Consider the following 72,089-nt stretch of genomic DNA (forward strand, 5'->3'; position numbering starts at 1 on the left):
AAATTCTCTTACACAGAAGCAAAACAGATCATTGTGAACAGTCTACTACAATGCCCTTTACCTACTTTTTTCTGTTGTGTTGTCATTTTCTTATTGGGGCAATATGCAGATTGCAATATTAACCCTGTGTCTCAGGTTTTCTCTAACCTTGCCAACCATCTTTTAACTCTGCTTATGATACATAAAGATGAATTTTGCCATACATAATTTTAGTTTTGCTGGAAGTATGCCAGATTACTTCTTTCTTCCTACCTTTCTTCACCCCCTTCCTCCTTTCTTTCTTTTTTGGGCTTTATGGCTTCTGGATTTCACATATTCCTCGGAAAGTCTTAACAACCTCAAATGTTATATAGATGATCTGCTATAGATTCTTCTCTAATAAACTTTTAAAATATTTTAATCTTCAATACAACTGGATATTTTTTGTGCCTATGTGGTATAACTGGAGCTTTTCCTTTTTTTCCCCAAGTAAGATAACTGATAGACAATTTTATCAGTACTATTTATTGGGGAAAAAAAAAAACTTCTCACGCCAACCTGATAGACAACCACATACATGGCAAAATGAGAGGTGTCTCTCACTGGCCTAGCTGCTTCTGAAAAAAAAAAAAACGGTACTATTTGTATCACCACTAGCATCCACACCTCATCTTCATATCTATTATTCAAGCCTGGAATTGAAAAGAAATATCTCCATGTTTGTGGCAACCCTTAGCTATGGCTGCTTTGAGATTTCCCCTGCTTTAGTTCATTAGTCAATATGATGTCTTCTATTTTTTTCTACCTTGTATAAATTACTCAAAATATCTGATGTCCTAAAAGCAGACTTTCTGATTTTTCAATGCTATTATGAATTTATTCTCTACAAGACATTTTATGTCTGGTATTTCAGCAGGATTTTGAACAGAGGAAAAGTAAAAAATGTATATGTAGTATGCTAGTTCAAACCCTTAATCGGGGGTACCTAGGTGGCTCAGTGGTTGAATGACTGCCTCTGGCTCAGGTCATGATCCTGGAGTCCTGGGATGGAGTCCTGCATCAGGATCCCCGCAGGGAGCCTGCTTCTCCCTCTGCCTATGTCTCTGTCTCTCTCTCTCTTATGAATAAATACATAAAATCTTTAAAAATAAACCCTGATCAATTTCTCCCAAAATACTTTGCTAGTAGATTTAAACCCTATATATGAATATTTCCTGGATTCTTTTCTCCCAATGATTCTCTTAGGCCTATCCCTTTAGTTCACCAAATATGCCCAGACATGCTTACATGCCAGAAATGGACAATCCGAGGCTATGACTCGTATTTCCCTGATACTCTACCAAAATAAACATTTCAATCTAGCTCCACAATTATACTAGGCATTGTACCTGGAGGCTGAATATAATAATGGAAAAAGAGATGCTTAGCTTCTGTTTCCTCCATATATCTAGCACAGAGAAGGTCAGTCAATGTTTGGTGAATTAACATATGAATGAATGAATGGAAAAAAAAGTATCTCAAAAGAAACGAAAAACAAGTAGGAATGAATGCTGAAAGCCTTAAAGTTCGATTCTTAATTTAAAGAGATCTGATACACCAATGAAAGAATTTTGAGTGAGGAAATAAGTTACCATTTATCTAAAGATTTAACATACAGCATCAAATAAGGCTTTTTAAGTGGAATCTTTACATTATATGTATCTGTAACACAGCTCATATCAAGAGGTCCTGCAGGATAATCACTGATAACCATAATCAGAAAAGATGAACTCTTATCTCCAGAAATTTCCTGCATAATTATATGCAATTAATATATATTTTTAGATAATGTTAATTCCTCTTTCAAATTTATTCTGGATTAATAAACTCAATATTTACAAATGCTAACAAATCAAGCATAGCAGGACTACTCTGAAGATTATTCTAATGGAGATTCATTCATACAAGAAAGAAAGTGTAAAGGTGTGATTAGCAAGATGTGCCCCTCCCCTCAAAAGATGTCCACATTAAAAAAAAATAAAGGTTGAACACATCATAATCCCTAAACTTTGAAAATATGTTACCCAGTGTTATGGGTTGAACCCTGTCCCCACAAAAAGATATGTTGAAGACCTAACCCAAAGCATCTCAAAATGTGATATTACTTGGAAATAGGGTCTTTTCTGAGATAACCAAGTTAAAATGAAGTGGGTCCTAATCCGATCTGACTAGTATCCTCATTAAAAAGGGGAAATTTGGACACACAGTCTGTGAAGACTCACAGGAAAAGGACGTCCATGTGACTACAGTCACATGGCTTAGAGCACAGACCAGCATCAGCCAGCCAAGAAACAGGACTTCAGGCCTATAAACACAAGGAACTGATTTCGACCAACACATTCAATGAAACTGGAAGCAGTTTCACCCCTGGAGTCCCCAGGAAGGAACCCAGCCTCGCTGACAGCTTAATTTTGGCCTTATGAGATTCTAACCAGGGGATCCAGCTGAGCCATGTTGTACCCTGACTTCCGACTGACAGAACTGTGAGACCATCAATAAGGGGGTTTCTTTCTTCTTGCATAAAATATACAGAACATTTATCATTTTAAGCATCTATTTCAGCAGTATTCAGTATATTCACACTGTTGTACAAATATCACACTGTCTTCACAACACTTTCCTTAGACGACAGCTCCACATTCTCCTCTTCTCACCAGCCCCCAGTAAACTCAGTTCTACTTTACATCACTGCATAGTTCACTACTCTAGGTACTTTATATAAGTGGAATTGTACACTATTTGTCCTCGTGTCTGCCTTATTTCACTAAGCATAATGTCTTCAAGGTTAAGTGGGTCTTTTTAACCCACTAAAATAACCCCAATTATTCCAGGAGTTTTGTTTGCAAAATGAAAATGTGCATTCTTACACTAGAACCTCTTGTGCCTCATATCCTATAGGCCTACCTTTTATTCCAGTCCTTGCTGTGGTGAGCAGTCTTTTCAGCCACCTTTTGATACCCCTGGCTCCCGGCCCCAGGGCCATTAAATGCTGTTATAGTAGGGGCATCTGTGGAAACCTGCTTGGCACTTGCGATATGTTCAAACATAGAATTTCTATGAAGTGAGCACCGCGTAAGGCAACCAATGACCAATGAAACAGCGGGAGCTGGTGGATAAATGCTCCTTTCATCCATCTTCTAGAAGAGAATTGTGCGATGTATTCTATATGTTTCCTCAGGGGGTCCACAAGCACTGAGACTCTGCTGACCCAGTGGTAATTCCTCCCTTATTTCGCTCTTCTCTCGTCTTCCACTCCTATTCTCCGAGACCATCTCCCCAAAGAACATTTCATGTGACTTCTTGTCTCAGGCTCTGGATTCTGGGGGTAAACCCTGATTAAGAAAATCACAAGGGGATTCCTTGGGTGGCTCAGTGGTTTGGCACCTGCCTTCACGCTCAGGGCATGATCCTGGAGTCCCGGGATCGAATCCGGCATCAGGCTCCCGGCATGGAGCCTGCTTCTCCCTCTGCCTGGGTCTCTGCCTCTCTCTCTCTCTCATGAATAAACAAATAAAATCTTAAAAAAAAAAAGATCACAAAAGGGGGGCACCTACGTGGCTCAGAGGGCACCTACGTGGCTCAGAGGTTGAGCATCTGCCTTTGGCTCGGGTCATGATCCTGGGGTCCTGGGATTGAGTCCCACATCTTCTCCCTCTGCCTGTGTCTCTGCCTCTCTCTGTGTCCCTCATGAATAAATAAATCTTTAAAAAAATTACTTGAGTCCATGTGCTTCCGGACTCTTTTAGGAGTACTTCACAGATCTGCGTAGTGACCTACATCTTTGGATTCCCAGACTAAGGTGATGGCCTTGGTGACTAACATGAATTGAGATTCCTGATTTTACTATGGCCAAAGGCTAATGTGTAATTAGTACCCTGAGTGGGATCTGGAAGAGATAGCTTTATATTTAGAATTCAGGTGATGTCAACATCTTTTATCTGAAAGGTCTGGATTTCTGGATTTTATATGGTCTTTAGGAGAGAAGTTTCCACTTGTTACTATATTCCTTCATACTTTAGTTTTAAGAAATTAGTAAGGGGACAAAAGACCTTTTCTGAAGCACTGAATATGGTGTCCTGACAGCAATTTTCAGTTCTTTTTCCTGCCTTTTTTATACAACTGAAGCCCTAAAGGGACATTTGCCAAACATTGTAATTCAAAAATGCAGTTGTAACTCCCATGACTGCACTGACATGAGGATAATTTGGAAGGAGTACATCCCTCAGGATAATGTGAAATTAAACTCTCAAGCATGATGATGGCATAATCCTTTCATTAAGGAGCAAACAAGATCGAGTCACTAAGAAAAAAGATGGAAAACATGGGGAAAGCAAAGCACTTCCGAAGAACTAAAACACCAAAAGTTTCCTCATTTTGCCTTTCTGGAAAAATTCCATGTTATACAAAAAGATATTTTCAGGAGGAGATTTTCCCTGGAGGTGCTACCCACAGCAAGGCCAGTGAATACAAAAGCAGGAAGGCTCTGGCTCTGAAGCCAAAGCCTAGCCCTAGCCCTGGCTGGTGGATGAGGACCTGCTGGAAAGCCAGGGTTTCAAATCCCAAGATGCCCAGCCCCTTTTCGCTGAGTGCAGTTTTCTCAGCTTCTGTCAGAAATGAAGTGGGAGAAATTCACATCCCCTTTGTGAGAAATCATGGAAGGAGAATGAAGCACCCTCCTGGGGCAATAGGGGCGAAATGGAGCTGCTGCCAGGAGACCAGAGCTGCTTTTCTTTCACACCAAAGCCACTCTCCCTTGGGTAAAAAATGTGTCCATGATGTTGATATATGGCTAATAAAGTGTATCATTAATAATTCAAGAAAATAAAATAAAACACATTCTGGGGTGAAAAACCATCCACTTCATAGGATCTGTGTAAAATAAAAGTAATGCTGTGGAAGACATGAACAAATGGATAATAACTTATTTAGAAGGCACCTCTGTGTGCTTTTTTTTCCCTTATAGTAAAAGTATTTTTTGTTATGTGTGTAGTTTACAATAAAGCAAGTATCAGAATGAAGGATACTTATATTTATTGGTTGTTATGCTTTCTGAAATTTTTTTAAAGTTTTCCTTATATGCTTTGTGTCCCCCAAAGTCATTCTGTTGCCTGTCCTACTAACACTCACACCATTTACTAGTAAGAACAATTTCTGCTTTTAGTTTTTATTTGTTATGTGGTCCATAACAACTGATTTGCACAGAAAATTAAGAACCTAGAGCTCCTCTCCACATATTTGTCTCCAGGGGGACCTCAGTAGGACCACCACCCTTTCAGGATTTGGTCCATTATACTATCTTCAAAGATAGCTCCATAACAACCAGTGAATGGAGACCCTTCTGCCTCCTTTGTATCACCTTCTCAGATCCTCCGTGGTAGCAAAATATTACACTTGGGAAGCACCTGTTACAAGACCTGGAGTCCATGTACTATATAGCCTTCTTTCACTCAGCAAATTGACCCAACCCAACAGGGTCTATGGCTCTTCACAGAAAAAAAGTGACAATGATGCAAATATGGTAGTTATGCAAACTACCAGAGCTTAAGGATTGATAGCAACATCTAAAACTGTTTTTACTTCAAGCCTTCAAATCAAAATGAAAGATTACAGAGGAAGTGAGCCTTGAGGGAAGAGAAGGATTTGAAGAGATTCTACACATTCAGAGGAGGGTGGGAGAGGGAAGGAGGCAGAAAGAGGAGAAAGAGGGACAGAGAGGAGGGTAGGGGGAGAAATGAGGTAGGATGGAGGAGGAGAGAAGTGGGGAGGGAGAGAGAGAAGCATAACGACTAGATGTAGCAGGACATATTAAAAGCTACTGGGGGCGCCTGGCTGGCTCAGTTGGTGGAGCATGTGACTCTTGACTCCGGGGTTGTGACTTCAAGCTCCATGTGGGGGGTCAAGACTACTTAAAGAATAAAAAAAATTTATTCAAGGAAGTGAAAAGGCAACCCAAGGAATGGCAGAAAATATTTGTAAATTGTGTCCCTGCTAAGGGGTTAATATTCAGAATAAAGACCTTGTACAACTTAACATCCAAAAGACAAGCAACCCAATTCAAAACTGGCCAAAGGACTTGAACAGACATTCCTCCAAAGAAGATACATATGAATGCCCGTAAGCACTTGAGAAGCAAGCTTCAGGAGATGCATTTTTTAACTTTTATCCAAAAGGAACCAAGCAATGTCATGTTTAAAAAATTCATCTTTGATCCTTTTTCCGTAACCAGTCCCAACACTTGTCTGATAAAGTTGTAGCTACATATAAATTACACTTCAATGAAAAACTTCTAAAAGGCTATTGCAGTAGCACACAGCATGAAAGGGAGAAAAGACGACCCAGGATCTCTTGGATTTCTTGAAGGAAGAAGCCACAGATTCCAGATAAATTCTGTAGTAATCCTGTGGGCTCACACTGGAAGAATACATAAATCTGTAACTGTTTTGTGGGTACTTATGTGTGGTGTTTTAATGTCAGATCATTTTTAAGAAACTACATGCAAACAGCAACCATCACTCCATCAGAAATTCCGATTTCTGGTTCTGCCTCAGAAGGATCAGATTAAAAATTCAAGGAGTCTCTTGCTCTGCTTAGTAGGTGTGATACCTGTGAGTTACCTATTCCACTACCCCAGATGGTGATTTTACCCTCAGCACATATCTTCCAAGTACTGCAAACACAGAATTTTATTAACAAACTTAATCAACCAAACGCTAAGGTCAACATTCTCTTAGTAGCTGACAAGAGAAGCTGATGAATCCTAATTTCCCTGTGCTTGTAGTGCCGAGTACTGCCCTTCTGAATATGCTAATCATGCGAAAAATGCGGGGGAGGCTCCCAGGCCAGTCCCTCAGTTCTGCACCCTGCCCATCAGAGACTCCCTAGCCATAGATTTATGCTAGTTGACTTTAGCAGTATTTCTTCTCTGCAATCAAAGCAACAGATTACATGCAAAACCCAGTCCTATTCTGTGATGTGGAAGGATCCTCCATCTAATATCTATCTATCTACCTATCTATCCCGTCACTGGCCATAAAGTAACTTCAAATGACTACTAGGGTGACATTTAACTAAAAGGTCCCCCAAAGAACATCTCTGCCCAGTCTTCCAAATCCCTCCCTACTCCATAGAACTTCCTCTAGCAAATCCATTTCAAAGGAGGCTGAAGTCCTGACTTGCTGTCCACAGAGATAAGCCCCCTGACCAACAGGAGGGGTGAGAACAGGGAATTCCTGGTGGAACCATGCTCTAAACACCTGAGCTTCCTGTACACACCCATGGCAATAAAGGAGTCATTACGGGAATAGATGAGCACTTCAGAATTTAGAGGGATGCCGACACTGTTATCACGTTGGTGGGAAATTTATAGTTTACCTGGAGCCTCACAAGTGAGGGAAGGTGCCCACTGCATGCATACTCACTGTTTCCCACTCTAAGGAGGCATATTTTCAGGACAACACAATAGGATGTGGGGCCTGGATCCACTGAACTACAGTACGAATAGGTAAGAACTGGGATAATAATGAAAGCAATCATCTCCTGCTATAGAAAAAAGCTCCCATGTTTCAGAAATTCTGCTTTTATTTATCTTATCAGTTTTATGTCTGCTGCTAGACTGCTCTTCCTACTGCTGTTTATAGGTCAATTTATAAATCCTAAAACGTACTACTTCCTCTATACAATGCTTCCTATCAGTAGTAACTCCCCTAATTCCTTCATAATTTTCACTAAAGATGGAGACATTTTTTTTCTACTGCCTTCCAAAGCAGGATGCCCTGGGGCTTTCAATTACTGGTGTAAAGTCCCAAGAGATCAGATTCCTGTTTCAGACCACCACTGTTTCATGCCAAATGATAAGCTGAGAGAAACACTCCCTCGGACTCATTCTTATCACCATTTACACAGAAGGTAAAGGGGAAAATGTAAACATGGAAATTATTTACTTTTGGCAGCCAAGGTGACTGATTTCTATAGCTGTGGCTCAAAACACGATATGTACAAGTGTAATTCTTAAAGAAATCTGGGATCCATTCATCCCTTTGGAAACGTATCACTTTCTGAATAAAGGCAACATAGCTGAATTCCAAGTCTCCCTGTTCCTAACAGCATCCTTCTCAAGATTAAAAATGCCAACACTGGGGCACCTAGGTGGCTCAGTCGGTTAAGCGTCCACCTTCAGCTCAGGTTACTGATCCCAGGGGTCCTGGGATCGAGCTCCATGTGAGGTTCCCTGCTCAGTGGGGAGTCTGCTTCTCCCTTTTCCCCTCCCTCTGCATGTGCACGCGATCTCTCTCTCTCTCACTTGCTCTCTCTCTCAAATAAATTAATAAATAAAATCTTTTAAAAGTAAATAAATAAAAATAAAAAGAGCAAACCCTTTCTGGTACCACATCTAAGGTCAAATCTTACAAGTGGACCACTCTCAATGAATTCTGATGAGACTGAAGACATATCTGCAGTTGTGTTCTGCATGTGTGCCATCTGACGCTCAGCTACCAGGGCCCGGGGCTACAGACTCTGGCTACTTACAGACCTGCCTGGCCAGGAACAGCCACGGGAGAAACCTGCACTTGCAACTAATCCAACCGGCCTGCAGCCTTGCGTCCAGCTCTGCTCCTCTTTGAGATGGGGACACTTTATCAAGTACGCTTTATATAAGGTAAAAGGCAAAGCATCAGGAAGAGAGGCTAATTATTGAAATAGAGCAGTGCTTCTCCACCTGGCCACATATTACAATTGCCGCGGAGGGGGGGCGGGAGTTGTAATAAAATGCCAGTGCCTGGGTTCTCAACCCAGACGGATTAAATCAGAATCTCCAGGGATGGGTCCTAGGTAACAGTATTTTATAAACACTCCCCCTTGTGATTTTTAACTTGCAACCAAGGTTGAGAAGCACCACTTTAGATGTTACCCAAAAGCCTTATTAGAGGAATAGGGCATACACCTATGACCTATTTCTTAAAAGGTTGTCTGGAGAAAGCAACATTTAATGGTGCTTAGTTAACAGACAAAAAGGCAGTAAATTTTTCCAGGGGTTGTTTTTTAAAGTAGGCCACGTTTCCAACTAAAAACAGCTGCTTTTAAAATCTTAAGGGTGACTTTCCTTTGACCTCTGTAAATTGGTCTTCTTCCTTATATAACTTTCTACAGAAAATAGTAATCATACATACTAAAAAAATGACAGATTTCTATACTATTCATACTGGCAGTTAATTTATTAACACAAGGTTGGGTATCAACCTCAATTTTACTGGCAGTTAATTTGTTAACACAAGGTTGGGTATCAACCTCAATTTTTCATGATTTTTCAGTTTCCTTCAAATGATCTAGGCTCCCAGTTTCAGGTAAAAAAAAAAAAGCCATAATTAACTTCATTCACGAAAGAAAAATGGCATGACCAAAAGCAAAGTAAATATGAGTGAGAAAGATTTTCCATCTCCCCTCTCATCCCTCCTGCTGAATTAGCCTGGCCCTTGGATCCTAAATCTGATTTCCTGGCTCCTGAACTAAGCCTTGGCAAAAAGGCATTCTGCTTTCAGTAGTGATGGCTTTGTTACATGGACAAAACAGCATGGGCCCTATAAAGCCATCTACCACTGTGGCTTCTCCTGACAAATTAACACTAACCCTCTTCCCTGTGTTCTTAGAAAGGTTTACTATATGCAAGAAGATGTGTGTTGAAGCCTCATTCCATTAGATGAGAAAGCACACAGTAATAAACACCTAGTGGTAGAGACCTTCGAGTTGATTCTTAAAAGGTAAGTGCTCAGCAGGTGGAGCAGAGTGGGAGTGTAGTTGTAGGTGGGCATGGGGGGGCATTTAATCTAGGTCACTGAATCAAGGCAGAGACGAGAAAGAAGATGGCATGTTCAAACAAGAAGCATGCTGGAAAAATACACGCAAAGGAGGAGGGGGAGGTATGGTGAGAGAAAAGGTTGTAGAGGTGGGCAGGGAGTGGATGGAGATGAACGTAAGGAACCAGGAAGAGTGGAAACTGCTACTACACAGATGGCAAGCAGAAGCTGACAGAGCTAAACCCAGGCCAGTAGCATCAAGCACAGAGAGGGACTCACGGTTTAGTGATGTCACATACACAGTATGGATGTGATTTAGCAAAGGGAGATGATGCCCAGGGGGAAGGATCTAGCCCCTAGCAGGTCTTTCCGGGTGCCTGGCTGGAGGGGAGGGGCTGTGTACCTCGCTATCCACTCCCAGCCACAGGAACATGACTGAGTGAGCCATTTAGGGTAGAGGTCCCAGATAAAATGCAGGATCGTCACTCAGTTATATTTGCATTTCAGATAAATCACAAATAAATGTTTAGTATGCAATATGTAGGGCACACTCAAACCAGAGAAAGGTCAGTGTAGAGGCTTGTAGAGAGGTGGGAGCAGCCTTGAGCTGAGAGAGGACTTTTCCACAGGAACCAGAAACAACAGTCAACAAAAGATCTTGCTCTTGAGCACTCATGGTGAGGTCTTTGTTTACTGTAGCATATATATATACGTTAGAATTTTCCCACTTAGAATTTTCCCACATCAATCCGAGGCTGAGTAATTTACTTCATGTTGCCATAGTGAAATATTCAACTTGGGCTTAAGAAGCAGTGCTGTGGAAGTGAGGAGAAAATAGAATCTTCCTGACAGCACATTTATGTACCAATTTGTTTTTCTAGATATTCTGGTCATATTTAGACCTAGGAAATCATGATTTCCTAAAAATGTACTCAATTGGACTGATGTTCTTTACTATCCATCTAATTCTGAAAATGTTAATGTTCGAGGCTCATTCGATTTCCTTTTCATTAAAGTGGCATTTTTCTTCTTAGCAATTCTGACTTACGTATGGACTGGGGAAATGAATTTTTCTAGAAGGAGGAAGAAGTTACTAGGCTGACAAGAAAAACTTTTTTTTCTCACAATGTGTTCTGCTTTTTTAGAAAAATACTACCTAGTTATTGTCCCTGAAATATCCCCAAGTGAAAATAGACACTTTTCTTCCATTTGTTTAGAGCAGTGATAGCAGAGAAGATAGAATGTTAAATTTTGTATCAAGTTGCAACACAGAGTGGGCTGCTGCAGGACCCTGTGGTGACTTGCAGCTATGTGGGGCTGCACTCCCTGAGTGATCCATCTGGGGAGTCTGACACCCTGTGGATGGATGCCCATCTCCCCCCAAAAGCATCCCCGGGGTGCAAGAAGCTCAAGAAGTGTCCATGCAGCAGATGAATGATGCACAGCTGGTGCTCCAACTACCTGGAGCTGGTAGTGGGCTGCACCCACTACCTCATATGGCTGCTCAAGTGCAAGCGTGTCAGCTTCCCCAACCTCTTGGCCGGCAAGCACAAGTAACAGTAGCACAGCTGGGACTCCCCTGAGTACCTGGACTGCAGGATGTGCATGAAGACATCTGAGTAGGAGCAGTGGCTACCCCAGTGGAAGAAGAGGCCAAGAGGTGGGAGCAGAGGGAAGTGAGGTGCCCCCCCCCCAGGTGGCCCTGTGCTGGACCAGCCCCGATCCTGTGGACCAGTTGAGAAATAAAAGCCTAAAGTAATCTCTACTCCCAACCTGAGGCTCCAACTCATGACCCCCAGATCAAGAGTCACATGCTCCACCAACTCAGCCAGCCAGTCACCCACCACCGACAACAAAAACTGTTTGGCATCTATAAGGCTACCACAAGCCATATGTTGCAAGAATGGAAGAATGGTCCTCAGATTTGATCGAATTCTTAGCTGGGCTGCTAAAACTGGTCCTAGACAAGTGGAATTCTGGAGGTAGACTTAGAGAATGGGTAAGATTTCGTTATGTCATCTAGAGAGTTACGAAGGACATTCTAAGAGGGCAGCCCGGTGGCTCAGCGGTTTGGTGCCAACTTCAGCCCAGGGCGTGATCCTGAAAACCCAGGATTGAGTCCCAAGTCGGGATCCCTGCATGGAGCCTGGTCTCCCTCTGCCTGTGTCTCTGCCCCTCTCTCTCTCTGTGTCTCTCATGAATAAACAAATTAAACCTTTAAAAAAAAAAAAAGAAGGACATTCTAAAAAAGCAGCATGGGCAGACTTACAAGAGCCAGCACATCGCTGCCTGTGAGGAGGGCACATTCAGATTTAACCTGCCTGAAGAATGAGATTTAACCCACCTGAGGAATCAGAGGCAGGCAGTTTGAATAAAGGTGTGATTACAGAGGGTCCTGGAAATGATACAGAGTTCTAGCCAAAAGGAACCAACACCACCCAGTATTTTCCAGAAATGATTCTGGCAGTGTAATACGGATAAAGGATTAAAGGCAGGCAGATGGGTGAGGGGAAGGAGGGCTGTAGCTAGATGGAACAGCTGCGTGGCTCAACGATGACAGAAGGAAGTGTGCTGGCTCCCATGCCTTGTTGGAGCAGTTACTGAATCATCACTCTTTTGCTCTTTCCTATAGGGCAGGGGTCAGCAAACTGCATGTGTAAAGGGCCAGAAAGTAAATAGTTTAGGCTTTGTGAGCCATAAGGCCATGTCTGTTCCAACAACTCAACCCTGCCATTGTATCAAGAAAGCAGCCATAGAAAATTCTATAAACAAATGGGTGTTTGGCTTTGTAATAAAATTTTATTTACAAAACCAGACAGTGGGATAGATTTGGCCTGTGGGCCATAGTCTGCCTACTTCTGCTGTAGGGCCTCAGGTGAGTGCAGGTTTACGAAGCTGCTAGAGAACATGGATAGAAAGCACGACTATGTAATTCTAGTTGTCTCTTGTGCTTGCTATTCAGACAGCTGAACTCCTTAGACTATAAACAACCTATGTGGGAAGGAAAAATTCTTTCTTGGATTGTTCTTCTCTGGAGTGGAATTAGTGCTATTATTATTGTGAATATACTGCTCCCTACTCATCTGTCTCATTATTTTTATGACTCATGTCCCTATGATGGAGGCAATAAATGGAATGATCTTCATAGAATGTGAGCACAATGGGGGGGCACCTTGGCATGTGTGATGGAAATTATCCAAATCTATCTTGAAATATTCGGGCAATACAAAAATAGGACCACGTGTACCACTGTGATATCAGGCAGGTTTCTAAAGGTGGATCTGTCAAAACGCATGGATATTTTGATTAAGGTTCACTTGTTCGGTTTCAGCAACTCCCAACCCAGGAAAAAAGCAAGTGGAGAAGGCAGAGGTGGGTAGAAAGAGCTAAGGATCTAGGTAGAGGAGGAAGCAAAAAGGAAGAAAAGAGGATAAAGGAAATAAAAGGTAGAAAGACTAGTGGGAGAACATGAAAAGGGGCTTCCGGTCTCTGGCCTGGCTCAAGGTTGTCAGTAAATTCATGTGCATGTAGGGAAGGTTTATAAAAGAAGCCTGCCTCTCTCTCTGTGCGTCTCTAATAAATAAATAAAATCTTAAAAAAAAAAAAAAAAAGGGCAGCCCCGGTGGCTCAGTGGTTTAGCGCCTGCCTTCAGCCCAGGGTGTGATCCTGGAGACCCGGGATCAAGTCCCATGTCAGGCTCCCTGCCTGGAGCCTGCTTCTCCCTCTGCCTGTATCTCTGCCTGTGTCTCTAATAAATAAACAAAATCTTAAAAAAAAAAAAAAAAAGAAGCCTTCAGAGGGAACAGCATGAAGACATACAATTAATGACTTTCCTTTCATTCGTCTCAGCCTATGAAGTACCTGTCCCAGGCTCTGTGCTAGGCCCTGGGTATACAAAGGTGGCTATAACCAAGCAGTTTATAGTCCAGTATACAGAGATAAGCCAATTCCAAACCATAACAATATATAGTAACAATAAGGGACTTCTCAGTTTCTAACCTAGAGAAATTCTAGCATGCCTACACAACAAATATATAACATCAGTATATTAGCTAAAAAGTGTCAGTAACTGAAACATTCACCAGTACAGGAATGGATACATATGCATATACCCCACACCCAGACATGCTAAATGAAAAAAACAAGTTCCAGAATATTCAGAGAATACCATTTTTGAGAAAATCATGCACACAAAATAACACATTTTCTGAGTATTTCAGCACATAAGAGATATTCTAGAATGATTAACGTTAAACTTGTAACAATGATTACTTCTTTGGAAGGATACTGATAGTGGTGATCATATAGGTATTTTTTTTTTAATTTTTTATTTATTTATGATAGTCACACAGAGAGAGAGAGAGAGAGAGAGGCAGAGACACAGGCAGAGGGAGAAGCAGGCTCCACAGAGGGAGCCAGACATGGGACTCAATCCCCGGTCTCCAGGATCATGCCCCGGGCTGAAGGCGGCGCCAAACCGCTGAGCCACCCAGGCAGCACCAAAAAATTTTAAAAAAGTGAAAAGAATGGGGCACCTGGGTGGCTCAGCGGTTTGGCTCAAGGCATGATTCCAGGGTTGGGATCCCTTGCTGGGCTGGGAGCCTGCTTCTCTCCTTCCTTTCCCTTGTTTGTGTTCTCTCCCAATCTTTTTTTTAAAAAAAGTAGAAAGAGCTACAGGAAAGATACAGATCAATGTGAAAGGAGTGATTCAAAAAGAGGACTACAGGGGTGTGTGATGACTACAGGGGCATCTGGGTGGCTTATTTGGTTAAGCATCAAACTCTTCCAAACTCTTCATTTCAGCTCAGGTCATGATCTCAGGGGTGTGAGACTGAACCCTGCAGGGTGTAGCCTACTGAAGATACCCTCTCCCTCTCCTTCTGCCCCTCCTCTCTTTCATTCTCTACCCCTCTCTCCCTCTCAAAAAAAAATATATATATGACTACAGATTTTTCTCAACTTACAATGGGGTTCCATCTTAAGTTGAAATATCGTAAGACAAAAATGCACTTAAGACATGCAACCTATGGACATCATGGCTTAGCCTAGCCTACCTTAAATGTGCTCAGAACACTTACATGAGCCTACAGTTGGGCAAAATCATCTATCACAAAGCCTACTTTATAATAAGTGCTGACTATCTCATGCAATTGATTGAATATTGTACTGAAAGTGAAAAGCAGAAAGGCTGTCTAGGGACAGGACAGTTGTCAGTAAAAAAAAAAAAAAAGGACAGTTGTCAGTGTATGCGTTGTTGATCCTTGTAACTGTGTGGCCGACTCGGAGCTGTGGCTCAGTACCCCGGCCCAGCATCATGAGAGGAGATCAGACCGCATACCGCTAGACCAGGAAAAGATCCAAATTCAAAATTCCAAGTACAATTTTTCCTGAATGCATATCACTTTCTCACCACTGTAAAGTCAAAAAAATCCTAGGTCAAATCACCTGAAGTTGGGGATCTTTTGTATGAGATCAGAGAGGTCAGTGCTGCCATGTTAAGTGCACAGAGCATTAGGTAGGTCAGAAAGACCCAGCTCCAAAGAGTGACACCTCTTAAGCATGATCCATGAAAATTTGACTTTTCTGAGTTGTGCTTCCTTCATTTGTGGAAGGTGAATACTGATACCCACCCTTTGCGTCCTACTTCACATCATCCCATTTTTTATGGCATTTATTGTTACCTGAAATAAACGTGTTTGTTTGTGCTCCTGTTATTTGCCTACTGCCCAACCCTCACATCACATCTTTTGAGAGTACATCTTTATCATAATGTCACAAGCCAAAGAAGGGTAGTTAGCACGCGGAAGGTCCAAAGCAAGCTGATTTTAGCCTCAGAGCCATTGCACACATTCATCCTTTTGTCTGTAAAACACTTCCCCCCATCTCCTCAGGGCTGGTTCTGTCCTGCCACTCAGGTCTCAGCTACGATGTCATCCCAGCAAAGATACCTTCCCTGACAACCTTAGCTGGCTAGCATTGCCTTCCACGCCATCACTTTCTAACACATGCCACTGCTTCATTTTCTTCACAGCACTTATAATTAGAAATTATTTATTGATTGACTTATTATTAGTCTATTACTGTCCTGTTTTGTGTCTCCCCCAACTAAAATGGAAACTGCCATTAGAGCAGAGGCTTTGTATGTCCTATTTGACAAGTATAACCTCAATACTTAAAATGTTTGAGACAGAGTGGGTACTAAATAAATACTGAATGAATGAATGAATGAATGAATGAATGAAGCCCTACAAACAAACCAATATAGCCATAAGGGACATTAACAAGAGGAAAGCACAATAAAAGATGGGATATAAAAGATTCAGAACATGTGGGGTTTTATAGGTCATTAGTTTGTGTGTGAGTGTGTGTGTGTGTGTGTGTGTGTGTGAGAGAGAGAGAGAGAGAGAGAGAGCTCTCCACACCCAATGTGGGGCTCAAACTCACAACCCTAAGATCAAGACTCTCATGCCCTCCAACTGAGCCAGCCAGGCACCCCTGTAGGTCACGTTAAATAGTATTTTTCTTTAATTTTGCTGAAAGCTCTGTGCTCATCAATATGGAGATACACTTTAGAATTACCTGAATGCTGTAGATACCCCCCACTATTCCCCATGGCCAAGTCACCATCATTTGTTAGCTGGACTAATGCGTTAGCTTTTAATATGACCATGATCTGCTATTCTTCCTCTTTATTAATAAGTATCTAGCATATGTTATGCCTTAAAGGAGATGCTAAGGATACAAAGAAAAAAACCAGATGATTATCATTGCCCTCAAAGGGCTCAGAGCCCTGTTGAAGATAATGTACCTATGGCAAACACAATGATCAGCTATAAGCTCCAATAACAGAAATACCATATGAGAAGTATAAAGAAAGTGTTAGACGAATGGAAAGGTTTTTGAGTGAGGAGTCCTGACTGGGCTTCCTAAAGGGAGCATCAGCTGGATCTGGAAAGGTTTATAGCCTTTTGCAAAGATGATAAGGGTAATGAATGCAGGCTGAGGGAGCAGCAAGAGAGAGAGCTTGAGGAAGGGAAAGGAGACAGATTGTCAAAGAACTGATGAACAGCACACTCTGATTGAAGCAGGAGTACAACACAATAGTGAGATAGGAGGTTGTAAAAGTTAGTGAGGAGGCTTGAGAAGAGTGGGGGTGTGGAAGAGAAAGTGCAGTAGAACAAAAGAGGGCGTACACAAAGACACAAAAGAGTTCAGCTGACATTGGGCATTGGAGTTAATGGCAAAGCCAGTTTGGGGGCGGGGGTGTATGCCAGGATAAATCTCTCTGGGGATAACCACAGTAGAGAATTGCACAACTAAAACTACAGGTCAAGGGGTGCCTGGCTGGCTCAGTCAGTAGAGCATGCAACTCTTATCTGGGGGTCGTGAGTTCGAATCCCATGCAGAGTGTTAAGCTTACTTAAAAAAATACAATATAATAAAGTTATAGGTCAAAGAGGCAAGGGATCTTGGAATAGCAGCAGAGACATGGCTGAAACAGCCAATTCAGGGGTCCAGGCTGCTTTAGGTGGCAAATGAAATCTGAACTAAGCAGTGCTCTGAGAGAACAGCAAAGGGATGGGATATCACTGGGAGTCCAAGGCCTTGTATATATTCATTTTGAGTGAGGTAGCAGGAACTCTGGATATTACAGTCTGAGAAACTGAAGATGGACCATTTCTTCTTCTTTTTAAAAGATTTTATTTATGTATTTGAGAGAGAGAAAGAGAGCATGATCATCTGGGGCAGGGGATAAAGAGAGAGAGAGAAGCAGGTTCCTTGCTGAGCAGGGAGTCTGACTTAGGGCTCAATTGCAGGACCCTGAGATCATGACCTGAGCTGAAGGCAGAGATGCTTAACCGACTGAGCCACCCAGGCGCCCCAAGATAAACCATTTCCAAATGATAATAACATTTAAGGTGTGAGATTGCTTATGCATAAATGGAGTACAGTAGAGATCAAGTGTCTGAAACTTGAAGGTGGTGGAAATTTGCCTAGGTTGAATAAGATTTGAAAGAGGAGTGTTGCATAAATCATCAATCAGGCAAGGAAGAGTTAATGCAACTTCCTAAAGGGCAAATTCTTAGTAAGTAACTTGTGGGTGAGTGACTCTTGACTTACTTTATTCCTATTTTAGGGATCTATCAGATATAGAACTTTAAAGACATGCATTGTCAGCTATGTCTTACTTTTGCAAAACATAGCTCAGAATATTCCTTTAAAGTATAATAGAAGCAGCCCAGGTGGCTCAGTGGTTTAGCACCGCCTTCAGTCCAGAGTGTGATCCTGGAGACCCAGGATCAAGTCCCATGTCGGGTTACCTACATGGAGCCTGCTTCTCCCTCTGCCTGTGTCTCTGCCTCTCTCTCTGTCTCTCTCATGAATAAATAAATAAAATCTTTAAAAAAATTTTTTTAAGTATAATAGAATGTAAATTACAGATTGTACATTAACTCTACTGCTTCCTTGGAATTTGTAATCTAGGTGATTTGAGGAGGAGCAAATCATGTTATAAACATCACTGAACTATTAGAGCCACGATCATTAGGGAATTATTATTTATTTGACTTGGTATTTGATGACAGTAACATGTTATTTACTACCTAGAATAGCAAACATCTTAATTGATAATATTCTATTCCACTCACATGGAGTACAGGCATTTTTTTAAGCAGGGCCCATGCCCAGCATGGAGCCCAACATGGAGCTTGAACTCACGACCCTGAGATCAAGACCTGAGCTGAGATCATGAGTCCAATTACTGAGCACCCCCAGGCGACCAAGTACAGGCATTTTTTTATCTCTATTGTTCCCAGTAGGACTAAAATGACTGGATAAACTTTTCTCAAATGATTGACACGTCAGGTGAGTTGTTTATCATTTGACATTACCAGGAGTTTGGGGGAAAAAAAAACCTTCAGTCTAACTTTTATAATTACATTAATTGAACATGACTCAACAGCATGGATTACTCATACTGTCATAACCCCAAAGTAAAGTTTCTGGCAGTATCCAAAAGACTGAGGCAAATGTAGACAAATAGCTTGAGTTTTAAAAGATTCCATGAAGTCATCAAATATCTTTGCAGGTTTCTCAAGATTTCTCAGATATAGTGGTGTGACTTACCATAAATTGAAATAAAGTCTTTTTGACCTTGGCAGCATGTTAGTGGTGGTCTGTGTAAAAATACAAATTGTGTTTTAACCATGTCCCCTCTCCCATAACATAAAAGAAGCCCTTCCTTTCAGAGTGCAGCCATTTTTAGGGCCTTCTAAGTTAGCTGAACATAACCAAGGCCACTGAGGCCTCCATCTCCCAATGTTCCCTCCAAAAACAAAAAAAAGGGTGAGAAGGAAAAAACAAGTCTACATAAAAACCAAGCAAGGAGAAAAGCAACCGGGCCTAAGGTGGATCCAAAAAGACTGGGATGAAGCATAAATCCATCCTCAGTATGAAAATTACTTAAAAAAAAAAACCCAAGTATCTGAACACATATGAGAGGGAGAGGACTTAAGGACATGCAATTTGAAGGATCAGTCTCCAAAAGTCATAGCTTCTAAGAGAGATAAAGGGTAAAAACAGGGCAGCCCCAGTGGCGCAGCGGTTTAGCGCCGCCTGCAGCCTGGGGTGTGATCCTGGAGACCCGGGATAGAGTCCCACGTTGGGGCTCCCTGAATGGACTCTGCTTCTGCCTCTGCCTGTGTCTCTGCCTGTGTCTCTGCGCCTCTCTCTCTCTCTCTCTCTCTCTCTCTTTCTCTCTCTCTCTCTGTATCTCTCATGAATAAATAAATAAATTCGTTTAAAAATGTAATACATATCAACTGAGGTGACTAACCCCAACCTCAGAAAAGCAATCATGAAACAAAAATATATCAGGGCACGTGGGTGGCTCAGTCAGTTAAGTATTTGCCTTAGACTCAGGTCACAATATTAGGGACCTGGGATTGAGCCCCGTGTCAGGCTCCCTGCTCAGCTCACTCTCCCTTTGTCCCTCCCTCGCTCCTGTGCTCTCTCACTCTAATATACAAATAAAATCTTTTAAAAATATTGATACAAGACAATACTCCAAATGGAATTAAATAGACAAAAATGGAAAGGTGGTGACAAAAAAAATACCTTGGATCAGAAATTCAAAAGGGAAAAACAAAAATAAACAAAATACAGGAAGAAATTAAAAGAAGTGATTGGGAATGCCTGGGTGGCTCAGCAGTCTGTCTTTGGCTTGGGGCATGATCCCGGGATTCTGGGATCAAGTCCTGCATCGGGCTCCCTGCATGGAGCCTGCTTCTCCCTCTGCCTATGTCTCTGCCCCTCCCTCTGTCTCTCATGAATAAATAAATAAAATCTTAAAAAAAAAAAAAGAGGTGATTGAACTCAGGAAAAAAAAAAAGAAGAAAAAACAAAGTCATTTTACAATTGAAGAATAAATTACGGGATGCCTGGGTGGCTCAGTGGTTTAGCACCTGCCTTCAGGTCAGGGCGTGATCCCGGGACTCCCGGCTTCCTACATGGGGCCTGCTTCTTCCTCTGGCTATGTCTGCCTCTCCCTCCCTCCCTCCCTCCCTCTCTCATTCTCTCTCTCTGTCTCTCATGAATAAACAAATAAAATCTTAAAAAAAAGAAGAAATTACAAATGCCCAAGTGAGAACAGACCTTAATAAAATGTAATAAAGGGCATTGAAAATATTAAGGGAGCAGGAAAACAAACAATACAATGAAAATGTGATAGGAAAGATGAGGAAGAGAAGATAATGGAACAGAAGCCAAGCAAAGAAGGAATGACATTATTGCAGTCCCAGTGAAATGATGATCAATAGGACAAATTATAATCCAAGAAAATCTTCCAGAAATAGAAAAAGACCTATGTCTACCTATCCACTAAAAATGCACAATCAAGGACTCCTGGGTCGCTCAGTCAGTTGAGCATCTACCTTCAGTTCAGGTCATGATCCCCGGGTCCCTGAACTGAGCCCCTCATCCGGCTCCCTGCTCAGTGGGGAGTCTGCTTCTCTCTCTCCTTCTGCCCTCTGACCCCTCCTCCCTGCTTGCACTGCACACTCGCACTCTCTCTCATGCTCACTCTCAAATAAATAAGTGAAATCCGAAAAAAAATAAAATGCACAATCAACTGCAAGATATAGACTTTCGTCTATTAGATTTCAAAGATAAAGTTAAAACTGTGAAGACCTCCAGGCAAAAAGATCAAGTACTATGTAAAGGCGAGAGAACTGGACTGGTATCAGACATTCAGAAACAATATAATCAAAACAAAACAAAAAACAATATCTAAAGCAGGGCAAAAATGGAACAGCATTTATAAACAATCAATGAAGCATGAACCAAGGATTTTATATCCGACAAAGCTGCCTTCTAGTATCAAGGCTATTAACACACACATACTTTTCAACATACAACAGCTTAGGGAATTTTGTACCCATGAGCCCTTTTTGAGGAATCTACTAGAACAAGTGTTGGCAAATTATTCTCCGGGACCACATCCAACCTCTCCCATTTTTGTATGGGGACTGAGCTAAGAACTGTTTGTTTGTTTTGCATTTTCAAATAGTTAAAAGAAAACCAAAAGAGTAACAATATTTCACAACCTGTGAAAATTATTTTTCCCTTTCTTTTACCTGTGAAAACTATAATCAAGTCAAATTTCAGTGTTTACAGATACAGTTTTATGGGAACACAGCTACACTCCTTTGTTTACTGTCTATAGTAGCTTTCAGGCTACAGTAACAGAGCTGAGGAGTGTGGCAGAGACCATATGATGCACAAAACCTAATATTATCTGGCCTGCTAGAGAAAAAAGTTTGCCAACTGCTGTCCTTGGAAGATAAGCTTCCTCCAACCAAGAGACACCTATGAAAAACTTTGGCAAAATGACTGACGGTAGAGCATTTTGGTATATAGATAAGTGGATGGAAGGACAGATGATACAAAGAACAAAACAAATTTGGGACAAAGAGTGAAAGACTCATGTATAAATATACGTTTTGACAAAGCAAAAAGCAAAAGCGATGCAACCAATAAATGGGATAAAGGAAAGTGAAAGAGCCAAACAGAGTAGGGAATAGGTGAAAGTTACGATACTAATAAAAAAAATTACAAACCAGACCCTAAACAATAAAAAGAGACTATGAGTATTTAAAAACATATAAATAGGGGATCCCTGGGTGGCGCAACGGTTTGGCGCCTGCCTCTGGCCCAGGGCGCGATCCTGGAGACCCTGGATCGAATCCCACATCGGGCTCCCGGTGCATGGAGCCTGCTTCTCCCTCTGTCTGTGTCTCTGCCTCTTTCTCTATCATAAATAAATAAATTAATTAATTAAAAAAAACATATAAATACCTGAGTGCCTGGCTGTCTCAGTCAGAAGAGCATGCAACTCTTGATCTAAGGGTCTTGAGTTCAAGCCCAATATTGGTGAAATGATGTGAAATGATGATCAATCATCATTGGTCTCAATGATGGGACCAATATTGGGTATCCCAATATTCACATCCCAATATTGGGTATTGAATATTGATTTATTGAAGTAACTTAAAAAAACTTTTTTGAAATAAAAGGTATAAATACTAAGATAACCACTAAAACAAATATGCAAACTCTCCTACTACATACCTAAAATACATGTGTATGCTAAAGAGCAAATGATACACATCTTATAAACATAGCAAATAAAATATACATAATTTAAAATATTGACAAAATGTAAAATAAACATGTATACCAAAAAATTAAATGGAAATGGGCTTTCCTTGATTAGTAAAAGCAAACAATTTTCAATTTCACACACAGCAAAACCCAAACCTCGTTTAAAAGACTTTATTCATTCATGAGAGAGAGAGAGAGAGAGAGCCAGGCAGAGGAAAAAAGCAGGCTTCATGCAGGGAGCCCAATGTGGGACTCAATCCTGGGACCCCAGGATCACATGCTGAGCCAAAAGGAGATGCTTAACCACTGAACCACCCAGGCATCCCCCAATTCTCTTGTATATAAGAGACACACACCTCCAACAGTGATTCAAAAATGCTAAATTATAAAGGACAGGACATGGGGCACCTGAGTGGCTCAGTCGATTAAAAGTCAGCCTTGGGCTCAGGTCATGGTCCTGGGTCTCCCTGCTCAGTGGGGAATCTGCTTTTCCCTCTATCCCTACCTCTTTCCCTCCCCCTTCTCATGCTCGCTTGCTCTCTCTCAAAAAAATAAATAAAATATTTTTTTCACAAGATTTTACTTATTCATGAGATACACAGGGAGAGAGAGGCAGAGACACAGGCAGAGAAAGAAGTAGGCCCCATGCAGGGCACCCAATGTGGGGACTCAATCCTGGAACTCCAGGATTACACCTTGGGCCGAAGGCAGGCACTCAACCACTGAGCCACCCAGGCATCCCAAATAAATAACGTCCCAAATAAATAATATCTTTAAAAAAAGAATAAAGGATGGGACAAAGGCATACTGGATGAATAGAAACAGGAATAATGGAAATAGAAAAATGGAAACAGAAAAAGAGCAGATACCCTGGTATCAGCAAAGTAAAATTTAAGTCTCAAAGCAAATAGTCAAGACAAAAGGACAATTTTGTATTAAAGGCCACTATGCAAAATGATCATACAACATTTAAGAATATTTATTACCAATAAATAAGAATATTTATTACCTCAGTAGCACATCGGTTAAGCATCTGACTTCTGATTTCAGCTCAGGTCATGATCTCAGCATTTGGAGATAGAGCCGGGTGTTGGGCTACTCTCTCTCTCCCTCAGCCCCTCCCCCTTCCCACTCCCTCTCTAAAAATATATTTTTTTAAGATTTTATTTATTCATGAGACACACAAAGAGGCAGAGACATAGGCAGAGGGAGACGCAGACTCCCTGGGGGGAGCCTGATGTGAGACTCAATCTCAGAATCCCGGGATCACACCCTGAGCTGAAGGAAAATGCTTAACTGCTGAGCCACCCAGGCGTCCCTAAAAATAATTAATAATAATAAAAGAGTATTTATTACCAGATAATAATGCCAACATCCTTAATGAAGTAAAAAAAAAAACTACAGAAGTTGTGATTCTGGTGTGGAGTGGTGGCGGGCATAGCTAGCGGGTCGGGCGCCGAGAGGGGTTGGGGGTGCAGCTCGGTTCCCCCCCATACCCCTCCGCGAGCCCCACCCCTCCGCCGGCCAGGCCAACCCGGCCGAACTATCCCCTGCTGCGTGAGCCTAGGGCGCCCCGGGCGCCCCCAGCAGACCCCCCCCCCATCATGGGCAGCCAGAGCTCCAAGGCTCCCCGGGGCTACGTGACTGCCGAGGAGGCAGCACGTGCTTCCCCTGCTAAGGCCAACTGACAGGAGAATGGCCACATGAAAAGCAATGGAGACTTATCCCCCAAGGGTGAAGAGGAGTCGCCCCCCCACCCCAGGAACGAAACAGAGGAGGCAGCCGGGGCCATTGGCAATGCCATTGAGCCAGCACCCCCTAGCCAGGGCACTGAGGTCAAGGGGGATGCCCCCGCCAAGGAGACCCCCAAGAAGAAGAAGAAATTCTCTTTCAAGAAGCCTTTCAAATTGAGTGGTCTGTCCTTCAAGAGAAATCGGAAGGAGGGTGGGGGTGATTCCTCTGCCTCCTCATCCACAGAGGAAGAGCAGGAGCAGGGTGAGATTGGTGCCTGCGGCGAGGAAGGCACAGCCCAGGTAGGAAAGGCTGCCGCCACCCCTGAGAGCCAGGAGCCCCAGGCCAAGGGGGCAGAGGCTAGTGCTGCCTCCAAGGGAGGAGACACAGAAGAGGCAGGGCCCCAGGCTGCAGAGCCGTCCATTCCCTCAGGGCCAGAGAGTGGCCCTACACCTGCCATGAGCAGAATGAGTAGCTGGGTGGGGGCAGGTGGGTGATCTCTAAGTTGCAAAAACTGTGCTGTCCTTGTGGAGGTCACTCCCTGGACCTGGTGGTGCCCTGGCTGCCTTCCTGTGGCCCAAAAAGGAAGGGGCTGTTGCCCCCTCCCAGCCACCTTCCCTCTCCTTTTCCCTCCTGTGGATTCTCCCATCATCCATCTGGCCTTCCTCTTAAGGCCAGCTGAAGATGGTCCCTTGCAGTTTCCCGAGTTAGGTTAGTAATGTGAAATATGCTCCTGCCCCTACCCCTGCAGAAGGCAATTGCTGGTTTTCTTCCCCAGTTCTTTTCCAAGTAAGTTTTGTTTACTCCCCAAATCCCTGAGCCAGATGTGGGGTGCCTACACTCCCAACCCCGAGTGTCCAGCCTTCCCCTCTGTTGAGTTTTTAGTCTCTTGTGCTGTGCCTAATGGCACCTGGGCTAGGGAGGACACTGCCCCTGTCCAGGTTTTTATAAATGTCTTACTCAAGTTCAAACCTCCAGCTTGTGAATCAACTGTGTCGCTTTTTTGACTTGGTAAGCAAGTATTAGGCTTTGGGGTGAGGGGGAGGTCTGTAATGTGAAACAACTTTTTGTTGTCTTTTTTTCCCCCTCCCATTGTTGTAAATAACTTTTAATGGCCAAACCCCAGATTTGTACTTTTTTTTTTCTAACTGCTAAAACCATTCTCTTCCACCTAGTTTTACTGTAACATTTGGAAAAGGAATAAATGTCATCCCTTTAGTAATGAAAAAAAAAAAACTACAGAAGTTGCAAGGAGACAGGAACAGAAACACAGTAAGAATATTCTGCTCACTACAAATCAAGTGGACAAAAAAATAAGAAAAAAGAACACCTGAACAGCATAAGCAACACGGTAGAACTTATGAATATATGTAAAGCTCTAAACTCTGATCACACAAAACATTACTTCTCAATTCTGCATGGCATATTCACAAAAACTGATCATAGATTAAGTTGCAAGGAAACAACAAATTTCACAAAAGAAATATTACAAACAACCCTCTCTGATCACGAAGCAGTTAAACTGGAAATTACTAATAAAAACAAAATGTATTCCTATTTGTCACGTAAAGAAAATTGTATTTGCGGGGCACCTGGGTGGCTCAGTGGTTCAGCATCTGCCTTTAGCTCAGGGCATGATCCTGGGGGTCCTGGGATCGAGTCCTGCATCGGGATCCCCAGAGGGAGCCTGCTTCTCCCTCTGCCTATGTCTCTGCCTCTCTCTCTGTGTCTCTCACGAATACATAAAATCTTTTATTTTTTTATTTTTTATTTTTTTATTTTTATTTATTTATGATAGTCACACACAGAGAGAGAGAGAGAGGCAGAGACACAGGCAGAGGGAGAAGCAGGCTCCATGCACCGGGAGCCCAATGTGGGATTCGATCCAGGGTCTCCAGGATCACGCCCTGGGCCAAAGGCAGGCACTAAACCGCTGCGCCACCCAGGGATCCCCATAAAATCTTTTAAAAGAAATTATTTTCAAAGAAAAAGCTTACAATTTTTTAAAAAAGCAATCACTTCTACAGCAAGGCATTTCCTTTAAAATTAGTATCTGGGGGCAGCCCAGGTGGCTCAGCGGTTTAGCGCCGCCTTCGGCCCAGGGCATGATCCTGGAGACCCGGGATGGAGTCCCACATCCTGCTCCCTACATGGAGCCTGCTTCTCCTCTGCCTGTGTCTCTGCGTCTCTGCCTCTCTCTCTGTGTTTCTCATGAATGAATAAATAAAATCATTTTTAAAAAGTAAAATTAGTATGTGATATATATATTTAAATATATATTTATTTATTTAAAGGCTTTATTAATGTATTCATTCATAAGAGACACAAGAGACATAGAGGGAAAAATAGGTTCCCTGCTGGGAGCCTGATGCAGGACTCAATTCCCAAACCAGGATCATGCCCTGAGCCAAAGGCAGATGCTCAATTGCTGAGATGCTCAATCTTTTAAAAGAAATCATTTTCAAAGAAAAAGTTTAAAAATTTTAAAAAAAGCAATCACTTCTATAGGAAGGCATTTCCTCCTTTAAAATTAGTATCCGTGCTATATATATATATATCTAAATATATGGTATATATTTATCAAATATACATACTCAATATACATATATATATTTAAAAGCTTTATTAATGTATTTATTCAGGAGACATACAGGAGACATAGAGGGAGAAGCAGCTTTCCTGCTGGGAGCCCGATGCAGGACTCCATCCCCGAACCAGGATCATGCCCTGAGCCGAAGGCAGACGCTCAATCGCTGAGATGCTCAATCTTTTAAAAGAAATCATTTTCAAAGAAAAAGTTTTTTAAAAAAAGCAATCACTTCTATGGCAAGGCATTTCCTCTTTTAAAATTAGTATCTGTGATATATATATTTAAATATGATATATATTTATCAAATATAAATATTTAATATATATATATACATTTAAAGGTTTTATTAATGTATTTATTCATGAGACACACAGGAGACATAGAGGGAGAAGCAGCTTCCCTGCTGGGAGCCCCATGCGGGACTGGGTTCCCAAACCAGGATCGCGCCCTGAGCCGAAGGCAGACGCTCAATTGCTGAGATGCTCAATCTTTTAAATCATTTTCAAAGAAAAAGTTTAAAAATTTTAAAAAAAGCAATCACTTCTATAGGAAGGCATTTCCTCCTTTAAAATTAGTATCCGTGATATATATATATATATATATATATATATATATATATATATATATATAAATACATGGTATATATTTATCAAATATACATATCCAATATACATATATTTAAAAGCTTTATTAATATATTTATTCAGGAGACATACAGGAGACATAGAGGGAGAAGCAGCTTCCCTGCTGGGAGCCCGATGCAGGACTCGATCCCCGAACCAGGATCACGCCCTGGGCCGAAGGCAGACGCTCAATCACTGAGCCACCCAGGCGTCCCTATTTTCCGTGATATTAAGAAGAAAAATATCTCAAGATTTTCGGGTTTTAATTTCTCTATATGGTTCAGTCTACTTAAAACCTCCCCTATGTTTCATTCTCCCTTACAATATTTCATACATTATTAAAATACCTGTTTTTAGACCTTGTCCAAATATCTACAAACAATTCCTTTCTGTTCCTTTCAAGTTCTTTATTTTTGCTATTTTGAACTTTTGTTACTTAAGCGAATCCTCCACAATACGAACTCAAATTTTAAGACTGTTTTAGGAAACTCTTTGAGAAATTTAGAAATTACGTGGTTCACGCTTTTAACAAAACCCGGGCCCTTGAAGAGCTTAATTCTTGAGGTGGGAAGCCAGGGGAGGAGAGGGAAAAAACAGAATCGTCGTCGTTTCTAGAGAAAGGGGTACTGAGTTCTAGAGGGCTGTCGAGCTCCATTTTGACCGACACGTCGAAACAACACGAAAGTAAAACCAGCCGGCAAAATGAAGGTAAAAACCAAAGGAACAGCAATTGCTCGTCAAACAGCGCAGCAGACTTACGAAGAACAAAAAGCTCCTTTGCTCCTCACATTTTTTACTTACCCAAAGGAAACTTCCCCCCATTCGTAGCCAGGAACGCCCGAGCTCCCTCGGCTCCAACGGTCCCACCAGGCGGGCCAACGGTCTCCCGAGGAAGATCGCCTCAGGAGGACTGACGACTGCCGGCTTTGTACTTCCCAGTTCAAAGGATGGCCCCGCCCACTTCCGCCGTTGCGTGGGGTCACGTGACCGGGTCCTCGCCAATCAACTGTGGAGGCATGAGGTCCACTTCCGGGTGGGGCCCCACGCTCTCCCCCATCTTGAGGCTCCAGGAGGGTTTATTTTGTTTCGAAGTTAGGGAATATGGTCTACCCGTTCTCTCGGCCTGCTGGGCTGAAAGAGAATGAGCGGGCCCCTAAAATTCACGAGATGCCATGTAACAGTTTCCTTCGCGTGCAGTGCAGAGGCAAGTGCGGATTCTGAGGGCTGCGAGGCTTGCAGAGCCTCGTGAGCCTGAGAGGTCGGAGTGCACGGAACTGGGAAATGTGCCATAAATCACTATCACCTCCCTGCTAAATGCACCTTAGAGTGGTTTTGAAGATGAAGTGAGGCCTGTGCCTGGCACATATTGTTACAGAAGTGGTTACTATTTTTCCTTGTTTTGAAGACATTCTCTCCACCTTGAAAACATTTACAAGCTGTGTTATTCAAGGACAATCCTATTGCTTCGTCAAGCTTCCTTTCTCATGTGAAAATGGAGAAAGCCCGTTTAACAAATGTTCCCTAATACATACCAAATATATATATATTTAGATCCAATTACCCCCTAATATATACCAAAAACCATCTAGGTTCAGAGGACAGAAGATTGAACAAGATCTGTAAGGTCCCCCCTTTCATGATACTTGTATTCTAGTATGGAGCAAGGTTATAAACCTAAAAACAGAATTTTTTTTTTTTTAATTTTTATTTATTTATGATAGTCACAGAGAGATAGAGAGAGAGGCAGAGACACAGGCAGAGGGAGAAGCAGGCTCCATGCACCGGGAGCCCGACGTGGGATTCGATCCCGGGTCTCCAGGATCGCGCCCTGGGCCAAAGGCAGGCGCCAAACCGCTGTGCCACCCAGGGATCCCCCTAAAAACAGAATTACGGAGAATAAAATAATATATGATGTGCCTAGTGTTGGACAAAGAACAGCTCATTGTTGAATTTTCTATACAATCATTTAGGGAATGGTGGGAATTTGGGTCAGCCCCACCCAAAGCTCATGAACTGAGAGGGGAAGGGTAGTCCCTTAAAGTAAAATTCAAGGGTCCATAAGATACTGAATTGCAGAATGGTCCCCAAATTACTGCCCTGGATCCACACACACGCTCTATAATGATCTCCCCTTAAGTATGGGCAGAGCCTGTGAATATGATGTGACATCGCTCCTGGGATTATGTTATATGGCAAAGATGAAAGGATTTTTCAGAAGTAAGTAAGGTCCCTAATCTGTCCATAATAGTCACTCAAAAGGGAGAATATGCTGGGTGGGCCTGACCTAATCAGGTGAGCGCTTTTACAAAGGAGCGAGGCCTTCCTTAAAATCAGAACCTCTGAACAGTAGAGATGCTTTCTTCTGGCCTTGGAGAAACTAACCAGCAGTTATGAAGTGCCTATGGAGAGGGGAAAGCACTAGGAGCCAAGGTCCTCTGTCCTACTCCTGCAAGGAAGCAAATTCTGCTAGCCTAAATGAGTTTGGAAAAGGACCCCAGGCCTTAGATTAGCAGATAGCCTAGTGGACACACGTGACTGCGGCCTTATGAGCCCCTGAGCAAAACATGCAGTTCAGACTGCTGACCCATGGAAACTATAAGGTGATAAACATGAATCCCCTTAAGCTGTGAAGTGTGAAATCATTTCCTATGCAAAAATAGAAAATTCAGGATTCTTCTCTTGTTTTGGGCAATCTGAAATATCAAATACGTCCTCCAAGCTCCTTGTATGTCATAGGCGTTCAGGGAGGGGCCTAAAGGAGCTGATATCTAAGGTGAGACGTGAGAAGTAGTTATCTAGGCAAAGAGGAGTATAAATGTGTCAGGAAGAGAGAAGCTCATCCTCACCTGAGCTATCACAAAATGCTTTTCCAAAACGCTGAGATTTACCACATTGGCAAAAAAGGAAAAGAAAGCCCCCTCCGCCACCACCCCCATCGCTATTACAGCTTTTTTGGCATAACATCCAACTGAGAGTGTCCCAGAGTACATTTCCTTGACCCACCAGCTTTTAGGCTTTTCGCAGAGGGCAATTAAATAATTCATCAGCAACAGAGGTTTGAAATCAGTCCATTCAGTGGAGAGAGAGAAAGAAAAATTTCTGACGCCTGGTTTGGAGACCAAACTAGATGACTAGATTCCTTTCCTTACGACTAGACCAGCCGACACTTTGAGAGAAACAGCATTTGTTATTTGCCTCTACCCCTAAAGAAGGAAAAAGTTTCATTTTTACAGTTGACATATTCCCTCTGAGTGGGGAGACATTTCATCTCCTCATTTCAGGTTGTTATTTAATTTCATTTTTCCTAAATTAACTCAACACTGCCTCTCCTCTACATCCTCCCTTAGTGTGTAGTGAGGGGACATTCTAGCTTGACCTCCTGATTCCTCAGGTCAGAGGACCAGAATCTGGAAGTAGCTCTGTTGCTTTTTTTCTTCTTCTTTTTCATTAGAAGGAGAGGGTAGGGAGTGAGCAGAAGCAGAGGGAGAGAGAGAATCCTAATCAGGCTCCATGCCCACAACCCTGAGACCACAACCTGAGCCAAAATCAAAAGTCAGATACCTAACCAACTAAGCCACCCATGCCCCACTGTAGCCTATTTTTTAAAGTATATTTATTATTATTGAGGTATAGTTCACATACTGTTAAATTTACCATTTAATGTGTCCAATTCGGTGGTATTCAGTATATTTACTATGTCATATAACCATCATCACTGTCTAATTCTAGAACTTCCTACCACCCAGCCTCCCCAAGAAAACCTACACCGGTTAGCAGTCAATCCCAATTTTAATCCCTCCTCCCTACTTTCTCCATTACCTGACAACCATTATTAACCTTACTGTCTATATGGATTTGCCTATTCTAGATATTTCATGAAAATGAAATTAATACGTATTTTTTGTTTCTGACTTATTTCACTTAGCATAATGTTTTCAAGGTTCATCTATGCTGCGGCATGTATCAGTAGTTCGCTCCTTTTCATGGCTGAATAATAATGCATTCTGCAGATCTACCTTTTTTTTTTTAATCCTTTCACCCATTGATGGACATCTGTGATGTTTCCACTTTTGTTAGCTATCATGGATCTCAGTGTCCTGGAGTGGAGCTCTGCATGGGGCCCCCTGCTCAGCAGGGAGGCTGCTTCTCCCTCTCTCCCCTGACCCTTTCCCCTATTTACCTCCACTCTTTATCTCAAAATAAGATTTTATGTATTTTTTGAGAGAGAGAGCATGGGAAAGCACAGGGAGCGGGGGCAGGAGCAGAGGGGGAGGGAGAGAGAATCTCCAGCAGACTGCACGCTGAGCTCAGAGGCCAACTGAGGGGCCGTCCTACAACTCTGGGATCATGACCTGAGCTGAAGGCAGATGTTTAACCAAATGAGCCACCCAAGTGCCCCATGGTTTCAGACTTTTTTTTTTTAGATTTTATTTATTTATTCATGAGAGACAGAGAGAGAAAGAGAGAGGCAGAGAGACACAGGCAGAGAGAGAAGCAGGCTCCATGCAGGGAGCCCAATGTAGGACTCGATCCCGTGACTCCAGAATCACACCTTGGGCCAAAGGCAGGCACTAAACTGCTGAGCCACCCAGGGGCCCCCTGGTTTCAGACTCTTGATTAAGTTTTCATTTTCCCCAACCTGTGGCTGCCTCCAGTGTCAATCTCCTTCCATTCTGCCCCAGAGCACCCGTTCTTCCCATAGTCTCCGGCCAACTTCTTCCTCTTTTACAGCTCATTTTTGCCATATTTCCTTAAAAGATAAACATTAGAGGGCGCCTGGGTGGCTCAGTCATTTGGGCATCTGCCTTCAGCTCAGGTCATGGTCCCGGAGTCCCAGGGTTGAGCCCCGAGTCGGGCTTGGTGGGGAGTCTGCTTCTCCCTCTGCACCTCACCTGCTCATGCTCTCTCATGTGCATGCGTGTGTGCTCTCTCAAATAAATAAATATTTTTTAAAAAAAGGATAAACATTAGAATTAAAAGGAGCATTTGAATGTGTTGGGTGTTCACACAAGTTACTGTCTGCTTCCCCTGGGACTCTCTAGGCACAGAATGAGGGGAGAGACCATATGTATGTATGGAAAATAGTTAAATTCCATCTTTTCCAAAATATACAGAATTATACATGCTATATGAAGGCAGAGCTCCAGATTCTCCACACACTGGTGGTGCATGCACACTTCCTGTATAACCCAGAGGTTGCGAATATGGTAGATTTCATCCCTGTGATTCACTTCTGTCCTATGAAAAGTTGATTTTAATAAGGATAGAATCTCTGAGGGGTCTTGACCTAATCACATGAGCCCTTTAAATCTAAAGTTAGAGACAGAGAAGTCAGAGATTTGAAACACAAGACAGATTTGATACTCTGTTTCTCGCTTAAAGATGGAGATCTCAGTTCAACAAGGACAAGTAATGAAATTCTGTGGACAAGAACACAGCTGGACTTCTGACCTGTAGAACTCTGAGCTAATAGATGTTGTTTTAAGCCTCTGAGTTTCTATATATAGTGATAGAAATACTACGTATTGATATACAGTGATAGAAATATACAGTGATAGAAATACTATGCTTTCTTTTTTTTAAGGATTTTATTTATTTATTCATGAGACACACACACACACACAGAGAGAGAGAGAGAGAGAGAGAGAGAGAGGCAGAGACACAGGAAGAGGGAGAAGCAGGCTCCATGCAGGGAGCCTGATGTGGGACTTGATCCCAGGACTCTGGGATCATGCCCTGAGCCAAAGACAGCTGCTCAACCACTGAGGCACCTAGGTGCCCAGTACTATGCTTTCTCGATGACTGATCTGTGTTTCTATTTTGCCTTTACTGTCAGGGAACTCAGAGTCAAATTTGAGGCACAAATGTTAAAAGTTTTAGAGGTTGTTACAGTCTGTACATCTATTTTCAATGTTTTTCTCTTGGTCATAGCTTCCTGCATTTTTATTTATTTTTGCCTGATTTTCCTATTCTTTTTTTAAAAAAATATTTTATTCATCGATTCATGAATGACAGAGAGAGAGAGAGAGAGAGAGAGACAGAGACAGAGACAGAGAGACAGAGGGAGGAGCAGGCTCCATGCAGGGAGCCTGAGGTGGGACTTGATCCCAGGTCTCCAGGATCATGCCCCAGGCTAAAGGCAGGCACTAAACCGCTGAGCCACCCGGGCTGCCCGATTTTCCTATTCTTAATTATATTTAACATTCTCTTTTATGGGGGCTCTTGGGTGGCTCCGTTGGTTAAGCATCTACCTTCAGCTCAGGTCATGATCTTGGGGTCCTGGGATCGAGTCCCATGTCAGGCTTCCTGCTCAGGTGGGAGTCCACTTCTCTCTCTCTCTTTCCTTCTACCCCTGCCCCCTGCTAGTGCTCGCGCTCGCTCTCTCTCTCAAATAAACAAAGAAAAATATTTTAAAAGCCCATTCACTTTTATGTAATCTTTTTTTAGTCTCATGATAAAAGCTATATGTGCTCATTGTGGAAAATGTGGAAAAGAATACTGTTAGGCCCAAGAAGGAGAAAAAATTAAGCAATAGAATTCTATCAGTTCATCTGGAGAAAACAACTGTTAATGTTTTGATGTGTTGTTTTCAGTCCTTTTCCCTATGCCCATATGTATATTGTTACATAATGAGGTCATGCTGTGTTATTATTCATATTCTTTTCGTAAGCTACCTCTAAACATTTGAGGAATAAACAAGAATAGAAATTAACATGTATTCAGTGGTTTGAGGGTGTTTTTCTTAAAGATTTTGTTTTTAAGGAACCTCCACCCCCAACGTGACACTTGGTGTTCACCTATGTCGAGGGTCCCCGAGACCACCCCCGGGTTCACTGGTTTGGTAGGATGACTCACAGGACTCAGCGTATATTCTTACTCACAGGTATGACTTGCTACAGTGAAAAGGTACAAAGCAAAAAACAGCAAAGGGAAAAAGTAGCACGGGCGCCAAGTCTAGAGGAAACCTGGCACAAGTTGTCAAGTCTTCCCTCCCAGTGGAGTCACAAAGGATGCATGTCATTCCTCCAGCATTAAATTGTGGCAACACATGTAAAGCATTGCCTACCAGGGAAGCTAATTAGAGACTCCGTGTTCAAAGTTTGTAACGGGCTATTATTGGAGTCACCCTTCGCCTAGCATGTCCCAGAATTCCAGACTCCCAGAAGGAAAGCAGATGTTCAGCATAAACCATGGTGTTTGTACAAACGGCTTAGGCCCAGCCAATGGTCAAAGCTGCAAGCAGCCCAAACATAGCAGTTTCCAGCTTGCTTACGTGAAACCTTTCCTGCCCATCACCAAAGTACCACATGCTTGTAGTCCTACTGCAGTTATGTGTAATATTCAACGCCCTGGTTACACGTTTTCTCTCACAGAAAGTATATTAGAAGGTGAGTGTCTTAGTTTGAATTACAGCAGAGTGGATAGCTTAAGCAACAAACTATTTCTCACGTTTCTGGAGGCTGGAAAGTCCAAGATCACGGTGATGGCAGACCCAGTGACTAGTAAAGGCCTGCTTCTTGGCCTGCATCTTGTAGCTGGCCATTTTCTTCTTGTCACCTCACATGGTGGAGAACATAGAAAAAACAAGCTCTGCTCATAAGGGCACTGGTCCGATCATGAAGGCTCTAGCCCTTGTGACCTCCCAAAGGCCCCACTTCCTGCTACCATCACATTGGAGATTAGGAGTTAAACATATGAGGTCTGGGAGGATCCAAACATGTAGTCCATAACGATGGATGAGAATCACCTCTATGTATATATATTTCTTTTCTTTTTTTTAGATTTTATTTATTTATGAGAAACACAGAGAGAGGCAGGGACATAGGCAGAGGGAGAAGCAGGCTCCCCCCAGGGAGCCTGATGTGGGACTCGATCTCGAGACCATGGGATCACGCCCTGAACCAAAGGCAAATGCTCAACTGCTGAGCCACCCAGGCATCCCTCTTTTCTTTTTTTGCGATTTTTTTTAATTCATGAGAGACACAAAGAGGCAGAGGACACAGGCAGAGGGAGAAGCAGACTTCCTGCGGAGAGTCCAATGTGGGACTGGATTCCAGAACCCTGGGATCACGACCTGAGCCAAAAGGCAGATGCTCAACCATTGACCCACCCCGGTGCCCCTCTGTATATATTTTTGAAGCCAATCCTGAGCAAATGTCTATGAAAGCTGTCTTTAGGGTAGAGAAGAGCTGGTCATGAAAGACCAATACCATGCAGAAAACTGATCCTTTGGTGTCCCTTCTAGAGAGTCTGGGTCTGGAGGGCTGTCTCTATTTCCCCAAGGTTTCTTTTTGTTTTTCCCAGCCCCGCCAGACCCAAACTTCCTCAGCTGAGGCCAGACTCAGAGCCTTATCATGTGCTCCATGGGTAGGATCAAGAGCTGTCTCACGGAGCCTGGCTCAAAGAGGAGCAGGCCCTCATCTCAGAGGCCCTGTCCCCTTTTACCCAGGCCCATGTTGAGTAGCTTTTCCTGAAGTCTCAGAAGCAAAGGACTGCCTTCGTCTCTGCAATTAGGTTTGTGTGATTTTTCCGGCTCCAAAAATCAGCCTCTAGTATCAAAAAATCTTATTTTGGGGAGAGCTGACAGGTACGGACTACACACAGGTGTCCCCCCCACCCCCGGCACAAAAGTTGCTTTTACTTTGGGATTAAGGTGTGCCTCTGGGGAAAAAAGATAAAACAACAACAACGACAAAAAAAAAAAAAAAAAAAAAAAAAAAAAACAAAACAAAACCATGCTTTTGAAAGAAGAGGGGAGCCACACTAGACAATCAGGTACCTTTGCAAGGGTACCTTGAATCAGTAAAAGCCACCCTTCCTGGGCTTATGCATCCCCAGAGGCACAGAGTTTGGGGACTGTACGGTGCCCTTGGGCAGATTGGCAGAAAAATGCTCTCTCTGGGGGAGGTAGCTCCATGTGATTGTGCCAAGCTCGGTGAGCAGCACTATGGATGGATTTCAATCGCCACTCACTGGCTCTGCTGGGCACCTTTTGTGCTCACACAATTGAGTACAAATAGGTATGCTGGGAAGGTTGGCAGATGTGTGGCATTACCTTCCTTTATCCTCTTATTTCAGAATCCAAAAGCCCTGTCCTATAACTGGTCCTCTGAATCAGTTGAACAAGCTTTTGCATCCACGTGGGGGTATTTGGAGTCCACCCTCATGACTGGAATAATACAGACAGGGTGCTCGATGCAGGGAGGTAGCACGGATCCTCATTAGTTGAATTCATCATGGAATGATGATAACTCATTATTGAATCATTGTGTTCAAGGGTGCTCATCGCTACCTTTGAAATATGATGATTAATTATTTGGAATGTTGAGACATGGAGAATAACACTTTAGTATGGAAAAGCTGTTTTATCTGTTATGATTATTGGCATAATTTAAGAGCCTCCATTGTGCCATCTGTAAAACGCAGAGTGAAAGTACCTAGCGGCAGGTCTGCTCTGCAGGCCCAAGGAGAGGTCATGCAAGTCAACAAATGTCAGTGTCCCCTTCCATCCTATCCTTTCACTCCCCTCATTCCTCACATTTACACGATGTTGAGATTACAAAGCACTTTCATTTCCAGGGCCTCGTCCGCTCCTCAACGAAGTCGAATAAAAAGCCTTGGCTTTCAGCAGGCCTGGCTCACTTGCACATGCCTAGATACGGGTTTCAAACCCAGTCTCAGAGATTCTTTTTTCTCTCCATTGTTCATATTACAAATAGGACACAAGGAGGACCGAGCCCATGTGAAGATCCCTTTAGTATCCAGAGGAGCTTTCATCAAGTGGCGACTGGGTCTGGGAAAAGGGAGCCTTTAACTGGGTGAATCCATCATGTTCAGTTGAGTTTCATACACAAAGGAATCTGTACTATATGGCTGCTTCTTCCCTGCCTCTGTCTCTTTTACCTCTAATTGTTAAAACTGGTGGTCCTATAACAGAGGATCTAAAAATAGGGAATATAGTGCAGAAGGAGAAAACTTAAATCATATTACCCAAAGCACTTAAGTTCTTATTCTTTAATATCACAATCTTCTGTGAAAAAAAATTTTCATTGTCTGCCAAATTTTGCAAAGTCAGAATGCACTGCTGTGAATGAAACAAAAGCAGGCGCCCTGGAAAGTTCTCCTCCTGAAAAATAGTTGCCCGGATGCCTCTTTTATGTTTTAAGTGAGAATCTTTTCGTTGCAACTAAGCGAAACTGCTACTCGAAAACACCACAAGCCAAAACCCAGGAATCTGATTGGTAACATACTGGAGGCATCTCATGGAGTCCAAGGGCAGGGGACCTCTGGGCATCACAAACAGAAAGCAGGCACTGGAAAGCACTCAGGAGACCCACGCTTCTATTTGCTGCTGTTGCTTTATTTTATTTTTTAAAGATTTTATTTATTTATTCTTGAGAGACAGAGACAGGCAGAGACACAGGCAGAGGGAGAAGCAGGTTCCATGCAGGGAGCCCAATGTGGGACTCGATCCCGGGACTGCAGGATCACACCCTGGGCCGAAGACAGGCTCTGAACCGCTGAGCCACCAGGGTTCCCTCTGATGTTGCTTTAATTCTGCTTCTCTCGAGGCAGGTTTAACTCACTGCCTTAGCATCCTTGGGCTGAAGGTAGGTCACATGGTTTGGTCTGCTCTATCCGCTCTGGATGGGAGGACTGGGGTTGGAAATACATTAAAGCTGTGCCAATAGGATTCTCTACTCTGAGCTGTTTGAACTAAGACCCTGTGACCTTGAGCCTTCCTCCTTTTCTCCCGCTTGCTCACTCCAGCTGTTGGTCTTTACTTCTGCTTGCACATCTCTTCATGCATTTTCATTCTCTGTCTCTGCCATTCTCTACAAGACAGTTTGGAAGGCTTCAGTGTACACATGGCCTGATGCGGCCCATCCATACCTCTTGCACGTATGTGTCTTCAGTCCAGGCCACTGGCAGAGACTGACTAGTGTGTCTCGATCCCCGTTCCAACTCCAAGGGAAAGAGAGAGACTGGGTTGTTGTGAGGATCGAAGGGGTTAATGTAGTCCAGTGCCTGGCACAAAAGAAGCATGCTGTATGCATTACTATTCTTCAAAACCTTCCTGGGGAGGGGAGGGCATTTCTCTGCCCAGTCTGTGTTCCATTAGCCCTGCTCCCTTGGCCCCAGCTAGAATAAATCACTTCTACCCCACTCCTGCTGTTGACCCTTGTATATCTGTTTCTGTTTTAATTGTGTGAGTTCCATATTATATTACAGTTATTTCTTGGCGTGCCTGTCTCTCATTCTAGACTGTAAGTTCCTTCCTTGGGGACGTGAGCCATGTTCTTCTCCCTTTGAACCCATTAATGGAGATGAGGTGTTGTGCTGTGCCTAATGCATGGTAAGTGCTGGGGAAAAGCTTGCTGAGCTGAATGTAAGACATGGGACAGACATGGCAATTCAACATTATCTTTAGGGCCCAATTTCTCTTAGTAGTAGAAACTGGAGTATGGGCTGTTTTTTCTTGACCCGGCTACCATGCCTTGTTTACTTCCAACCAGCAAATTAGAAGGCAGGTTTCCACATCAGAGGTTATCCCTGAGCAATTAATGAAAGGGGGTCAAATGTGTCCTGGGTCATTCGCGTGGCTCACCAGTGGAGGAGGATTTTATTCAAGATGAATGTCACGGGAAGAAAGTGTTTATCTGAGGTAAGCCTATGCTGGCTCTGCAAGGTGAGCTTGGAGTGGGAATGCTGGCTTCAAGTGCCAGCGGTGTATACACAGTGCATATACCTGGTGCTACACACAGAGCATCTCCACAGTGATACGGGCCTCAGAGCTGATGACTAAGGGATTACATCCTCAGCCCCCCTCCTTGTTTCTGGCTTCTTTTCCTTAGACTCTCTATTCCCTTTGCCTTCAAAATCCTTTCTCCTTCCCCTGCCACCCAGCCACCATTTCCCGGACCCTCTCAGACGCCTATTTGGCATTGGGGTTTTGTTTGTCGAAGGTGTATGTGTATCTATTTCCAGTGGTTTTAGTTTTATGATGTCCAGGCCTTCAAACCACACTGGCCCCTTTTGTTCTAAGATTGATGTTGACACGAGTCCACATAAATTAACGTCCTCAGCTCCACTAATTTGCCTGGAGGGAGTAAATTCATATGCAAAACAGAACAAAAGAGAGGGTACTAGGAACAGGAAGAAAGGGGAGTTAAGGAATACACCCCCCCCCCCATTTAACTTGCAGACAACCCCAGGAAGATAAGGCAGTGTTGTTTTGTTTTGTAATTAACTCCAGTGAATAAACAAAACAACAATGAAGGAGGCATCTTAGAGAAGTCATTTGCTAATAAGGAGCACGGGTAGGGGTAAAACCTAGATTTTTCTCACCCCTACTCCAGCACTCTTCCCATCCCAGCAGGATGTTTTTCAAATAAGCTGCCTCTTCTACAATAAGATAACCTCTTCCATACCATGCAACAGCCAGGTCTTAATAATTTAGACCACGGTGGGGTCAGGAAACCGCGGCCTGTGTGCCAAATCTAGCAAGCCTCTTTCGGTATTGCCCACAAGCTAAGATTTTTTTCTTTTACATTTTTTAATGGTTAAAAAAATTGGAAGAAGACTATTTCATGTCACATTAAAATGATAAGACATTGAAATTTGTATGTCTATAAGCAGTTTTAAGGAGACACAGCCATGCCCACTCATTTGTATATCGTTTACAGTTGCTTTGATACTACAGTGGCAGGATTAAGGGGGTGTGACAGAGGCTGTACAGCCAGGCCTGCCTTACCCAAGGTTTGGCTTTGGGCCCTTTCCGTTTCCCACAGTCAACCGCGGTCCAATACCAGGTGATCCTCCTTCTACAGCGTCAGAAGGTAGAGAGTAGCCTGACACTGGGTTACTAGGCCTATGTCATTCGCCTCACTGCCTCTCATCACATGGGCACTTCATCATCTCACATCGTCACAAGTAGGGTGAGTACAGGACAGTGAGATATTTTGAGAAAGAGAGACCACAATCACATAACTTTTTTCACAGTATAATTATTCTATTTTATTAATTATTACTGTTAATCTCTGTGTTCAATTTATACACTTATCACAGGTCTTATATATAAGCATATATAAGAAACAACAGTCTATAGAGGGTTTGGTACTATCTGCGGTTTCAGGCATTCACTGGGGGTCCACTGGAAGGTATGGGGGACTGATGTATTTACAACCTGACTCTTCACAGAAATGCTTTCTTTTTAAAAATTTTTAAAAGATTTTATGTATTTATTCATGAGACAGAGAGAGAAAGAGAGAGAGAGAGGCAGAGACACAGGTAGAGGGAGAAGCAGGCTCCCTGCAGGGAGCCCAATGCGGGACTCGATCCCAGGACCCTGGGATCACGCCCTGAGCCAAAGGCAGATGCTCAACCACTGAGCCCCCCAAGCATCCCTCTTTTTAAACATTTTAAAAAAGATGTATCTATTTGAGAGAGAGTGTGCACAAGTGGGGGGCAGGGAGAGGGAGAAGCGGACTCCCCGCTGAGCAGGGAGCCCCTTGTGGTAAGGGATCCCAGGACCCTGGGATCATGACCTGAGCTGAAGGCAGACACTTAACTGACCCAGCCACCCAGGCACCCCTACAGAAATGCTTTTCTGACTGCTGATTTAGGTCTTGCTACCTGAACTATTACCCAAGTGCTGCCCTATGGAGCGTGTTGGAAGCATAGACTATTAGGCACCTTCCAGACCCACGGACTCAGCAGCTGCATTTTAATAAAGGCCCCCCCGCCCCCCACCCCCGCCCTGTGATTCATATGCATATTAAAGCTCGGCCGCTCGGCTCTGAAGGCACCTGATGAAGGCTTTTTCTTATTCCACAAGCAGAGCCTGTTACTGAAAAGGGACCGAGCCCAATTGGCAGACAGGTATGGATTTAAATTTTGTTTCCCACTGCTGCGCGGCTTCCACTTCCTCACCTGCAAAGGGAGGAGAGGCACCTGTTTCCCATAAATTTGCTTTGGATTGCATGGTGCATGGTTCGTTTCCTAAGGGCCACCCTAAGGAGTGAACACCTGCGGGATGGCCTAAAACGGCAGGAATTTCTTCTCTGGCAGATCGAGAGGCCAGAAGTCCAAACTCAAGGTGTCAGCAGGGCCACGCTCCCTCTGCAGGCTCTGAAAGGGCGTCCTTCCTCCCGCCTCCCCCCCCTCAGAACTGTAATCCCTGCCAGCCCTCCTTCCCCTGGCCTTCCTCTGGGTGTCCTCTCCTGCCCTTACAGGGACGACAGCCATTCCAGCTAATTTCAGCACCCTATTATCTTAAGCCCCTTAATTGATGCTATCTGCAAAGACCTTATTCCTTTTTATTTTTTTAAAAGATTTTATTTATTTATTTATTCATGAGAGATGCCCAGAGAGAGGCAGAGACATAGGCAGAGGGAGAAGCAGGCTCCCACGTGGGACTGGATCCCAGGATCCCGGGATTACACCCTGAGCCAAAGGCAGACGTTCAACCGCTGAGCCACCCAGGAGTCCCAACAAAGACCTTATTTTTAAATCAGGTCACATTCTGTGGTTCTGGACAGGCAATGAATTTGGGGGGGGGGGCGACTATTCAACCCACCACGTATTACATCAATATAGGTCAAATGTCTGGCACATTGTGAGCAATTAACACGTTTCCTCTCCCCTCTTAGCCCAATAATTCAAGGGCCCAGAATTGAGTGGGGAATTGTTATAGCAATGGGGGGGGGGGCATCTCCTCCACTAGGACACACAGAAGATGCTTTCATGACCTGTGTCCTGGAGCCAAACCAGTTGTTTTGTCCTCTCTACATTTTGGAGCAAAAATGCCTCTCAAGCGAGGGAACAAATGAAGGAAGTCGAAGGCGAGAAGAGCCTCCTGGCGCAGCTATGGTTCTAGAAGGTCTCATAAGTCTCCTTCCTTTCTTTCTCGGGAAGGGATTCATAGTCTCAGTGAAATTACTGTGGGCTATCTGTGGTTCTAGAAGGTCCCATCATCTCTCTCTCGGGAAGGGATTCATATTCTCAGTGAAATTCCTGTGGGCCATGGCTTTCTGTTGCACCCCTAAAAGGAGAGCTTTTCCTTTGCCCTGAAACCTGTGTGTATCTCAAGAGAAGGTGAGACAGGACTACACTTCAGCTTTCTCAGGAGCAAATCCTGACAGGTGTTAGTTTGGGGCTGAATCAAATTTGGGGTCTCCTGGCCTGTGCCATTGTTGGCAATTTTCAGCTCGACCAAGACATGTGACAAGCCAGTTCCACCACCCTATTTCCCATGGCTTGTGTATGTATATCAGCGACATGGACTTTCTTTTTTTTAAGGTTTTATTTATTTATTTATGAGAGACACACACACAGAGAGAGAGAGAGGCAGAGACACAGGCAGAGAGAGAAGCAGGTCCCATGCAGGGAGCCCTATGTGGGACTCAAACCTGGGACCCCAGGGTCAGGGTCTGGGCTGCAGGCAGGCACTAAACCGCTGAACCACCCAGGCATCCCCGACATGGCCTTTCTGAAGTTCTGGATCACACTGAACTCTTGTATTGCACTTCTGTTATACAAATCTGGTCGATTCTGTATTAATGATGCAATTAGCTACCAGTAGTGTGCATTATGGCTTTGTGAATTTCCTGTAACCAGTCTCCCTCGGAGAAGAGTTGGGGACATCTCCTTGGTACCCAGCAACCAAGTGCTGTAATTCTCAACACACTACCTGTCTTGGAGCTGAAACAAATCAATAGCTAAATGTGACTGCAGCTCGATTACTAACTCAATCTTCTGGTCTCCGAGGGAGAAATACCGAGAAGCCTGCTGAACCAGGAGTGGGAGCTGTATTATTGGTAAGAAGAAATCTGCCAGGAAGGGGAGATCCTAGTTTCGGAGATCATTTTTGTATTTCTCAAATTTATTATTATTTTTTTAAAGGATTGTTTGATACTTATTTTCTGATCGTGTTTTAGAGATTGATAAAGGGTATGAATCATAGCCATCAAAGCTGTGTGTTCCACATGTAGCAGTTTAAAGAGATTATACTTTATTTTCCTGCAGAGGAATTTGGAGGAGCAAGGTATGTGGCTCCCAAAATAGGAAGGTTGCCTTTGAAGAATTAAACTTTAAGTTGCACATACATTGTATTAGAGCAAAGTCACCTTAAAGCGAAGATTCTCAGCTTTGGCTGCATATTAGAATCACCCGGGGAGCTTTTAAAAAATACTGATGCCCCAGGCTGGCTACCAGACATTCTTCTTTAATTGGGCCAGGGTGGGGTCCAGGTGTTTTATTAAAGCTCCCAGAGGGATTCTACAGCCACCATCAAGGTTGAGAATTGCCTGAAAGAGGCACAATAGCTTTTAAGGCTTCAGGATTTTGCTCACACCGCCTAATGCCGCAGAAGTTAAGAATGTGTCGTGCGTGCATAAGATAGGGAAAGGGTATGGTACTCTAAGGCATAAGATAGGGGAAGGGTATGGTACTCTAAGGCATAAGATAGGGAAAGGGTATGGTACTCTAAGGCATAAGATAGGGGAAGGGTATGGTTCTCTAAGGCATAAGATAGGGGAAGGGTATGGTTCTCTAAGGCATAAGATAGGGGAAGGGTATGGTTCTCTAAGGCGTAAGATAGGGGAAGGGTATGGTTCTCTAAGGCATAAGATAGGGGAAGGGTATGGTTCTCTAAGGCATAAGATAGGGGAAGGGTATGGTTCTCTAAGGCATAAGATAGTGGAAGGGTATGGTTCTCTAAGGCGCGGCTGGGGGAGGGGGGAATAGCTGTAGTAGAGCCCTCTCTCGGATCATTGGTTTAGCATTTCCCTCCTCCGCCCCCAATCTCTAGCTCCCTCCCCTTCTTTGTCTCCCTTTATGTTATTGGCCATCGGAAATGTAAGCTCCATGAGAATAGTTTGGTTTGGGACCTGTTTTGTTCACACCTGTATATTGGGGAGAGCCTAGTACACGGTAGACGCTTATATATGTTGAATGAGTGGGGAAATGCATAAAGAAATGAAAGCAATGTCAAAAGAAAGTTTTCCTATTTCTTGAGCAAGCAGTTCCTACCATGAAAGCAATACAGAAGGTTATCTTTAGCCAACTCCATAAAACATTACAAAATACTCATTTGATTAAGGTTTGGATTCAAATATGTGTTTGCCGAAGGAGAGAAGGAATATCTTGTCCTTAAAATGATCTAGGTCCTGTGACAGTAATAAGTCTCCCTGGATATTAAATTGACATTCAGATTATCCTTTGAGTTATAGTTAGAAATACCTATAGGTAGAAAAGGAGGAAAATGAGGTAGTTGTGCCAACTATTTGATTCCTGTGAATCATATTTTTCACTGTACATTAATAAATTAGCACTAGGGTTTTCTACATTATTCTTGTGAGCTTGATTAACACGAGTGCACTCTTGAACGGTGAGTGGATTCACCTCTGCCTTCCAGATGTGACTCATTCAGGTTTCTGAGTCTCCAGTGCCAAGTGTTAGACCCTGGACCAGAGGAAATTCACCAAGGTCACCAGGATAACCCCGTGAAGCCATTTCCACCTCCATCTAGAAGAGACTTTTTTAACATTTCAAGATTCATACCACATTTTAATAAGCACAAAAGTCTCTCCATAGCCTTGATTGTGACTTAAAATTTCTAAATACCTAGCTGAAGATCACTTCATAATTTGCTTTCTCAGACGACACACTGCCCACTTCTCCACCCTCATGCCCACTTTGGCTTCGGGGGATTCGGGTCTGCCCCCTAGGCTGAAAATCACTGCTCCGATAGAGCCCCTCCACCAGCACCCTGGCAGGCTTGACAGGGCCTTTGGCCTTTGGGAATGACAGGCAGGCCCTCAGGACCAAGGACCAACCTCCGCATCTTCATTACTTCTGGGCATCAGTCAGCCTCCAGGACCAGGGATCCTTTCCAGAAAAGACTTATTTGAACACTTCTCTCACTCCTCCTTAGTCTTATGCGTTCTGAACCCAGAATAAAAGCAGAACCAAACAGAACACAAGCCAGAAGGCATTTCTGCTAGTTTGGTCTATAGACTGATTGCTCACCATGGGGCTGGGGTAAGGAAGGGAACATGAGCCCCAGGATGAAAACACCTGAATGCCGAGAACCTTCTCCCGGGTCGGCCCCATGTGCACATAAGCAGTTCCTCAGCACAGGGTTGCCTAGAGGGCCTTCTCTTCCAGAGTCTCAGGGCTTCCCAAGCTGTCATTTTGTGTCAGCTGTCGTCAGGAGCCTAAATGTTAATGGCAACAACAACAGCAAACAGAACACAAAATTGAAAGGCCTTTGCCTCTCTGGACCTCGTTGACTTGGATGCTCCCCACAAATGCAGTGCTCAGTTTCTGGGGGCTGCATGCGGTAGGTGCTCAAGGGAAAACTTCAGAGTCTCTTGTGGGGGACTTTGCTGTATTTCACCCCCCCCCCATGATGGCACTTTCCTCTCATTCCTAAGTCTTCAGTTCCCCTTCTATTTACCCTCTTCCCCTTTCCCCTCCAACTGGCTTCTCAGTCATTAACATGCATAGGAATCGCCTGGGGATCTGGTTAAACCTTAGTAGGGGCCCACATTCTGCATTTCTAACAGACTGCACTAATGACAATGGTGCCATTCCCACGTGGGAAAGGGGGGGCCAGAGTGACCGAGGACCTGAATTTTAAACTTTAATTTTAATTAATTAAGTTAAGTTTTTATTTATTTTTAAAATTAAATTAAATTAAATTAATTAATTTTTAAAAAATCTGATGACTCACTGTTACAAATGACTACAATGAACATCAGAAAACGCAGTTTTTAAAATTTTTAATTTATTTTTATTTTTTATTCATGATAGACCTAGAGAGAGAGAGAGAGAGAGAGAGAGAGAGAGAGACAGGAGGAGGGAGAAGCAGGCCCTATACCGGGAGCCCGAAGTGGGACTCCAGGATGGCGCCCTGGGCCAAAGGCAGGCGCTACACTGCTGAGCCACCCAGGGATCCCCAATTTTAATTAATTTAAATGCAAATAGTCACTTGTGGATAGTGGCTACCAGATTCAGCAATGGAGCACCAGAGGAGTGACCAACCAGCAAACTTTTTCCAGAAAGAGCCAAATAGTAAACCACGTTAGGCTTTGTGAGCCGTATGGACTGTATCGCAAGCATTCAACCCTGCCATGGTAATGTGGGAAAAAAAAATCTGTAGACAGTACATTAGCCAATGGGCATGGTTGTATTCTACTAAAACTTTATTGACAGAAGCCAGTGGTAGGCTGGATTGGCCTGGAGGCTGTGGTTTGCAGACCTCCGCTTTAGAGTATAATTTGGTGATGTTAAACATTTAAAAAAATAACCTGCCTGAAGCATATTCCTGAGACGGAAATAAATGCCTTTCTTGAAAATCTGAATGCATAAAACATTAGTTTTGCTTTTAATCCATAAAAACTCCATAAGCACATTGTCTTTTAAAAATTGAAACCTAATGTTCTATGTTATTGTATAAAATTATTGCCCATGAATGTTTATTACTGTGAGTCTATTGGATAGTTAGCTGTGACACACACACACACACACTTTGTGTTTGCTTTTTTGGGGTCTTGAAATCTTCAATATATTGCCTTGTATACAGTGTTAGCCGGCTCTGTGTGCTAATTCTGCAGTTAAATACTTCTGAAATACTAACCCCTCAACTTGATGGTTGTTGCACTGAAGTTACTTTCTCTTGGTACGTGTACTCTATCAACACAAGAAAAATGTGTCTAGTCAGTTCCTGTTCATCTAACTGCATTTCTTTTTTTGTTGTTGTTTTCCACAATAGCTGCCTGAACTAATATTTAATATGTTTTATTAAGTTGGCAACATCTTTCCAGTTATGCTATCCATCTTGGAATGATGAATGTCATGCTGGGGCATTGTTAGTTTGCATCATTAACCATTAGAAACAGTGAGGAGTTATGGAGTAATCTCTCATTGTGCTAAGTACAAAATGTTTTTCTCTAAAATGAGCAATCTAAAGATAATCACATTTTATAGATGCAAACGATTTCACATTTCTTATGAACACAATCTGTGTTCAAAAATCATTATTGTGCCAGTTTACTAAGCTATTACACTGAAATAGCTGTAGATGTGTTTGGCGAAGATGATAAATATTAATGGGACACCGGTCACAGGTCCTAGGTCTGGTCTAGTAGGGAATAGTTGAGAACTACAGTATAACCAAAATGGCTTTCATTGAGGAGTATGCTGGCACTTCAAGGGGTGAGATCCTCCAAAAGAATTGATGTTATCTACCCATTGCCCCCAAAGGCAGTTGGTGGTCTAAATCACAGTTTCCAAAGATGATGCAGGGAATTTGTGTTCAGTTGGGGCTGATACTGGTATCCAAGGTACACACATTCTGGTGGAAGTGACAGGTAGCAGGTACCTGGGGGCATCTGGCTGGCTCTGTCAGTAGAACATGCAGCTCAATCTCTGGGTTGTGAGTTAAGCCCCATGTTGGATGTAGAGATGAATTAAAAATGAAATCTTAAAAAAAAAAAAAAAGGCAGCAGGCACCTGGGCAAGGGAGATACTTGTAGCCAGGCAGGTTACTGTGTCATGGTTAACTTGGCAGGGGAAGGGTGGAGTCTTCTAAGAGCCGGGACCTTGTATGCTATGGTTCAAAACCCACCCAGCAAAGAAGTTAAGTAGATAAAGACTAGGCATGTCATGTGGGATCCAACGTAAAGACCACATGGGTACTTGAGGCTTTTTCCCAGGCCTCGAAGATCCTAGCTTTAGGGCACGTAACTGCTCAAGTCCCCAGCTACTTGTGGAGATGAGTCTTCTAATATCCTACCAGGCTGGAAATAAGGCAATAAGGCGAAAACAATGTGGGTCCCAAAACCTAGGACAAGACCTTTTGGGGACCTCTTATGTTGCACACTCCCGTACCCCTTTAAAATTCAGAACCGGGAAAAAAAATTCAGAACCAGGGCTCCCTGGGTGGCTCAGTGATTTAGCGTCTGCCTTCAGCCTAGGGCGTGATCCCGGGGTCCCAGGATCGAGTCCCACATCAGGCTCCCTTCAGGGAGCCTGCTTCTTCCTCTGCCTGTGTCTCTGTGCCTCTCTCTCTCTCTCTGTCTCTCATGAATAAATAAATAAAATCTTTTAAAGAAATAAATAAAATTCGGAACAAACATCTTCTCTTCATTAGCATTCTTTGACTCTCCTTCACTTTGTCATCCTCTTCTCACTGCTCTCCTGAAGCACTTGGGGTGTAGCTCTATGACATTGCAGTACCGGTACTGCCTTGGAATTGACTTTATCTAGTTTTCTCCCCCATTTGACCATGAACTTCTTGAGGATGAGGACCATCAAAGCCACCTCTGGATCTTCAGTACCTACCTGGTGTCCAGCTAAGGGAGAAAGTAGTAAAGACAAGGAGAAGTTTAAATTGAGTTTTTTTTTAATTTTTAAAAATTTTATGTATTTATTCATGAGAGACACTGACAGAGAGGCAGAGACATAGGCAGAGGGAGAAGCAGGCTCTCTGTGGGGAGCCCTATGCAGGACTCGATCCCAGGACCCTGGGATCATGACCTGAGCCAAAGGCAGACGCTCAACCACTGAGCCACCCAGATGCTCCATTTAAATTGAGTTTAAATTGAGTATCAAAAAGTAAAAAAGTAAATTGAGTATCAAAAGCCAAATGATAATTATTCGTAAATAATGTCATTAAAAAAGTAAACCATGTTAATCGAAGAACGTTTTCAAAATGTATTAAGTAAAAAATAATATGATTTTTTTTATAAATCTGAAATTACATTCAACACAGATTAAGCCTGCCTGCTCTTCTACTTTCTTATCATGAGCATTTCATTCTGTTATAAGTTAAAATGTGTTCTTTTTAACACCATGATAGAGATACTGATGCTTACCAAGCATTCCCATTTGGGCCTGTGCATTTCCCATCCTCTCTGCTGTTCGATAGGGCTACGGGATTAATTCTGGCCATTCGGCATAAGAAGAAAGGACAAAAATCAGGAATAAGCTTCTGGGCCAAAGTGTAGAAGAGTCAGCATGTGCCATCCACCAATTTATTTCTTTCTCTGCTCAGCGATGGTGTCCTTCTATGGTGGACTTCCCATCGGCCTCTGCCTCACAATGACTGTGGAGCTGAGATACCTGTCCCTCCATGTTAACTAGGGACCATAGGTGAGAGATAGACCTTTATTTTGGTAAGCCACTGGGATTTCTAGGCTAATTTGTTATAGCAGAATGACCAATTCTATTCTCACTAGTACAGGGATCTTGAGGAGTATTGTATGGATATATCATGATTTGACAGGTCCTGATAATTTTAAGTTAAATTTCTAGGAATGAAATTACTGGGTAAAAGAATTTGGAGATTTTTAAGGCTGAAATATATTTTGTAAAATTGCCCCTTAGAAAGATAATGCCAATTTATAGTCTCCTTAGCAGTATATATGAGTGCTAGTTTCACCATGCTTCACCAAATGGGGCATTATTGTTCTTCAGAATATTTGCAAATGCGATCAGTGAAAAATCATATTGGCTCCAGATCTGGTTCATTTGAATAACAAAATGACCATAATACTGACAGATTTTCATTGGAACTGTTTTTTAATGGGTCTTGATTTCATGAGCCTATGTAACTTAGGCATGGAGGTAAAACCTATCTAGTACAATGACTTTTGGAAACGAAATAGAGATGAATCTGCCAATATAACCAGTGTTATGCCAGGGTAACAATAACAAAATTGAATCATTACATTTTTTCCTGGAATTTTTTCTTTTGGTCTTCCCAGACATTTATTCTTAAACTCTGAGGAAAAAAAAATAGAGAATGGCTAATTTTCTGACACACCAGGGACTCTAGGACAGCTCATTGCTGTAGCCCTCTGCTTATGAAAAACAAAAGATTCCTGACTCTTCCACTGAATCCCAACCCCATGACTTGAAAAACATTATACTTTGAAATGGCAGAGAGTCTAAAAATGGATATATTCCCATTAAATGAATGAGGTCACAGTGAACCGTGTTTTGAGTACCTAGGTACACAGTAAATAGTCATTAAGAGCTTGGAGAGAGGAAGGAAGGGAGCAAAATGGGAGAAGAAAAATAATGTGTTGTATCATAGCTGGAATAAGAAGGAAATGGAGACATCATCCTGTGTAAGCTCTTCATTTTAAAGTAAACTCAAAAAAATGAAGTGAGTTCTTTAAGGTTCCAGGCTCAGAGCTAGGAAGTAGTTAGAGTGGGACCCAAACCCAGGTTTTTCAGCTCCCATCCAGTGCTCCTGCAGCACTGAAGAGCTTGTTGTTATTTCTCTGCCACTGGAGTCAATTTGGTTGAGAAGCATTCAACTCAATAGTTATCGAGCACCTATATATAAGACATCATGGTAGATTCTGTGACTTCATAGGGTCTCCTCATCCAACAGGGGAGACAGATGTGAAATCAAACAATGAGCATGACAGAAACTCATGCAGGATGGTGTTGAAAAAGCCAAAGGATTAGAAAGGCAATTCCAACTGGGTGTTAGGAAAGGTTTATTTGAGGAGCTGGCTTTTGCACTGAGTTTCCAAAGATTTCAATAGCAAGAGGAGGCAAGGAGAGGTGGTTTAAACTAAGAAGATGCTAAACATTGAAACTTTTGAACGTAATGCTCATGGCAAACGCTGTCTTAGGGAGATAGTGGAGCTCAGTGAGTAAGAGTTGGTTTGAGAGCTAGCTATATTGCTTACTTGTTTTCTGAACTTGTAATCTGGTTGAATTGATCAGCTCTGTTCAAAGGAACAATTTTGGGACACCTGGGTGGCTCAGCAGTTTAGTGCCTGCCTTCGGCCCAGGGCGTGATCCTGGAGACCTGGGATCGAGTCCCACATCGGGCTCCCTGCATGGAGCCTGCTTCTCCCTCTGCCTGTGTCTCTGCCTCTCTCTCCCTGTGTCTCTCATGAATAAATAAATAAAATCTTTAAAAAACAAAGGAACAATTTTACTTTCCCCAAATAAATCCAGTTGTGGTTTCACCTTGTAGAAATGGGGCCTTACTTGAGTAGACTTAAATATTAAAAACAATTTCTGCCAAAAAATAGGACTGCATTAAATCAAGGAGTTGTGAACAAAATTCCTTATTGTTTTCCTTTTTTCCCTTTATCATAGAAACTGATAGTATCAAAATCTATTCCATTTATTTATAAAACTGTCTCTCACACATAAGCGACTATATATTAACTGAAAAAAAAAAACAGAAAAAAACCCTAAAAGAATCGATTCTGAGAAATCACATGCAATTTTCATGAAATGATACAGAAACAGTCTCCAATACTTGCAGATCACAAGAAGAGAAAGATGTGTGTGTGTGTGTTTGAATTTAAGGAAGCTGAATAAAATGTGCTTAAACGTTGAATTGAAATTCGATTTCTTTTAATGATGTTTTTCTTTATAATCATGCACAGGGCAGCAGGGCAATACCAGCTATCATGGTTAATTTTGTGTGTCAACTTCACTAGGGCCACAGGGCTCCCAGATATTTGGTCAAATTTATTTTCTGGGTGTTTCTGTGAGGATGTCTTTGGATAAGATTAACATTTAAATTGCTAGACTGACTAAAGCAGATTTCTCTCCCTAAAGTGGGTGAGCGTCATCCAATACACTGAAGGTCTAAATAGAACAAAAAGACTGATCCTTCCCTGAGTAAGAAAGAATTCCTCCTGCCTGACTGCCTTGGAATTAGGACACACTTTTCTCCTACCTTCTGGCTCCAACTGAACCATGGGCTCCTCTAGGTCTGTAGGCTGCTGGCCTGCCGACTGTACCTACACCATCAGTTTTCCTGGGCCTCCTACTTGCAATCGCACCCTGCCCTTCCTGGGACTTGTCAGTCTCCATAATCACGGAAGCCAATTCCTTATACTAAATCTCTTTATATGGATATATCCTGTTGGTTCTGTTTCTCTGGAGAATCCCAAATAATACCCCAACTTTCATCATTAACCATTAATATAAAATATTTTGTGCTAACCTCATAGTTTTAGCTAGAAAAAAACATGCCTATAAAATGAGAAATGTAGGGACGCTTGGGTGGCTCAGTGGTTGAGCATCTGCTCAGGGTGTGATTCTGGGTCCTGGGATCGAGTCCTGCATCGGGCTCCCTGCATGGGGCCTGCTTCTCCCTCTGCCTGTGTCTCTGCCTCTCTCTCTGTGTCTCTCTGGTGACTAATCGTGTTGAGCACCTTTTCATGTGCCTAGAGTAATGTCTGTTCAGATTATTTGCCCCATTTTAATTGGGTTGTCTTTTTATTATTGAGTTGTAAGAGTTAATTATATATGGGGCAACTGGATGGCTCAGTCTGTTGAGTCTTGGTTTTGGCTCAGGTCATGATCTCAGGGTCCTGGGATTGAGTCCCGTGTCAGACTCCATGCTCAGTGGGGAGTCTGCTTGAGGATTCTCTCTTCCTCTGCCCTTTCCCCTGCTCATGTGCACATGCTCACTTTCTCTCTCTCAAATAAATCTTTACAATAAGAGACTAATTTATAGTCTGGATATATGATGCCAGGTATGTGATTGTAAATATTTCTATCGTTGTGAGTTGTCTTTTCACATTATTGATGGTATCCTTTGATATGCAAAGTTTTAAATTTTGCTGAAGTATAATGTGTACATCTCTTTCATTTGTCACATTTCTTTTTTGGTGTGGTATGCTTTTGATGGCATACCTAGGAAACCATTGCCTGACCAAGGTCATGAATATTTACCCCTATGTTTCCTTCTACAACATAGGAGTAAATGGCTAATAGTTTCAACTCCTGCACTCTCTCTCTCTCTCTCTCTCTCTCTCTCTCAAATGAATAAATAAAAATCTTTAAAAACCTTTGACTCTAAAAAAAAAATGCCAGACCATATTTTTCCAAAGTCCTCCAATACTTTCCCATTTGTTAATTTTGATAATTTTGAATACCAAAATTATCGCAGTGACCATGTCTTACATTTAGGTCTAAGAGCCATTTTCGGGCAGCCCCGGTGGCGCAGCGGTTTAGTGCGGCCTGCAGCCCAGGGTGTGATCCTGGAGACCCTGGATCGAGTCCCATGCTGGGCTCCCTGCATGGAGCCTGCTTCTCCCTCTGCCTGTCTCTGCCTCTCTCTCTCTGTCTCTATGAATAAATAAATGAAATCTTAAAGAAAAGAGCCATTTTCATTTAGTTTTTTTTATAGGGTGTGAGGTAGGAGTCCAACTTCATTCATGTGGTTATCGAGCTGCTCAGTACCATTTGTTGACAACTCTTCCCCTATTAATTTGTTTTGGTACTTTTATTGAAAATAAACTGACTGTAGACATGAGTGTCTATTTCTGGACTTTCAGTTCTTTTCCGTTGATCTACGTATATTTCCTTATGCCAGTACCACACTCTCTTGATTACTATAGCTTTGCAGAAAGTTTTGAAGTCAGGAAGTATGAATCTTCTAGCTTTGTTCTTCTTGTTTAAGATTGGCTATTATGAGTCCTTTGTATTATCATATGAATTTTGGGATCAGGCTATCCATTTCTATGAAAAAGAACACAGTGGCATGTTTATTGGGATTAAGCTTAACCTGTAGGTCAATTTGGGAAGTAAATCTACCAGTCCAAGAACACAGGGTGCTGTTTATCTATCTATCTGTCTATCTATCTATCTATCTATCTATCTATCTATCTATCTATCTATCAGCTTTATTGAGATGTAATTCACATACCATATAATGCACCCATTAATAGGATGTACAATTCAATATTTCTAGTCTATACACAGAATTGTACAGCCATCACCACCGTCAATATTAAATATTTACCCCCAAAAGAAACTTTGTACGCTTTATCACCACTTTATTCCTTCAGTCCTCATTCCAACTTACCCCTAGCCCTAGCCAACCACTAATTTGCCTTCTGTCTCTATAGATTTGTTTATTCTAGATGCTTTCATATAAATGGAGTGATGCAATATCCAGACAAAAGATGTTGTCTTTTGTGTTTGGATTACTTTGCTTAGCATCATATTTCTGAGATTCATCTTTCTGGAATCAGCACTTCATTCCTTTTTATGGCTGAATAATACTCCATATAGCAAACATATCATGTTTTGCTTATCCATCTGCCAGTTGGTTGACATTTGGCTATGAATATTCATATACAAGTTTGTGAACCCATGTTTTTATTTCTCTTAGATATATACCTAGTAATAGACTTGCCAGGTCATTTGGTAACTCTATGTTTAATCTTATGAGGAACTGCCATATTCTTTCCTAAAATGGCTGTGCCATTTTGCATTCCCACCAGCAGTGTGTGAAAGTTTCTAATTTCTCTGCATCCTCACCAACACTTACTATTATCTGACTTCTGAGTCTAACCATCTTCATGGATATAAAGTGGTATCTCATTGTGGTTTTAATTTATGTTTCCCTAATAACCAATAATGTTGAGTATCTTCCCATGTGCTTATTGGCCACTTGAATATTATCTTTGGAGGAATGCCTATTCAGATTTTTGCCCATTTTAATTGGGTTATTTTTCTTTTTTTGTTGCTGGATTCATTTTGCTAGTATTGTGTTGATATTTTTGCATCTGTATTTTAGTTTTGTTGTAGAAGCTTTGTCTGATTTTGGTATCAGGGTAATACTGGGCTCATAGACTAAGTTTGGAATTCTTTTATTTTTTGGAAAAGCTGTGAAAAATTGGTATTAATTGTCCTTTAAGGGGATCCCTGGGTGGCGCAGCGGTTCGGCCCGTGCCTTTGGCCCAGGGCGCGATCCTGGAGACCCGGGATCGAATCCCACATCAGGCTCCCGGTGCATGGAGCCTGCTTCTCCCTCCGCCTGTGTCTCTGGCTCTCTCTCTCTCTCTCTCTCTGTGACTATCATAAATAAATAAATAAAAAATTTAAAAAAAAATAATTGTCCTTTAAGTTTTTGATAGAAGGGACATTTGGCTGGTTCTGTTGGTATAGCAGACAATTCTTGAATTTGGGGTTAATTATTGTTTCAATGTCTTCACTTGTCTTAGATCTATTCAGATTTTCTATTTCTTCTTGAGTCAGTTTTGGTAGTTTATTCTTTCTAGGAATTTGTCTATTTCATCCAACTTAACTAATTTATTGGCCTACAATTGTTCATAGTATTCCTTCATAAGTCCTTTTATTTTGTAGAGTCAATGGTAATGTCCCCTCCTACATTTCTGATTCTTCTCTCTTTTTTTCTTGGTCAGTCTCAGTAAAGATATGCTAACTTGGTTGATGTTTTCAAAGAACCAGCTTGTAGCTAAATTGATTTCCTCTTATATTTCTGTACTTTATTTTGTTAGTTCCCTTTTTACTCTTTCTTGCTTTAGTTTTTCTACTTGCTTCAGGTTTAGTTTGCTCTGCTTTTTCCCAGTGTCTTAAGGTTATGTTTAGCTGCATCCTATAAGTTCTGGTGTTATGTTTTCATTTTAATTCATCTCAAGGGGATCCCTGGGTGGCTCAGCAGTTTGGCGCCTGCCTTTGGCTCAGGACGTAATCCTGGAGTCCCAGGATCGAGTCCCGCATCGGGCTCCTGGCATGGAGCCTGCTTCTCCCTCCTCCTGTGTCTCTGCCTCTCTCTCTTTCTCTGTGTGTGTCTATCATAAACAAATAAATATAACCTTTGAAAACAAAACCAAACCATATATTGTGCGTAAAATGAAACCATTGTAAAAGAAAATAGCAATCAACAGTCGTGTTAATAACCACGATAACAATTTTTATTCTCAACATTCTCAGGTTTTACTTATAAGTAGATTTCAGGGCACCTGGCTGGCTCAGTTGGTAGAGTGTGTGACTCCTGATCTCAGGGTTGTGATTCCAAGCCCCACATTGGGCGTAGAGCTTACTTAAAAAAAGTAATAATAAATAATAGGTTTCACTTCCAAATAGGCATTAAAACAGATGCCTCAAAGCCTTACGCCACTCACACAAGAGCATAGAAAATTCATTTGTGAGGCGAGACAGTGTGTTGCAGCTTTGTGTAGATGTTTGTTTTGCTAGTTGGCAGCTAACATGTTAACACAGGTCAGGATACTTGCATGGACCTAGGGGCACCCGGGTGGCCCAGTTGGTTAAGTGTCCGACTTGATTTTTGATCTCAGGGTCATGAAATCAAGTGCTGCCTTGGGCTCTGCACTCAGTATAGAGTCTGCTTGAAATTCTCTCTCTCCCTCTCCCTCTGCCCTTCTGTCCCCCAACTCTCTCTCTCTAAAAACAAATAAACCTTTAAAAAGAAAGGTAGTTGCATGGACTTCAGTTGATATATCAACATTTTCCCAGCTGATGGACTGAGTGAGATATAAAGCTTATTTCTCTCAAATTGTATGAGAAGTCTGGTATAAACTGATCAGCATTTCTTTTCTGTAATTTAAAGCCGTGGTGAGCATCTTGGCTCTAAATTACATTAAGGCAAATTGCTTAAGTCTCTTTACTGTAATATAGGAATTTGTGCTATTTTTTTAAAAAAACTATTGCAATTAAGTGTGAGAAAGAGACCTTATTATCTCTTCTCTAGCAATTATTAGCCTCCTAATATACTTAAAATTGTGACTTGCTGATAAGGTATTTATTTGTTCAAAACGTCCTTTAACATTTATGTAATGATCACCTATTATGGGCCAGACACCATGCTGGGGCTCTAGCAGTGAATAAGACAGACAGTCTCTTTCCTCCTGGAGTTCGTAGTTAAGAAAATATGCCTACTAGAACTGGTGTGTGTTTAAAATTTAGGGGGCTTACTTTTAACTTTAAACATATTTAATTGGACAAACTTATATGGAATGATAACTGAACAAATGTTTCACTTCTACATGTCCTGTTCCCAGTGTGGTGTTCTGATAAGCTAGCTAGCATTTTTTTTTTAAGATTTTATTTGTTTATTCACAAGAGACACAGAGAGAGACAGAGATACAGGCAGAGGGAGAAGCAGGCTCCCTGCAAGGAGCCTGATGTCAGACTCAATCCTGGACCCCGGGATCACGCCCCGAGACGAAGGCAGAAAGAGAATCAACTGCTGAGCTACCCAGGTGTCCCAAACTAGCTAGTGTTTTATTCATTGCTGACATGCTTGGTTTTAATCTCACACCTCCCGTGTAGATTGTGTTAGTTAGGATTTCAAAAAAGCACTGGCATCGGGGTGCCTTTTTGGCTAAGTTGGAGGAGCATTCAACTCTTGATCTTGGGGTCATGAGTTTGAAGCCCACGTTGGATGTAGAGATTACTTAAATAAATAATTTTTAAAAAACCATTGGCATTATGGGCTAAAGCAATTCTCATCTTACAAGTAAGGATCTTCCATTTTTACCCAAATGGACAGCTTCTCAATTACAGAACACTGGGAAAAAAATATATGCTTGATTTTTACCAATCTTTTTTTATAAATTTATTTTTTATTGGTGTTCAATTTGCCAAGATATAGAATAACACCCAGTGCTCATCCCATCAAGTGCTCCTCTCAGTCCCATCAAGTGCCCCTCTCAGTGCCCACCACCCAGTCACCCCCACCCCCCGCGCACCTCCCTTTCTACCACCCCTAGTTCGTTTCCCAGAGTTAGGAGTCTCTCATGTTCTGTCTCCCTTTCTGATATTTCCCACTCATTTTTTCTCCTTTCCCCTTTATTCCCTTTCACTATTATTTATATTCCCCAAATGAATGAGACCATATAATGTTTGTCCTTCTCCGATTGACTTACTTCACTCAGCATAATACTCTCCAGTTCCATCCACATTGAAGCAAATGGTGGGTATTCATGGTTTCTAATGGCTGAGGAATATTCCATTGTATACATAGACCACAGCTTCTTTATCCATTCATCTGTCGATGGACACCGAGGCTCCTTCCACAGTTTGGCTATTGTGGACATTGCTGCTAGAAACATTGGGGTGCAGGTGTCCCGGTGTTTCACGGCATCTGTATCTTTGGGGTAAATCCCCAGCAGTGCAATTGCTGGGTCGTAGGAAAGGTCTATTTTTACCTCTTTGAGGAACCTCCACACAGTTTTCCAGAATGGCTGCACCAGTTCACATTCCCACCAACAGTGCAAGAGGATTCCCCCTTCTCCACATCCTCTCCAACATTTGTGGTTTCCTGCCTTGTTAATTGTCCCCATTCTCACTGGGGTGAGGTGGTATCTCATTGTGGTTTTGATTTGTATTTCCCTGATGGCCAGTGATGCGGAGCATTCTCTCATGTGCATGTTGGCCATGTCCATGTCTTCCTCTGTGAGATTTCTGTTCATGTCTTTTGCCCATTTCATGATTGGATTGTTTGTTTCTTTGGTGTTGAGTTTAAGAAGTTCTTTATAGATCTTGGAAACTAGCCCTTGATCTGATATGTCATTTGCAAATATCTTCTCCCATTCTGTTACTTTTTTTTCTATTTATTTATTTATCATAGTCACAGAGAGAGAGAGAGAGAGAGAGAGAGAGAGAGAGAGAGTCAGAGACACAGGCAGAGGGAGAAGCAGGCTCCATGCACCGGGAGCCCGATGTGGGATTCGATCCCAGGTCTCCAGGATCGCGCCCTGGGCCAAAGGCAGGTGCCAAACCGCTGCGCCACCCAGGGATCCCCTCTTCTCTCATTCTGTAGGTTGTCTTTTTCTTTTAGGTGTTGACTGTTTCTTTGGCTGTGCAGAAGCTTCTTATCTTGATGAAGTCCCAATAGTTCATTTTTGCTTTTGTTTCTCTTGCCTTCATAGGTGTATCTTGCAAGAAATTTCTGTGGCCAAGTTCAAAAAGGGTGTTGCCTGTGTTCTCCTCTAGGATTTTGATGGAATCTTGTCTCACATTTAGATCTTTCATCCATTTTGAGTTTATCCTTGTGTATGGTGCAAGAGAGTGGTCTAGTTTCATTCTTCTGCATGTGGATGTCCAATTTTCCCAGCACCATTTATTGAAGAGACTGTCTTTTTTCCAGTGGATGGTCTTTCCTCCTTTGTCGAATATTAGTTGACCATAAAGTTGAGGGTCCACTGATTTTTACCAATCTTTGATCAGACAATGATACAATATTACTGTTGCAGTTCCCAAAAGATATTACTCTTGGGGGAACCTGGGTAGAGGGTACCCAGGATTCTTTGGTATTATTTCATGTGACTGAATGTCAATATGCAATTGTATCAAAATAAAACATTTAATTAAAAAAAGAACAGACTAGTATCTGGAATGTGAATGATCTCCACCTTTGTCCCTTCAAAATTATATCCTATTTTTATAGATGATAGTATCTGAGAACCATAGCAATGGTGACTTTTTTCAGCAGATAGGATATAAAATGCCCTGATCATGAAGACGTGCAATATAAGAACTGTACTTATATTGTAGGAAAGAATACGTTGATTCCAAGTGGAGATTCCTTTCTTGAGAGTATTTTTTTTGAAACCATGAATACCATGTGGCTCATTTGCTTAGACTCTAGAGCAGGAGGCGGTGAATTTACTCCTTGGTTAGGGGCTTTATATTAACACTAATTCCTGGCCACAGAATCCCCATATTCCTTCTCTGGTGATCCTCTGGCAAATGTGTATCTCTTATCACGAGAGATAAGAAATGGCAGGGAAATGAACAGAACTTCAAACCTTGCAGAATCTTGTGCAGAGTAACGTAGTATAAAAGAGTCTCTTGAACACAGACCTATTGTTTATACCTGCAACAGAGTCATCAGAGAATAGGACTGAGTCTTCTGCTCCTAAAAAGATGTCCATCATGATTGTATTTCCTTAGTCTCCCAAGTTCAACAGTCATAAAGTACAAAGGAATCAGGTGAACCAGCCCAGAAGAGACACTCAGGAAATGTTTGCTGAGTGAATTAGCGCTGCATAAAAGATTAGCTAGAGAAAAATCAGCCATTCCAGTAATTAAGTTCGATGGAGCTTATGAATAAGCTGGATAATAGCAGATAATGAAAATGAATGACAGAGTTGACAGTAGCTACTTTAGACTAGATTTTCAGGGAAATGATTCTCTGAGAAAGTGGCATTTAGCAGATTTGAATGGTCAAAGGGAAAAAGCCATGTGAAAATGGTGGAGGAAGAGAAGCACAGGCATAGGGGAACAGAATCTTTGAGGTCTTGAGGCCAGAGGAGCTTGCCTAGTTGGAAAAGAACAAGACAGTGTGGCTGTGACGTGTTGAGGAAGGAGTAGCATGACACTTGATGATGCAAGGCTTTGCAGTCCTTGGTGAAGAGTCTGACTTTTGTTTAAAGATTTTATTTGGGAATCCATGGGTGGCTCAGTGGTTTAGCACCTGCCTTCGGCCCAGGGTGTGATCCTGGAGACCCAGGATTGAGTCCCACATCAGGCTCCCTGCATGGAGCCCGCTTCTCCCTCTGCCTGTGTCTCTGCCTCTCTCTCTCTCTCTCTGTGTGTGTGTGTCTCTCATGAAGAAATAAATACAATCTTTAAAAAATAAAGATTGTATTTATTTATTAGAGAGGATGAGAGAGAGAACAAGCAGGGGGAGGGGCAGAGACAGAGGGAGAAGCAGACTCCCTGCTAAGCAGGGAGCCCAACGAGGGGCTTGATCCCAGGACCCTGAGCTGAAGGCAGATGCTTAGCTGACTGAGCCACCAAGGTGCCCTGAAGAGTCTGACTTTTATTCCAAAGGCAATGAGAAGCCATTGGAGGGTCATAAACACAAAAATGATATAATGTGAATTGATTTCTCTCTTAGGGATCCAAACACCTGTGTGTACCGTGTCTGTTATCAGGGCTGCCAACTTTCCTTGGGTGCCAGAGGCCAGGACCATGAGAGGTAGCCATTCCCTACTCTCAGGTGGAGGGTAGGCAGACGCCTTTAGCAATACAGTTTCCATGAAAGTGCAATTTATTGGGCAGATTGGAGTTTGAGTACTCCGCTGTTTCCTTGCTGTGAGGCCTCGGGCAAGCTACTTAATGTCTCTGATTCTTATTTTCTTAATTTCTGAAATAGAAAATAAATAGTATTTTCTCAATTGCTGTGAGGATTACATGAGTTAATGGATGAAAAGTGCTTAACAACATGCGTGATCCATTCTAGGGGCTCAATACATGTTAACTATATCATTTCTTTTATAGATGAGGGTTTACAGAAAAACACGGAATATAAATGTAACTGATCTTCACTCGAATTGATATGTAGATGCATATGCTTGTATGTGCCTGCATCCCACACACTGCACACGTGCAAATTATACTTGAATTCAAAGCTGTGCTTCACCTTTTAGCAGCTCTAGGGCCTTAGGTGAGTTATTGAACTTCTGTAAACATTGCCTTTTCAATCTGTAAAGTAAGAGTGAAAATAGTGTCCTCCTGCATTAGTTGAGATTGCTGGGGTTGGACTTCATAAAACAGAAGACCCAAAATAATAGCTTAAAAACTGGAAGTTTCTCTCTCATGTGAAAGAAGTCTAGAAGCAGAAAGTCCAAGACTAACATGGCATTTCCAAGATCAATAGGGACTCAGTCCCTTTTCTATCATTCTGTTCCACCACACTAGCCCTTGGACTTCCATCTTCAAGCTGCTTCATAGTCCAGGAAGGCTGCTGACATTCCAGCCATTTGGACTACATTCCATGCAGCAGGAGGAAAGACTAGTTGGAAGGCAAAAAGGCTCACTTCTGTGTTGAGACAGCTCCCTTAAAAAGTCTGTCTTGAAGTCTGACATAATCATAACTCTTGCAGTTACGTGGAATTGACCAGAACTTAGCATGACCTCACACGGTTGCGGGGGAAGCTAGGAAATGTGTTTAGTTGGTGACATTGCTACCCCAAATAAAATCTCATTTCGGTTTAGAAGCAGGCTCAGCCACACCTTCACGGAGGATTGTTTTTTGTTTTTAAATTTTATTTATTCATGAGAGACACACAGAGAGAGGCAGAGACACAGGCAGAGGGAGAAGCAGGCTCCATGCAGGGAGCCCGATGTGGGACTCAATCCTGGGACCATGGGATCATGCCCTGAGCCAAAGACAGATGCTCAACCCCTGAGCCACGCAGGCGTCCCTTGTTTTAAAGGTTATACAGGTAACATAAGCACAGCCCTTAGCTCACTTCCTGACAGTGAGTGCTTAATAAAGAGGATGGGATGCATGTCCTGCCCAACACACCCTTCCTCTAAAAACACTTAGGAGAATAAAAGGACCATAAATATTGCGCTGCTTGCAGAAAGACACTGCTCATCTCAAATGGTGCCACCCTTACTTACGCTGGAATTGGGTGGCCTTCAATGGTCTGAACTGAAAATCTATGGAGCTTTATCCTTGAAAGAATATCCCTGGTTTAATTATGACCATCTTTCTTCCTAGAGGGTTAGGTCACCTTTTAGCTCTAATAGACTATAGGATGGTACTGGAGAAGCAGCAAGTCCTCACCCCCAAGTTTGACCCATACTTCAGATCTCTTCCTCCGCACAGCTTTAGCTGTGGCCGGCAGCAAACGAGGAATGGACTGCTTTTCAATGGATGACCTTTGAGAAGAATAGGGAAATGAAAACAAGAGAAGAGAATCCTGGATTCCAGCAGGTATTTTGGGCTAAGAGTATGCTATTTCTATTCATTTTGACAGGATTATCTTAATTGTTTCTAGAGCTCTGTCACGAGCATTGTTCATTTTAAGCAGGCACATCAATTAAGGGTGCCTTTAATATCATAATTAAAAAGTAAGTTTTGGGGACTATAGCCTGATTAAATGATTTATCATAAAGCCGTAAGTTTTTTTTTTTTACTATTATTAATGCTGAAAGAGAAATGATTTCCCCAGACATAGCTATAATGAGTTTTATATGACCTCATAGGCACATACAAGTACCCCTATTCCTTGTGTCTTAATTTGAATACATTAGTGGCAGACACTTCAGTTTGAATAAAGAGGAAAAACCAGAAAGGAACATTTCACTTGTGAATTGAATCATGCTGTCACTAATCCTAACCACGTTAATGGGTGGGTTGGTCTAATTCAAATTCCCTTTTAAATATGTTGGATGACTCACCCTCTTCTGAGTTATGAGTTTGCCTCTGGAGACTTCTCTTTCTACAATACACAGTTGTCAAGCTCAGGAGTGGGATATCATAAATAAGAACCTCTTCTTGTCAGATTTACTGGGGCAGAAATGTGCCATAAACAGATTTTGCATGATTTTGAGCCACAGAAGGAACATGGTACAGCACAAAATTGATCACATTTTAAGTATCTTAAGCACTTAATTTAGATTTAATGAGATAGTAGTTGTCACGGATTACATATCATCTGGCTATTCCATGAAAATATCTGGAAATTTGAAAGAGATGTTGAAAAGGGTCTAAGTATGCTCTACGCCTCAACGAATGCACAGACTGTTCCGAAAGCCTTCACTTTTCGTTTTTCATTTTGTTTGGCTGGTTGTGGTCCTTTCCTAGAGCTAAAGGAATGCCCGAATCCGCGATTCCTTTCAACTCTCTTGACTATCTCTTCCTTCCTATTCCTCCCCAGTCTCGGGCTCTAGTGCATGCGAATTAATAGAGCTTCTCTTGAGTCACATAGTCACAAATATTCATTTAGTACATTTGGCTGGAAAATACCTCAATGGTGATATTTTACTCGCTGCAGAGAGAGTTGTTACAAGTACCCTAAAGTACAGTAGAAAGTAGAATTTGTAAATTTTAGTTGCCATAGTGGAAATCTAATTGAAGGCCTACTCTGAGACACCTGCAGTGACGCAGGGCTCCTGGGTTTGCTGGGTGAGTGAGCTGAGCCCAGAGAGGGCAACTTCCTAGCAAAGCCGGGCCCACTGGTTTGCATCCGCCTGCGCTTGTTCTTCCTCTCTCGCCCTGCCCTAGCTCTGCTTCCTGCAGAAAGGAAAGAAAGAAACGTGAACAACCAAGTTTTAAGCACATTCTATGTGCCAGGACTTTCATGCCCCTTGCGTCTCATGTATTCCCTAGAGTTAACTCTGTGAAGTCAGACTGTCTCCTGTTTTTGAGTGTGGAAACTGAGGCAAGGGACTTGCCCAAGGTCTCAGAGGAAGTAGAAAAATAAGGCTTTGAATTCAGACCTGCTTGGCTCTAGAAAGTGTGTTTTTAACCACTGAGCTTTGTTGCCCTCCTAAGGGAGTCTGGCTCCCCAGCCATCCTGACTCTGACCATTGCGTGCTTCACTTCCAATATGTCAACACCTGCTCTTCAGGTGTTCTTGTCCTCACTTCCTCTCTAGTGTCTCTGCTCCTCCTCAGATATGGATCTCTATGTTTGTCTCTCTTCTGGCAATGTGCCAATGTTCTCTACTGATCTGTTTTGCTATTGGATCATGAGTGACCCAGTCCAGAAATGAGCAAGCTCCTACCTTGATACGTGACTTGTCAGCACAACAGTAGGCCATGGATGGAGGTGTGACTCAGCCAGCCTGGGGTGTGGCACCGTGGTATGGGAGGGGCTGTAGAGAGAGGGTCTTACCCACCACTTGAATAGGAATGGCCTTCCTGGGAAGCTGGAGTGAAAAACACGTGAAAGAGAAGACAAGATGTTAACTGGGGGAGGCTTGTAACCAGTGACTATTGTAGAGCCAGAACTTGGCAGATAAGCAAGAAGGAAGGGCTCATACACAGAGCAATAATAAGTGCAGCAGAAAGGAGGGGCCTTTTCCAGTTCGGTACACCAGCCAGCAAATTAAATGGACAAATATCGTTTTATGTTCATTAAATGCCCTGGTACATTTCTTTCTTTTAAGATTTTATTTATTTATTCATGAGAGACACAGAGAGAGAGAGAGGCAGAGACGCAGTCAGAGGGAGAAGTAGGCTCCATGCTCCAAGATGTGGGACTTGATCCCGGGTCTCCAGGATCACAGTCCTGGCACACTTCAATGCCAGGAGTGCTTACAAGATGCACCATGTGGGGACAAATGCTTGGTGACTCCATGTAAGAGATGGTTCCTGAGTATGACACACATTAAAGAAAGCAGGATACTCATCCTGCTTTAACATCCACAGTCTGGACCTTTCGTGGCAGGAGATACATGCCTTCTAGGTACTTGAAAAGAATATTTCACTCTGTGAAGAACTCAATAATCCTATCTTTTCTAGCTAGGCTGGCCACTTGCATCATTTACTTTATTATTTTTTTTAATTAATTTTTATTGGTGTTCAATTTACCAACATACAGAAAAACACCCAGTGCTCATCCCGTCAAGTGTCCACCTCAGTGCCCGTCACCCATTCCCCTCCAACACCCGCCCTCCTCCCCTTCCACCACCCCTAGTTCGTTTCCCAGAGTTAGGAGTCTTTATGTTCCGTCTCCCTTCCTGATATTTCCCAACATTTCTTCTCCCTTCCTTTATATTCCCTTTCACTATTATTCATATTCCCCAAATGAATGAGAACATACACTGTTTGTCCTTCTCCGATTGACTTATTTCACTCAGCATAACACCCTCCAGTTCCATCCACTTTGAAGCAAATGGTGGGTATTTGTCGTTTCTAATTGCTGAGTAATATTCCATTGTATACATAAACCACATCTTCTTTATCCATTCATCTTTCGATGGACACCGAGGCTCCTTCCACAGTTTGGCTATTGTGGCCATTGCTGCTAGAAACATCGGGGTGCAGGTGTCCCGACGTTTCATTGCATCTGAATCTTTGGGGTAAATCCCCAACAGTGCAATTGCTGGGTCGTAGGGCAGGTCTATTTTTAACTCTTTGAGGAACCTCCACACAGTTTTCCAGAGTGGCTGCACCAGTTCACATTCCCACCAACAGTGTAAGAGGGTTCCCCTTTCTCCGCATTCTCTCCAACATTTGTTGTTTCCTGCCTTGTTAATTTTCCCTATTCTCACTGGTGTGAGGTGGTATCTCATTGTGGTTTTGATTTGTATTTCCCTGATGGCAAGTGATGCAGAGCATTTTCTCATGTGCATGTTGGCCATGTCCATGTCTTCCTCTGTGAGATTTCTCTTCATGTCTTTTGCCCATTTCATGATTGGATTGTTTGTTTCTTTGGTGTTGAGTTTAATAAGTTCTTTATAGATTTTGGAAACTAGCCCTTTATCTGATATGTCATTTGCAAATATCTTCTCCCATTCTGTAGGTTGTCTTTTAGTTTTGTTGACTGTATCCTTTGCTGTGCAAAAGCTTCTTATCTTGATGAAGTCCCAATAGTTCATTTTTGCTTTTGTTTCTTTTGCCTTTGTGGATGTATCTTGCAAGAAGTTACTGTGGCCGAGTTCAAAAAGGGTGTTGCCTGTGTTCTCCTCTAGGATTTTGATGGACTCTTGTCTCACATTTAGATCTCTCATCCATTTTGAGTTTATCTTTGTGTATGGTGAAAGAGAGTGGTCCAGTTTCATTCTTCTGCATGTGGATGTCCAATTTTCCCAGCACCATTTATTGAAGAGACTGTCTTTCTTCCAATGGATAGCCTTTCCTCCTTTATCGAATATTAGATGACCGTACATTTCAGGGTCCACTTCCAGGTTCTCTATTCTGTTCCATTGATCTATGTGTCTGTTTTTGTGCCAGTACCACACTGTCTTGATGACCACAGCTTTGTAGTACAACCTGAGATCTGGCATTGTGATGCCCCCAGCTATGGTTTTCTTTTTTAAAATTCCCCTGGCTATTCGGGGTCTTTTCTGATTCCACACAAATCTTAAAATAATTTGTTCTAACTCTCTGAAGAAAGTCCATGGTATTTTGATAGGGATTGCATTAAACGTATAAATTGCCCTGGGTAACATTGACATTTTTACAATATTAATTCTGCCAATCCATGAGCATGGAATATTTTTCCATCTCTTTGTGTCTTCCTCAATTTCTTTCAGAAGTGTTCTATAGTTTTTAGGGTATAGATCTTTTACCTCTTTGGTTAGGTTTATTGCTAGGTATCTTATGCTTTTGGGTGCAATTGTAAATGGGATTGACTCCTTAATTTCTCTTTCTTCAGTCTCATTGTTAGTGTATAGAAATGCCATTGATTTCTGGGCATTGATTTTGTATCCTGCCACGCTACCAAATTGCTGTATGAGTTCTAGCAATCTTGGGGTGGAGGCTTTTGGGTTTTCTATGTAGAGTATCATGTCATCGGCGAAGAGGGAGAGTTTGACTTCTTCTTTGCCAATTTGAATGCCTTTAATGTCTTTTTGTTGTCTGATTGCTGAGGCGAGGACTTCCAGAACTATGTTGAACAGCAGTGGTGAGAGTGGACATCCCTGTCTTGTTCCTGATCTTAGGGGAAAGGCTCCCAGTGCTTCCCCATTGAGAATGATATTTGCTGTGGGCTTTTCGTAGATGGCTTTTAAGATGTCGAGGAAAGTTCCCTCTATCCCAACACTCTGAAGGGTTTTGATCAGGAATGGATGCTGTATTTTGTCAAATGCTTTCTCTGCATCTAATGAGACGATCATATGGTTCTTGGTTTTTCTCTTGCTGATATGATGAATCACATTGATGGTTTTACGAGTGTTGAACCAGCCTTGTGTCCCGGGGATAAATCCTACTTGGTCATGGTGAATAATTTTCTTAATGTGTTGTTGGATCCTATTGGCTAGTATCTTGTTGAGAATTTTTTTGTTGGATCCTATTGGCTAGTATCTTGTTGAGAATTTTTGCATCCATGTTCATCAGGGATATTGGTCTGTAATTCTCCTTTTTGGTGGGGTCTTTGTCTGGTTTCGGAATTAAGGTGATGCTGGCCTCATAGAACGAATTTGGAAGTACTCCATCTGTTTCTATCTTTCCAAACAGCTTTAGTAGAATAGGTATGATTTCTTCTTTGAACGTTTGGTAGAATTCCCCTGGGAAGCCATCTGGCCCTGGACTCTTGTGTCTTGGGAGGTTTTTGATGACTGCTTCAATTTCCTCCCTGGTTATTGGCCTGTTCAGGTTTTCTATTTCTTCCTGCTCCAGTTTTGGTAGTTTGTGGCTTTCCAGGAATGCGTCCATTTCTTCTAGATTTCCTAATTTATTGGCGTACAGCTGTTCATAATATGTTTTTAAAATCGTTTGTATTTCCTTGGTGTTGGTAGTGATCTCTCCTTTCTCATTCATGATTTTATTAATTTGAGTCTTCTCTCTCTCTTCTTTTTAATAATGTTGGCTAATGGTTTATCTATCTTATTAATTCTTTCAAAGAACCAACTCCTGGTTCTGTTGATCTGTTCCACAGTTCTTTTGGTCTCGATATCATTGAGTTCTGCTCGAATTTTAATTAACTGTCTTCTTCTGCTGGGGGTGGGGTCTATTTGTTGCTTTTTCTCTAGTTCCTTTATGTGTAAGGTGAGCTTTTGAATTTGAGATCTTTCCAGTTTTTGAATGGATGCTTGTATTGCGATGTATTTCCCCCTCAGGACTGCTTTTGCTGCATCCCAAAGATTTTGAACGGTTGTATCTTCATTCTCATTAGTTTCCATGAATCTTTTTAATTCTTCCTTAATTTCCTGGTTGACCTTTTCATCTTTTAGCAGGATGGTCCTTAACCTCCACGTGTTTGTGGTCCTTCCATACTTCTTGTTGTGATTAAGTTCTAATTTCAAGGCATTATGGTCTGAGAATATACAGGGGACTATCCCGATCTTTTGGTATCGGTTCAGACCCGATTTGTGACCCAGTATGTGGTCTATTCTGGAGAAAGTTCCATGTGCACTTGAGAAGAATGTGTATTCAGTTGAGTTGGGATGTAAAGTTCTGTAGATATCTGTGAAATCCATCTGGTCCAGTGTATCATTTAAAGCTCTCATTTCTTTGGATATGTTGTGCTTAGAAGACCTATCTAGTATAGAGAGAGCTAGATTGAAGTCACCAAGTATAAGTGTATTATTATCAAAGTATTTCTTCAGTTTGGTTATTAATTGGTTTAAATATTTGGCAGCTCCCACATTCGGGGCATATATATTAAGGATTGTTAAGTCCTCTTGTTGGATAGATCCTTTGAGTATGAGATAGTGTCCCTCTTCATCTCTCACTATAGTCTTTGGGGTAAATTTTAATTTATCTCATATAAGGATGGCAGCCCCTGCTTTCTTTTGAGGACCATTTGAATGGTAAATGGTTCTCCAACCTTTTATTTTCAGGTTGTAGGTGTCCTTCTGTCTAAAATGAGTCTCTTGTAGACAGCAAATAGATGGGTCCTGCTTTTTTATCCAGTCTGAAACCCTGCGCCTTTTGATGGGGTCATTAAGCCCGTTCACGTTCAGAGTTACTATTGATAGATATGAGTTTAGTGTCATCATATCTATTCAGTCCTTGTTTTTGTGGATTGTTCCACTGAACTTCTTCTTAAAGGGGAATTTTAAGAGTCCCCCTTAAAATTTCTTGCAGAGCTGGTTTGGAGGTTACATATTCTTTCAGTTCCTGCCTGTCTTGGAAGCTCTTTATCTCTCCTTCCATTTTGAATGACAGCCTTGCTGGATAAAGTATTCTTGGTTGCATGTTCTTCTCATTTAGGACCCTGAATATATCCTGCCAGCCCTTTCTGGCCTGCCAGGTCTCTGTGGAGAGGTCTGCTGTTACCCTAATATTCCTCCCCATAAAAGTCAGGGACTTTTTTTCTCTTGCTGCTTTAAGGATCTTCTCCTTATCTTTGGAATTTGCAAGCTTCACTATTAAATGTCGAGGTGTTGAACGGTTTTTGTTGATTTTAGGGGGGGATCTCTCTATTTCCTGGATCTGAAAGCCTGTTTCCCTTCCCAGATTAGGAAAGTTTTCAGCTAGGATTTGTTCAAATACATATTCTGGCCCTCTGTCCCTTTCGGCGCCCTCAGGAACCCCAATTAAACGTAGGTTTTTCTTCCTCAGGCTGTCATTTATTTCCCTTAATCTATCCTCATGATCTTTTAATTGCTTGTCTCTTTTTTCCTCAGTTTCCCTCTTTGCCATCAACTTGTCTTCTATGTCACTCACTCGTTCTTCCACGTCGTCAAGCCTCGTCATTAGGACTTCTAGCTTGGATTGCATCTCATTTAATTGATTTTTAATTTCTGCCTGATTGGATCTAAATTCTGCAGTCATAAAGTCTCTTGAGCCCTTTATGGTTTTTTTCTAGAGCCACCAGTAGCTGTAAAATAGTGCTTCTGAATTGGCTTTCTGACATTGAATTGTAATCCATATTTTGTAACTCTGTGGGAGAGAGGGCTGTTTCTGATTCTTTTTTTTGAGGTGAGGTTTTCCTTCTAGTCATTTTGCTCAGTGCAGAGTGGCCCAAAACAAGTTGTATTGGGAAAAGGAGAAAAAGAGAGAGAAGGAAAGAAAAGAGAAAAAGAAAAAGGAGAAAGAAGAAAAAAAAGGGGGAAAAGAGAAGAAAAAGAAAGAAAAAGAAAGAAAGGAGAAAAAAGAAAAAAAAAGGGGGTGGGGTGGGGTGGGGGAAGCAATCAGAAATCAAGAAGAAAGAAAGAAAAAAAAGCACAAAACAAAACAAAAACAAAAAAACAAAAAAACAAAACAACAACAAAAAACCACGGGGGAGTATCTTCCGATTCTGTGTAGTTTAAGTCCCTTGACTTCCCTTGGAACTGGTCCGTCTCGCTGGTCTTCTGGGGGAGGGGCCTGCTGTGCTGATTCTCAGGTGTTAGCACTTGGGGGAGCTGCTCTGCCCCTGCCTGGTGCAGGGCTCAGTGGGGGTTGTTGACCCCGTGAGGCCCTGGGAGGAAGCCACAGTGGCGGGGGCAGCTCTGGGACCCTGGAGTCAGCTCCCGCAGTAGCTCCGGGGCTCTCCGTCTGCAGGGCCTGGAGGCTCCGGGGCGGGGCCGCTGATCTGCTCAGCTGGGGCAGGAGCGTCCTCGCTGTCCTGGGCCCTCCCGGCCTCTGCCTGTCCCTGGGGGAGGCCGGATCCTGGGCTGTGTCCCCGCGCCCTGTGCTCCGGGGCCTGCGCTGTTGGATTCGCGCTCCCGCCCCGCAGCCCCCTCCGCGGAGCCGCCGCCCGAGCCCCTCCGAGCTGTTCCCGGAGCCGCGCCGCCCCCTCCGCGGAGCTTCTTCCTCTGCCCGAGCCGCCGCCTCTGAGCTGTTCCCGGAGCCGCGCAGCCCCCTCCGCGGAGCCGCCGCCCGAGCCCCTCCGAGCTGCTCCGGGTCCCGCCGAGCGCTGCAGCCCTTAGGGAGCTCGGCGCACTCTCCGGGGCGCAGTTCCTCTGTTACTGTCCCTGGGAGCCCGAGGGCGTCCCCGCCTTTCTGGGGATCCTGCTCCAATTCCCGGGGAGGCCTTTCCGCGGGGAAGGTTGGTGCAGCTCCTGCTCCTCCGGGACGGGGCTCTCCTGTCCTGGGGACACTCGCCCCGGCCTCAGCCCGGCTCCTCGCGGGGCCCCTCCCCCTTGGAGGCCTTTTGTTCCTTTATTTCTTTTTCCCCGTCTTCCTACCTTGATGGAAGCGCGAACTCTTCTCCCTGTAGCGTTCCAGCTGGTCTCTTTAAATCTCAGGCCGAATTCGTAGATTTTCAGGATGATTGGATGGTTTTCTAGGTAATTTGTTGAGGACAGGGGACTTGGGGACCCCACTCTGCCGCCATCTTGCCCCTCCCCCCGCATCATTTACTTTAAATAAGCACCACCACACACTTCGTTCCTTCAAGAAAAACACCCTAACAAAACTTTGATATAAAGAATCCCCGGGGTTTTGCTAAGACCAGTGCCAAGTTTGTCAAAATAGGAGCAAGGAACCAGATACGGAACGATGGATGAAACCCAGAGGTTCATAAAGTGACTTGTTGGTCCTGCCCTTCACTTCATGAGGTGATCATTCCTTCAA

The 72,089-nt window shown here is 42.7% G+C and overlaps 1 protein-coding gene across 1 annotated transcript; it reads left to right on the top strand.

Moving 5' to 3' along the window:
- The first annotated feature begins 24,073 nt into the window (after positions 1–24,073).
- On the top strand, positions 24,074–37,227 carry LOC121482696 (MARCKS-related protein-like). Its single transcript, XM_041740507.1, is given in 3 exon segments — positions 24,074–24,689; positions 34,628–34,801; positions 37,133–37,227. Coding segments are annotated over 3 exon segments (885 nt in total).
- The last annotated feature ends 34,862 nt before the right edge of the window (positions 37,228–72,089 follow it).

Source organism: Vulpes lagopus, chromosome X, assembly GCF_018345385.1.
Source record: "Vulpes lagopus strain Blue_001 chromosome X, ASM1834538v1, whole genome shotgun sequence".
Classification (NCBI taxonomy): Eukaryota; Metazoa; Chordata; class Mammalia; order Carnivora; family Canidae; genus Vulpes; species Vulpes lagopus.